The sequence below is a fragment of the Rhinoraja longicauda genome, chromosome 1, assembly GCF_053455715.1.
Source record: "Rhinoraja longicauda isolate Sanriku21f chromosome 1, sRhiLon1.1, whole genome shotgun sequence".
Lineage (NCBI taxonomy): Eukaryota > Metazoa > Chordata > Chondrichthyes > Rajiformes > Arhynchobatidae > Rhinoraja > Rhinoraja longicauda.
Window position 1 is genome coordinate 76,570,242 of NC_135953.1, and position 60,948 is coordinate 76,631,189.

The 60,948-nt window shown below is 42.0% G+C and overlaps 1 protein-coding gene across 1 annotated transcript; it reads left to right on the forward strand.

The window, feature by feature from the left end:
- Window positions 1-25,234: 25,234 nt before the first annotated feature.
- On the forward strand, window positions 25,235-57,351 carry lgi2a (leucine-rich repeat LGI family, member 2a). Its single transcript, XM_078410816.1, has 8 exons — window positions 25,235-25,442; window positions 26,290-26,361; window positions 31,919-31,990; window positions 32,088-32,159; window positions 32,318-32,389; window positions 43,275-43,444; window positions 49,919-50,083; window positions 56,138-57,351. The coding sequence occupies exons 1-8, from the start codon at window positions 25,261-25,263 to the stop codon at window positions 56,953-56,955; spliced, it is 1,623 nt and encodes a 540-aa protein (XP_078266942.1). The 5' UTR covers window positions 25,235-25,260; the 3' UTR covers window positions 56,956-57,351.
- The last annotated feature ends 3,597 nt before the right edge of the window (window positions 57,352-60,948 follow it).

Below are 60,948 nucleotides of genomic sequence, written 5' to 3' on the forward strand. Positions count from 1 at the left end.
CCCTCAATAGCAAGAATATCCTTCCTCAAATTTGGAGACCAAAACTGCACACAGTACGCCAGGTGCGGTCTCACTAGGGCCCTGTACAACTGCAGAAGGACCTCTTTGCTCATATACTCAACTCCTCTTGTTATGAAGGCCAACATTCCATTGGCTTTCTTCACTGCCTGCTGTACCTGCATGCTTCCTTTGAGTGACTGATGCACTAGGACACCAAGATCTCGTTGTACGTCCCCTTTTCCTAACTTGACACCATTCAGATAATAATCTGCCTTCCTATTCTTTACACCAAAGTGGATAACATAAAGGCATACAATAAAGTCCCCATGAGGAATGTGATCATTTAAGATCATGGGTCTGTTGCATCAATATGGTTATTTTAACTGAACAAAAGCATACTTAAGACAGGAGGCCACAAAATTGCAAAAAAAGGCAAGATTCAGTTAGTAGAAGATGTTCATACATGGGAAATTATGTTAGAAGTGGCTGGTGAAATGTCAAAATGTGATAACTAAACATCTGGTTTAAAAACGCCTTGCTTGTACAGTCAGAGTAGGAGTGCGTGAAACGCAACCCGAGAGTACGGTGAATGGGCCTCCCTTTTCCTCCTCAGTTAAAAGATCTGTAGAATAAATAACTTTCTGTTTGACCTGAGAATGGATAGCTTGAGTAATTCTCTTGCTCCACAAAACATGCTTATTTTACAGTAATAACTGTAGGCTCATGAATCCACTTCAAAGGGAAGATAAGTTTTGAATTACATATGGATTATCATCACCCATGCATGTTCCATAGGCAAGGATGCAGCAGGCCAAAAGACAATTATGAATTGTGATACTATTTGGGAATCATATTTGCACTAGAAATCAATTGCACAAAACAGAGAGGAAAAAAAAGCATGCTGTATAATTGACTTTCTAACTCCAAGTCTCGGGAATGGGGTTAGACTAGAGAATCTCTGGCAGAGTCTGTTTGGTAATTAAATGGAATCCAAGTCTGGTTCTCTGCCTGCCCTTGGTTAGGACTAAAAAGTTAGTTATATAATGTAATAATAATAATAATTGAAAAACAAGTACAGGTTCATAGAGATTTGCAACAACTGATTAATCTGCATGAGCTAATGACCAACGCCTTTGAGGTTTGTTGTATATTTTGTCTGCCTTTCATTTCATGATGCCAATTAGCAAATTTGTTATCTCCCTTTCCTTCCTAAGATAATGTTGATGGCTGTGCTAATTTGCAAGCGGTTCCTTAAATTCATTTTGGAAAACCAATCATCTGAGTATGCTTTGTCACTGATTGAACCAAAGGAGGGAAATGATGTCTTCATAGATGAACTATTCATAAAGCTATGTCGGAAGGACAGCATAGTCAGAAAACTATGAAGAAAGACAGCAACAATGTAAATGGATGTTAAATGATCAGATCTCATGTCTGAAGAAGGGTTCTGACCTAAAACGTCAACTATTTTCCTTTTCTCTCGAGATGCTGCCTGACCCACTGAGTTACTCCAGTTTTTTGTGTCAATCTCAAGATGATGGGCACAGCGGTAGAGTTGCTGCCTTACAGTGCCAGAGACCCAGGTTCAATCCTGACTACGGGTGCTGTCTGTACAGAGTTTGTATGTTCTCCCTGTGACCACATGGGTTTTCTCCAGGATCTCCTTTTTCCTCCCACACTCCAAAGACGCACAGGTTCATAGATTAATTGGCTTGGTATAATTGTAAATTGTCCCTAGTGCGTGTAGGATAGCATTAATGTGCTGAGATCATTGGTCGGCGTGGACTCGGTGGGGCGAAGGGCCCGTTTCTGCGTTGTGTCTCCAAACTAAAAAAAAATTGGAAACGTAGAAAAGTAGAAGATGTAGCTACAGTTCAATACTTACAGCTGGACCACAATCGGAATCAGAATCAGATGAGCCCTTTGGGATGGCCAAGTGGAAACATAAGGCATCGTAGCTGAAGTTTAGCTCAGCTTGGATGGAGCAATTTCTGTGACCAAGATTGCAGCATTTGAGGGAGAGAATCTGACAATATATAAGTCACAAAATGCTGAAGTAACTCAGCTGCTCAGACAACATCTCGGGAAGACATGGAGAGGTGACATTTCAGTCAGAACCATTTTTCAGACTGATTGGAGGGGGGGTTGGTTGGTGAAAGCTGGTAGGGAGGTGGAGGTGGGACAACGCCAGGCAAGGAATAGGTAGATACAGGATGGTTTGAGTGACAGATGGGTGGACAAAGACGAAAAGAAGACAAAAAGCTGTGAGATAATGTGAAGAAGCATGAAATGTAGGGTGCAAGGCCCGAGGGAGGGATGTAGGTGGAAAGGAACAGGATGGGTCAGTGGGTCCCTGGATGGCCATGAGGGAGGAGGTATAGGGACAGATGTTGCTTCTCCTACAGTTGCAGGGGAAAGTACCTGGGCAGGGGTTGATTTGGGTGGGAAGTAATGAGTGGACCAAGGAGTTACAGAGCGAGTCATCTCAGCAGAAAGGGGTGGAGATCGGAAGATGTGAGTGATGGTGGAATCATATTGAAGGTGGAGGAAAGTCGGAGAATGATGTGTTGGATGTGGAGGCTGATGGGGTGAAATGTGAGGACATGGGGAGCTCTATCATTGATCCATCTCATGGGAGGGGGAGAATGGGCAGAACTACAGGACATTGAGGAGATCCATCTACGAAAGCAGAAGGAAAACCATATTTTCTAAAGAAAGAGGATATCTTGGATGTCCTTCTAACGTGGAAACCCTCATCCTGGGATCTGTGGCAGAGATGGAGAAAATGAGAGTAGGATAAGGCAACTTCGCAAGAAATAGTGTGGGAGGAGGTGGCCGGATAACTGAGAGTCAGTGGGTATCTAGTAGACATCAGTTAATAGTCTGACTCCTTTAATGGAGACAGAGAGATCAAGGAAGTGGAGAGAGGTGTCAGGGATAGTCCAAGTCAATTTGAGGGCAGGGTGGATGTTAGTGGTTAACTTAATGAATTCAACGAGTTCTGCATATGTGCAGGAGGCAGCCCCAATGCTGTCGTCGATGTAGTAGAGGAAGATTTGGTGGAAGGAGCCAGTGTACATTTGGAACAAGGACTGTTACAGATAGTGCAATACAGAGATGTAGGGTGGGAAATGGAAGCAGTGTGGCAAATATACTGAAAAGAGATAAGGTCAGTGAAAATGTTTGTAATGATGATTTGACTCGGAACATGGGCAAGGTGGAGAAGGAAAATAAATCAACAATTTTTACAAGTCTCCAGCTTTTGCACATGTGCCCACTCTTATTCACTATCTGACGACAGTGATGTGCTTCCAAATTCAAAGTAGATTACAGTAAACAAAGAGCAAACCTGATATTCAGTAATATCACAATAGTTGTTTGTACTGAGCAGAAAGACAAAATAAAGATGAGAGGGCTATTGTAGGTTGAAACCATGGAGCCTATTATCTAAAGAAGAAACCAAGAAGTTAGAAGCAATGTCAAGAGAGCGGCTTTATATAGAGCTTAGGATTCATTGAGGCAAGGGCATGGAGTGAAGCAAAGACCCCAAGTCAAAACAGGCAAGGGAGATGTCCCTTCGAGTTTTTGGTCCTTGCTATTCTAGTACAGGTATCGAAAATGTTGGAAAATGGCCACTAATTTAAATTAACCACTTTAAATATAAAAAACACATACTCACAAAAACAAAATCTATCGTAAAATGTTATGGTTAACATTAAGGTTTACCCAGTCCCTATTAAACTTGAATCCACTGTCCAATATCAATCAGTATTATCCTCATTTTTATCAGATCAGGAAGGTAGCTAATGTGGTAAGTTTATGCCTGTGCAGGCAAGAACCATTTGTAAGGTCGGAAAATTGGAGTAGCTTTATCTTATATTCCCTAAAAGAAGATGCAAGAGTAACATGTTTCATCAAATCATGTCCAAAAGCCCTTTTTAATGTTCAAATTTCCATTTGTGAGTAAAATATTGGCCAATTTAGAAAAACTGAATAACAGCTGAAAATGCATTATAATTTGGCTACAGTCACTGTTATGATTGATTGACTGCATTGGCTTTCATGTTTGGTAACTGTTTACTTTGTGCCTCTGAGTGGTTGAACCTTTATTGTTTGCAGCAAAACAGAGTGCTGAAGTAATTCAGTGGGTCAGGCAGCAGCTGGGGAGAGAACAGACAGGCAACGACGTATCAGGTCACAACCCTTTTTCAGAAATGACTATTTTCAGGTTTTGTCAGGAAAGGTGAACCAATTCCCTCCTTCACCCCTTCTTGATTGCTGACGCTGGTAGCCGAAGACATAGGTTCATGGCTCTGTCTTATCTAGCTTCTCATTTGCCATCTCATGCTGTGATGTTCTCTTGAACCCCTTCTCTTGAACCCCTTCTCTGAACTAGGAACTATATTTTGAATGAGGAAGGAAATGCAAGTTATCATTTTTAACTGAATGTGAAATGATTTATTACAAAGTTATATCTGGAAGCATAAAAAGAGCTTAGATCATCTGCAAGCTGATACAGCAAGCTTTTGTCTGACATATGGTTCTGTCAACTTTTAATGACTCAGCTGTATGGCAACTGTGTTAATAAATTGTTAAGCAAGCAGTTTTACAATGCTGCAAACTATACTGTAATTATTAAAACTGGATTATCTTCTTAATAATATTTGGGACCAGGTAAAAACATTTGCAAAAATATTTTTATTTTAGTCTGCATTTTTGTGTTTCATTTACATGTAGGAAGTAGGAATCTCTTAATTTTTGTTTTGCTTATTCCTCTGTAGAAAAGCAGTTTTCAAATAGTTTCATGTTTGCACATAAGTCAAGTTATGTGTTTCCTATGATAAATTTGTGAGGAAATTAAAATGTTAACCTGTTGACAAAGTTTGCCAATTGAGGTCAGCAATCATTGTGTAGAAAGGAACTGCAGATGCTGGTATATACCGAAGATAGATACTGCACAAAGTGCTGGGGTAACTCAGTGGGTCAGCAGCAGCTCTGGAGAAAAGGGATGGGTGACGTTTTAGGTCAGGACCCTTCTTCACTGTAAAAAGGGTCCCGACTCGAAACGTCACCAATCTGTTTTCTCCAGAGATGCTGTTTGACCCGCTCAGTTACTTCAGCACTTTTTACCTATCTTCAGCAACCATTACTGGAAGTTAAACAAGGAGATCAGGAGCCTGAGGGTCCTGTAGCTGAGCAGGAGCTGGACAACGAGGGGTGCAGAAGGAAATGCAAAGCAGCAATAATAAGGTCCAAGCATCCAGAACTAGCAGGGCAATGCTGCTTCCTTACAGCTATGGTTGAATCCTGACCTCTGGTTCTTTTTGCAGAATCTGAATGCTCCCCCCGTGTCTGTAGAGATCCCTCAGATATCCTTCCAGATCCCAAAGATTGGCTGATAGATTAATTGGCTACTACAAATTATTTGTAGTGTAGGTGTTTGGTAGGAGAATGAGGGAGAAGTTGATGGGCATGTGAAAGAATGTAGATAACAGGTAAAGAATTGGGAGAATGGGTGTGATGGGAATGCTTGGGGACCCAGCACAGTTGGAGTGACCTCCTTCTATGTGGCATGAGGAAATACGAAAACCCATCTTCTGGCTGAGCACATTGACGCACTGGCCCCATGGCATAACAGGGACACTTTTCATAAGCAGCTTGCAAAATCAAATTGTGCAGTGTAAATCATGACACTCCACACTCCAACCATTAACCTCAATATGGGACACGAATCTGCCAGGAGAACTCAGAAGGTGCATAAAATGTCCTCACAACCTGCTATGCACTGAATGTAGCACTTCAGTGAAGATTCCCTGATTCTATAATGCATATACTTTTTATACATTCTCTATATTTTCTGATGAGTAGCATCTCGCACAGACATTTATAAGCGTTGTACAAAATACATTTTCCAGCTCCACCTTGCAAGTCTAAATATGGCCAAGGACTTGATCCATTTGGACAAATGCCTAACATCAATGTTGAAGCATTAGCATTGTGGCCACAACAGCCAAGAGAAATGCACGTCGCAACAAATGAATCTGATATTGATCCACTGCAGAGGGAAATGCATTGAGAGACTAGCATTTCAAGCCAATGAAGTCCACAGTCATTCAGCAATGAGAAATCCTTCATGAAACTCCAATTAAGTTAATCTCAAGATGTTATAGCAATTGACCGTTTCAAGTTAGATTGGGCAACACCAATGTTTATTTTCATACTAGACCAAGTGGACCCGTTGGGCCCAAACCTCTCCAGCCTTGGTGCAGCACCCTCTACTCCCCCCCTTCCCCCTCCCTCCCCCTTCCCCTTCCCCCTCATGCCCCTCCTCCCACCCCCCCCTCCCCTTCCCCTCCCCTCCCCCTTCCTCTTTCCCTCCCCCTTACCCTTCCCCCCTCCTCACCCTTCCCTCCTCCCCGTCCCTCCTCCCCTTCCCCTCCCTCCCTCCTCCCCGTCCCTCCTCCCCTCCCCCCCTCCACAGCATCTGCCTGACCTGCTGAGTTATTCCTGCATTTTGTGTCTACCTTCGATTTTAACTAGCATCTGCAGTTTTTTTCCCTAATGTTCTTGAGCTTTTGCTCTTGATGGGTTGGTCATTAATTATGAGGTTAATCCCCTCACTGGTACAAAAACAGATGTAACTAAGAGAATTCCGCCATAGGGTTACTTTACTGGGATGTAGAACTGGCTTATCAAGTTTATTTATATGAAATAAATAAACTCAGACAATGGCCAATAGTCTTATGTGGCATAAATACTTCCCACATTACTTTTGCGTGAGCTGTGCATTTCTGTTCTTTGGACCTTCTTAATAACTTGTCCCTGACTCTTATTCTCAGTGTGGAATGGTCACTTTTATCCAGAATCTTATATAAACAATATCCCAGAAAATCAACTCACAGTCAGACTTCTGCGTATGTTCCAGTCTTTAGTTTGATCAGTAATCCATGGGTTTATGTGGGCTGTGCTTGTCTCAGCCTGAGTACTATCTCATCTTCCCATTTCTGTGTGTAACAATGTTTCATTCATCGTCTTGTTATCAGTTCTGTACTTACTTGTTTCTAACGGCTCTTCGCACCTCTGCATTTTCAGTTTATACAAACAATTCAGAATTTTCTTCAAAGCTGCATATTATTTATAGTTTGTCCTCTTTCTCCATTGGGAGGGGCCTTACACACTTACACACTTACACTGCTCTGGCCAATTGAAGGAGGTCTGGGATTGCTGGCACTCGGGTTGTTGGGCAGACGACTTGAGAGGCCATCATGGGAGATGACTTGGTGCCCTCATGGTATCACTGTGGTGCACATGGACACCAGGGCTTGCAGTGCACTGGATAGAAGATGGTGTATGGATCTACTGGCACTCAGACCACACTGTCATTGTTTCAACCATCAGACCTGGAGCTGGACCAGCTGATCAAGGATCTGCTCCGTTCTCTCTTCACCTTTCCTCTTGGAGTTGCCTCTCTGTGCCATCTAAGCAGCGTTCTGCTCATAATCAAGGGGTGTGCCTGAGGGAGTGGATGTATGAAGGGCAGGGAGGGGAGGGGGGGGTGTTGTGAGGTGCAGGGGAGTCTCTTTGTTCCTGGGATGCATTCCAATGTGCCATGTCTCTTTCCCCAGAGGAGAGCATTCTGCCTCTGCATACCGCATCTCTGATCAGCTGAGAGAGTAGCCAGCTGACTTGCAGCATCTCTCTCTTCACCTAGAACAGCTGGCAACTCATGGGCAGTCCTGCTGCCTCTGGTGAGAGCAACAATCTGCTCACAGATTGCATTTCACTGCCTAATGAGGTCAGTGATCGATTTAAGAGTGGCATGAGGACACTAACTGGCTCCCTGGTGGTACATTACTGCTCCTTCAGATCTTCCAGCAGCTCCTGTGTGTGTGTGTCAGGGGCCAGACCACCAGCTCTATCAGGCTGGGAGCGCACAAGCACTCAGTCTGTGCGATCTCCGTCTGTGCCTCCCTGACGGCTGTCACCTACACCAGTGGGCTGGGATTGTCAACGAGGCCTTGCAAACAAGTGGAAGTCATGGTGGTCTGGCTCCGCTCCATCTGCTGCAGGACCCTGAAGATGGCATCTTCCATGGTCCCAGTGACCAGATGGCATCTTCCATGGTCCCAGTGAATTCCCTGCATTTGGCCATGCAGCCTTAATCCTGACCTTCACCTGAGCAGGACAGTAGTGTGCACTCCCTCTGGTGAGCCACTACATCAGATTCCCTACGCATACTCCCAGACTACATCCTGGTGTCAGGTGTAGCTCCCTTTGACACATGTCCCTCCAACCCCATCTGGCCATCTCCCATGGTGCCAGCCTCTGCGGAGTGTCTGGTGGGCACGATTGCAGTGTGATCTTCATCATCTCTTCCAGTCTTCCCTACTGCACAAAGGCACAAAATGCTAGTGTAACTCACAAGGTCCGGCCCTATCTCTGGAGAACATGGGCAGGTGACGTTATGTGTCGGGAGCCTTCGTCAGACATATTGTGGTGGGGAGAGGAAGCTGGGAAAGAGGAGGGGCGGGACAAAGGCTGGCAAGTGATAGGTGGATACAGGTGATGGGGAAGGAGATTGATAGTTGGACAAAGGCCAGAAATGAAAAGGCAGATGGAAAAGGATTGTCAGAAGGATTGAAGATATGCAAATTGTGAAGCGAGAGGAAGGAATGTAGGTGGGAGGAGGGGCAGGGGATAAATAGGTGCGAGTCCAGGTGGGGCACAGGGAAGGGAGGAAGAGTGGGATTGAAAGGACTGGTTATGGGAGAAGAGGGAGAATGAGGAGTTTGTAGTTACCTAACATTGGAGAATTCAATGCTCATACCATTGGGTTGTAAGCAATCACTCTGTCGAAGGGTGTCGACCCAAAACATCACCCATTCCTTCTCTCCAGAAATGCTGCCTGTCCCGCTGAGTTACACCAGCATTTTGTGTCTTGATCAGTATGAAGACGGGTCTCGACCCGAAACGTCACTGATTCCTTCTCTCCAGAGATGCTGCCTGTCCCGCTGAGTTACTCCGGCATTTTGTGTCTACCCATATGAGGTGTTGTTCCTCCAGTTAGCATGTGCCCTCACACTAGCAATGTCGGAGGCCGAGGACAGAAAAGTCAGCATGGGAATGGGAAGAGGAAATAAAATGGTTAGGCAGGCTGATGGAAACTCTATCCTTGTTGTCTGTGGGGAGTGGGGGCCCTCTTTTTCTTCTTTTCCTTTTTTACTACCCACCTTCATTCCTGTGCCCCACCGAGACTTACACCCATTTCTCCCATTCCACCTCCCCTTCCACCCGTATTCCTTCCTCTAGTTTCACACTTACCACCTCTTTAGACTTTAGATTTTAGAGGTACAGCGCGAAAACAGGCCCTTTGGCCCACCGAGTTCGCACCTATCAGCAATCACCCTGTATACTAGTGCTATCCTACACACTAGGGACAATTTAGAATTTTTACCGGAGCTAATTAACCTACTAACTAGTACACCTTTGGGATGTTGGAGCACTTGAGGAAAACCCACACGGTCACAGGGAGAACGTACAAACTCCGTACAGACAGCACCTGTAGTTAGGATCAAACCCAGGTGTCTGGCGCTGCAAGGTAGCAACTCTACCGCTACCCCAACATGCCGCCTCTTCTATCCTTATTTAACATTTCTTGTCTTTTCATCTCTGATCTTTGTCCAACCATCTATCAACCCCACTCATGTGCATCCATTCACCAGATTTAGACCTGCCCTCCTCTCTTCCAGCTTTTTCCCTCCCCACCACAATATGTCTAAAGGAGGTCACCTATCCACGTTCTGCCGAGACGCTGTTTGAACTGGTGAGTTATTCCAGTACTTTGCACCATTTTTGCAAACAAGTATTCGTAGTTCCTTGTATCTTCTCATCAGAATGAATCATTGTTCATGAGTTTATATAGCAGATTATGCAGAACCTCATTTGAAATGGTTGCAGGGTTTGCAGTGGTGGAATGGACCAGGGTGGAGGGGGAGGCTGAATGGAGGAGGAGAAGTGTAAAGATTTCAATATCCCACCTTCGGAGGCTTGACCGTTGCATTGGAATAGAGAGGTAGAATATTAGTGGAAGGCCAAGGGTGGAGGCATGGTGTAGAAGAGGGTGTTGAGGTATGATAGAGAGTAAATGTTTATGGGGTAGGTACTGGCTTTGACTGTGATACAGATTGATTAGCAGAGGCTGTACGGCGTACCGACGTCTCACATTTTTAGAATTGTTTATGTTACAAAAAGATAATAACGTTTTTTTTTAAACTTATTAATTAAATTGTGTAGGAAGGAACTGCAGATGATAGTAGGAAGATAGAGGAAGAATTATTTCAACCCGAAACGTTACCCATTCCTTCTATCGGCTGAATTACTCCAGGAATTTGTTTCACTATCTTCTTTATTAATTAAATTGGTTGGTCAGGCCGTTAAGCAGCTTCTAGCACGACAATCCACTTTTGCAATTTTTTGTGGGGGACCAAATTTGGCTTTGGTGCTAAATGCAGCCAGGTTTAGGGAATGGAATGGAATACTTTATTGTCACATGTGACGAGGCATAGTGAAATTCTTTGCTTGCATACCCAAGGTATGCAAATACTCACCTCATAAACGCCGCTGACAAAGTTACATTGTATCCCACTCCGGCTCCTCCTTTGTCTCCCCCCTCCCCCTCCTCCCCTCCCCCTCCTCCCCTCCCCCTCCTCCCCTCCCCCTCCTCCCCTCCCCCACTCCTCATGGCGGTCCCCCCATGCCGGGTCCTCCATCGCTCTTCCCCCCCACCCCACAGCGGTTCCCCCACGCTCTCATCGACTGCCATACCGTGGGTCGAACCGTAAGGCTCCACTGACCCGCGAGGCTCCACCTCGGCTGTCGAGGGTCCATTGCCGCCAAGGCTTTACCGACCAGCGAGGCCTCACCAACCCACGAAGTTCCACCGACCCACGAGGGTCCACTGGAGCCACGAGGATCCACTGACCCAGGCAGGGCACCAAGCAAATGAGTGGAATGCAATTTCTAGGCAATTGTTTTAAACTTTAAAATGCTGGATAGGTATCTCTTAGTCATTTAACATATGTAATATACAGCTGAAATAACGTTTCATATTGAATCTGATGTTGTGTAGCAAAGAAGTGACAATATTAGCAATTATTTTCTATTGTTTAATGAATAATTGGATTTAATTATCAATGACAGGTCTTATTAATTTATGGATATAATAAGGTGACAGTTTGAAACATCAAGATGTTATTAACCAGTTGATTTAAAAACAATGCAGCTTAAAATGTTGTAATAAAAAAGCTCTTACATAATAAATGTGATCTGCAGACTTATTTCTAGCAAGATTTTCTCATTCAGTCTAAAATATGTTTATCCATTTTTTGCCCTTTACGTTCTACCAGTAGGACAAGATTTGTACACTATTTAATTACAAATGCTATCTAAACTCCATAAGAAATCTGTTCAGTAAGCCAATTTGAATATCAACTAATTCATATCATGCAAATATGAAGTTCTTTGATTGAGGAATTCATGTTTGGCTCATTGAATGATGGAAAAGTCATTATTTCCTCAACAGATTGTCTCAACTTAGGCCAATCTTATGTTTCAACTGGACACCAGATTCAATGAATTATTGTTACACTTTAGTCAGTGTAGCAATTTATACATTGCAAAGTCCTACAAATATCGGATAGTTGAATATCAGTTTATTATTCTTGATATTGGTTGAGGCAGTATTGTTAGTTGCTCCTTTTCAATACTGCTGTAGAATCAGTATTTGTTACACCCAGATATAATTATAGAAACGGAACATAAAACAGTACAGCACAGGAACATGCCCTATGGCCCACAATGTTGGTGCCAAACATGATAGAGTCATCGAGTCTTATAACGTGGAAACAGCCCCTTTGGCCCAACTTGCCCACACCGGCGAATGTGTCCCATCTACCTAGTCCCACCTGCCAGCATTTGGCCCATATCCTTCTAAACCTGTGCTATCCATGTACCTGTCTAAATGTTTATTAAACATTGTAATAGTCCCTCCCTCACCTACTGTACCTCCTCCAGTAGCATACACCTCCCACCCTTTGCATGAAAATGTTCCAAACACCTCCCACTCTTTACATGAAAATGTTACTCCTCAGGTTCCTATTAAAACTTTCCCCCCTCACCTTAGTCCTATGTGATTTTGTACACCTCTATAAGATCACCCCTCATCCTCCTGCGATCCAAGGAATAAGAGTCCTAGCCTGCTGAACCTCTCCCTATGGTTCAGGCCTTCGAGTCCTAGCAACATCCTCGTAAATCTTGTCTGCACCCTTTCCAGCTTGACAACATATTTCTTATAACAAGGTGCCCAAAACTGGACACAATGCTCTAAATGCTGCCTCACCAATGTCTTATACAACTGCAACATGACTTCCCAATGCAGTTCTGACTGATGAAGGCCAATGTGCCACCCTAACTGTGATGCACTTTCAACGAACTATGCACCTGTACTCCTAGATCCCTTTGCTTTACAACACTCCCCAGAGACCTACCATTCACTGTGTAGGTCCAGCCCATGTTCAACTTCCCAAAATGCAACACCACACATTCCTCTGTGTTAAATTCCATCAACCATTCCTCAGCCCACCTGTCCAACTGATCAAGATCCTGCTGCAATTTCTAACAACCATCTTCACTATCTACAATACCACCCACTTTCGTGTCATCTGGAAGCCTGCGAATAATAGACAATAGACAATAGGTGCAGGAGGAGGCCATTCGGCCCTTCGAGCTAGCACCGCCATTCAATGTGATCATGGCCGATCATTCTCAATCAGTACCCTGTCCTGCCTTCCCCCCATACCCCCTGACTCCGATATCCTTAAGAGCTCTATCTAGCTCTCTCTTGAATAATGCCATGTACATTCTCATCCAAACCATTGATATAGATGACAAACAGCAAAGAGCCCAGCGCCGAACCCTGAGGCTCACCACTAGTCAAGGCCTCCAGTCTGAAAAACATACTTCCACCATCACCCTCTACATCCTTCCATGAAGCCAATTTTCTATCCATTCAGCTGTTTCTCCTTGAATCCCATGGGATTTAACCTTCCAGAGCAGCCTACCATGTGGAACCTTGTCAAATGCCTTACTAAAATCCGTGTGCAAGGCCTGCAACTCTGCTTTTTATCGATTTTTTCAACCTTTTTATATCGCGCAAGGAAATCTTCGTGCTACCAGCTGAAACCAATTTTGTGATTTTCGTCGGAAATTTACTGCTCTTTAGCAATTTTTAACCTTGAAAATTTTTCCCAAAACTCAGTGCCCAGGTGGATTTTCTCCAGGTGCCCTGATTTCCTTTTGCATTCCAAAGACATGCAGGTTTCTAGGTTAATGGGCCTCTGTAAAATTGTTCCTAGTGTGTAGTGGTTGGGTGATCGATGATCGGCACGGACTCAGTAGGCCGAATGGCCTGTTTTCACGCTGGATCTTTAACTTAAATTAAATTACACTGCCATCTTCTTGTGTGGAAAAACTTGTCATTTACCACTCAGATCTCCTTTACAATTTCCCCTTCTCACTTTAAACCTATTGGGCAGCACAGTGGTGCAACGGTAGAGTTGCTGCCTTACAGCGAATGCAATGCCGGAGACCAGGGTTCAATCCCAACTATGGGTGCTGTCTGTACAGAGTTTGTACGTCCTCCCCATGACCTGCATGGGTTTTCTCTGAGATCTTCGGTTTCTTCCCACACTCCAAAGACGTACAGGTTTGTAGGTTAATTGGCTTGGTAAATGTAAAAAATGTCCCCAGTGGGTATAGAATTGTGTTAATGTGCGGGGATCGCTGGTCTGCACAGACCCGGTGGGCCGAAAGGGCCTGTTTCCGCGCTGTATCTGTAAACTAAACTAAACTAAACTATGCCCTTTTGCTTTAGATTCCCTTTCCCTTGGAAAAAGATTCCATCTATGCCCCTGGTAATTATCTAAACATCCATAGGGCCATCCCTGAACCCCCCTATGCACCAGTGCGAATAATCCCAGCCTATCCAGTCTCCTTTTGTAACTGCAGCCCTCCATGCCAGGCAACATTCTGGTGAATCTCTTTTACATTGGAGAAGGGAGAGCCAGTGGTTGTGGTGTATCTGGACTTTCAGAAAGCCTCCCACAAAAGAGATTAGTGTGCAAAATTAGAGCACATAGTATTGGGGGTAAGTTATTGACATGGATAGAGAACTGGTTGGCAGCCAGGATGCAAATTAACGGGTCCTATTCCGAATGGCAAGCAGTGACTCGTGGGGCGCTGCAAGGCTCAGTGCTGGGACCTCAGTTATTTACACTATATATATCAACAATTTAGACGAGGGAACTAAATGTAACATCTCCAAGTTTGCGAATGACACAAAGCTGGGTGGCTGTGTGAGCTGCGAAGAAGATGCTATGAGGCTGCAGGATGACTTGGATACATTGGGTGAGGTGGCAGATGCAGTATAATGTGGATAAATGTGAGGTTATCCACTTTGGTGGCAAGAACAAGAAGGCAGATTGTTATTGAATGGTGTCAGATTAAGAAAAGGGAAGGTGCAACGAGACCTGGGTGTCCTTGTACATCAGTTATTAAAAGTAAGCATGCAGGTAGGTACAGTAGGCAGTGAAGAAAGCAAATGGCATGTTGACCTTCATTGCGAGAACATTTGAGTGTAGGAGCAAGGAAGTCCTACTGCGTTTGTACAGGGCCCTGGTGAGACCACACCTGGAGTATTGTGTGCAGTTTTGGTCTCCTAATTTGAGGAAGGACATTCTTGCTATTGAGGGAGTGCAGCGTAGGATCACCAGGCTAATTCCCGGGATGACGGGACTGACATAGGATGAAAGAATGGGTCAACTGGGCTTGTATTCACTGGAATTTAAAAGGATGAGAGAATCTTATAGAAACGTATAAAATTCTTAAGAGATTGGACAGGCTAGATGCAGGAAAAATGTTCCCGATTTTGGGAGAGTCCTGAAGCAGGGGTCACAGTTTAAGAATAAGGGGTAGGCTATTTAGGACTGAGATGAGGAAAAGCTTTTTTGCCCAGAGTTGTGAATTTGTGGAATTCTCTGCCACAAAAGGCATTGGAGGCCAATTCACTGGAGAGAGTTAGATATAGCTCTGAGGGTTAACAGAATCAAGGGATATGGGGAGAAAGCAGGAACGGGGTAGAGATTTTGGATGATCAACCATGATCATATTGAATGGCAGTGCTGGATCGAAGGGCCGAATTGCCTACTCCTGCACCTATTTTCTATGTTTCTAGGTTTCTATGACTGGAGTCGAAGAATTAAAGGATGTTCTTTTAGGAAGGAGAATCTGGTGAATCTGTAGAGTTCTTTGCCACAGCAGTCTGTGGAGGCTAAGTCAGTGGATATTTTTAAGGCAGAGATAGATTGATTTTTGATTAGTACAGATGTCACAGGTTATGGGGAGAAGGCAGGAGAATGGGGTTAGGAAGGACCGATAGAACACCCATGATTAAATGGTGGAGTATACGATGGGTTGAATGGCCTAATTCTACTTCTATCACTTATGACCTTATGATTCCCACTGACCACATAGCACCAGCCAGAATAACATGTGTAGGACAGAACTGCAGATGCTGGTTTAAATCAAAGGTAGCCACAAAATGCTGAAGTAACTCAGCAGCCCAGGCAGCATCTCTGGAGAGAAGGAATGGGTGACGTTTCGGGTCGAGACCCTTCTTCAGACTGATGTCAGAGGAGTGGGTGAAACAGATATAGAATGTAGTCGGAGAAAATAAGACAGGTGGGAGAATTGGGAAGGGGGAGGGGATGGAGAGAGAGGGAAAGCAAGGGCTATTTGAAGTTAGAGAAGTCAATGATCATTCTGCTGGAGAGCAAGCTACCCAAGCGAAATATGAGGTGCCATCTATTATAAACCCACTGACTCCCATAGCTATCTAGACCATACTTCTTCCCACCCTGCTTCCTGTAAAGACTCTATACCCTACTCCCAAGTCCTCCGTCTACGCCATATCTGCGCCCAGGATGAGGTTTTCCATACCAGGGCATCAGAGATGTCTTCATTCTTTAGGGAATGGGGGATCCCCCCTTCCATTATACTTGAGGCTCTCACTAGGGTCTCCTTGATATCCCACAGTTCCGCTCTTGCTCCTCCTCCCCCCATTCATAACAAGTACAGAGTCCCTCTTGTCCTCACCTTCCACCCCATTAGCCATCGCATTGCAGAATTTAATCCTCCAATATTTTTGCCAACGCCAACGGGATCCCACTACTGGCCACATCTTCCCATCTCCACCCCTTTCTGCTTTCCACAGAGACCATTCTCTCCACAACTCCCTGGTCAACTCATCCCTTCCCACCCAAACCACCCCCTCCCCAGGTACCTGCCCCTGCCCCGCAGGAGATGCAACACCTGTCCCTTTACCTCCCCCCTCGACTCCATCCAAGGAGCCCAACAGTCTTTTCAGGTGAGGCAGAGGTTCACTTGCACCTCCTCCAACCTCACCTACTGAATCCGCTGTTCCGGGTATCAACCCCTGTACATCGGCGAGACCAAGCACAGGCTCGGCGATCATTTTGCTGAACACCTCCGCTCAGTCCGCCTTAACCTATCTGATCTCCAGGTTGCTCAGCACTTTAATTCCCACTCCCATTCCCAATCCTCCATTGTCAGAGTGAGGCCTGCGCAACTGGAGGAACAGCACCTCATAGTTTGCTTGGGTAGCTGACACCCCAGTGGTACGAACATTAATTTCTCTAACTTCAAATAGCCCTTGCTTTCCCTCTCTCTCCATCCCCTCCCCTTCCCAGTTCTCCCACCAGTCTTACTGTCTCTGACTACATTCTATCTCTGTCCCGCCCACACTCGTGACATCAGTCTGAGGAAGGGTCTTGACCCGAAACATCACCCATTCCTTCTCTCCAGAGATGCTGCCTGGCCCGCTGAGTTACTCCAGCATTTTGTGTCTAGCCAGAATAACACCCTTCCTTCCAGCTCAACCCTTTATCAACTGTGAGTAAGCTAGTTCTGAATCCAAACAGGCAAGCTACCATGGAACCCATGCATCTGAATGCACTCATACGTTCTGCTGCAAAAAAAATCCTTCATTTTGTATTATTGCATAAAGATAATACTGCCCTTGTCATTTGTAATTTCAGTATTTTGGACTTTTGACTCCTTGTAATTGAAAAGCCTTGTTCATAATCATGTGGTTCTCTTTTACGTATATTGTGGACTTGACATACTTAGCTAACTCGTTTTAATTGGAAATGAATGAAAAGGTTCCATGTATTTGAGAGCACACCTGGACCAATTCCGTGCGTCATCGTGAGAAAAATGAAGGTTAATTGATGCCTTATATTTTAATGTCCTGTGGGCTTATTCACCTTCCTCAAGAGACTATAAGTTTAAAAAAATAGGCATTAACCATTATTTTACAAATTCTTCACGGCCTATTGAAGTAAAAATAAACAATGCATTAAATGGTGCCAAAATGTGGTGGGTGGTTTCAATAACAGACAGCCCCAAGATTCCAATTTTGATATCAAGGAGATGAATATTGAATAGCTTAACATACTGTTTGAGTTTGAGTTTGAGTTTAGTTTATTGTCACGTGTGCCGAGGTACAGTGAAAAGATTTTGTTGCATGCTAACCAGTCATCAGAAGGACAGTACATTTTTACAATTGAATCATCCATAGTGTACAGATACATGATAAAGGGAATTTTGTGAACAACATTTAGTGCAAGATAAAGCCAGTAAAGTCTGATCAAAGACAGTCCGAGGGTCTCCAATGAAGTAGGTAGTGGTTCAGGACTGCTCTCTAGTTGTTGGTAGGATGGTTAAGGGATGGGCAGGACTGCTCAATGTTCCAGAGTGCAGGAGAGACAAGGGTGAGGGAAAAAGAGGAAGGGGGGGTTGCATTGTTAGTTGAGGAAGATGTCACTGCTGTGTTCCGAGGTGACATTACGGACAGTTCGTCTAGTGAGGCTGTATGGGTGTAGCTGAGGAACAAGAAAGGGATGATCACCTTGTTGGGGATGTACTGCAGACCCCTGAATAGTCAACGGGAATTAGAAGAACAAATGTGCCAGGAGATTGCAGACAGCTATCAAATAAGGTTGTTGTAGTAGGGGATTTTGACTTTCCCAATATAGATTTGGAAAATTATAGCGTGAAGGATTCAGATGGGGTGCAATTCCTCAAAAGTGTTCAGGAGAGTTTTCTTAAGACGTATGTGGAGGCTCCCACATGTGAGAGGCAAACGTTGGATCTAGTATTGGGAAATTGGGAAGGGCAAGTTAATGAAGTTTGTGTGGAGGAGCATGTTAGGACCAGTGTCCACAGTTCGATTAGGTTTAAGATAGTTATGGATAGGGACGGAGAGGGTCCACGTTAAAATGCTCAACTGGGGGTAAGGCCAACTTTGAGGATATGAGAGATGGTCTCACTCAAGGTGACTGGAGCAGGTTATTAGAGGGGAAAGGAACGTCGGCCATGTGGGATATTTTTTAAAGTGTACTGAAGAAAGCTCAGGATGTGTACATCCCCGTTGAAGTGAAGGGCAAAGTAGGCTTACATAAGGCAGTTTGGCTGACGAGGGAAATTAAGATGTTAGTCAAAAATAAGAAGGATGCATGGGAGCTGGGATCAAATGCATCACTGGAGGAGTTTCGGGAACTAAGGAGTAAACTAAAAGAATAAATCAGAAGGGCAAAAAGGGGCCAGATAGCTCTGGTGGGTGGCATTAAGGACAATCCCAAAAGATTTTATATATACATAAGGGGGAAAAGAGTAATTGGAGAGAGAGTGGGTCCTCTCAGGAATCAAAGTGGTCAACTCTGTGTGGAGCCACAGGAGATGGGCAAGGTCCTAACTGAGTATTTTTCCTCTATTTACTGAAGAGAAAGAGAAGAGAAAGAAAGGAGGGAGGAAATTGGAGCAGTCCTGGAAGTGTCTTGAGAACAGTCAGGGTTACTGTTGAAGAAGTACTGAAGATACTGTCGTGTTTGAAGGTAGACAAATCTCCAGGGCCTGATCTGATATATCTGAGGACATTGTGGGAAACTAGAGAGGAAATTGTGGGAGACCTGGTTGAAATTTAGGAGTCCTCCTTAAATACAGGAGAGGTGCCGGAAGACTGGAGGGTGGCAAATGTTGTGCCTCTTTTCAAGAAGGGCTGCAGGGAAAATGCTGGGAACTATAGGCCGGTGAGCTTAACATCTGTAGTTGGTACGTTACTGGAGAGTAAAAAAGGTTGATGAAGGTAGAGCTGTAGATGTTGTGTACATGGACTTCAGTAAGGCATTCGACAAGGTTCCACATTGTAGGCTGGTCTGAATGGTTAGATTGCATGGGATCCAAGGAGAGATAGTTGAATGGATAGCAAATTGGCTCCATGGAAGGAAGCAGAGGGTAATTGTGGAAGGTTGCTTCTCAGACTGGATGCCTGTGACTAGTGGTGTGCCTCAGGGTTCAGTGCTGGGCCTGTTACTGTTTGTCATCTTCATCAATGATTTGGATGAGAACATACAAGGCAAGATTAGCAAGTTTGCTGATGAGACAAAAGTTAGTGGTTTTGCAGATAGTGAAGATGTTATGAACGATTGCAGCACGATGTGGATCGATTGGCCAGGTGGGCAGAGGAATGGTTGATGGAATTTAATACATAGAAGTGTGAGGTGTTGCATTTTGGGATGTCGAACAAGGGGAGGACCTACACGGTAAATGGTAGGCCTCTGGATAGTGTTGTAGAGCAGAGGGATCTAGTTTAGGTGCATGGTTCCTTGAAGGTCAAGTTACAGGTAGATAAGGTGGTCAAAAAGGCTTTTGGTGCTTTGGCCTTCATTAGTCAGAGTATTGTATAGAAGTTGGGAGGTCATGTTGCAGTTGTATAAGACGTTGGTGAGCGCATTTAGACTATTGTGTTCTGTTCTGGGCATCATGTTATAGAAAAGATATTGTCAAGCTTGAAAGGGTTCAGAAAAGATTTACAAGGATGTTGCCAGGACTAGAGGGTGTGAGCTATAGGGAGAGGTTGAGTAGGCTGTGTCTCTATTCCATGGAGAGCAGGAAGATGAGGGGAGATCTTATAGAGGATTACAAAATCATGAGAGGAATAGATCGGGTAGATGCACAGTCTTTTGCCCAGGGGAATCGAGGACCAGAGGACATAGGTTCAAGGTGAAGGGGAAAAGATTTAACAGGAATCCGAGAAATAACATTTTCACACAAAGGGTGGTGAGTGTATGGAACAAGCTGCCAGAAGAGGTAGTTGAGACTGGGACTATCCTATTATAGACAATAGACAATAGATGCAGGAGGAGGCCATTCGGCCCTTCGAGCCAACACCGCCATTCAATGTGATCATGGCTGATCATTCTCAATCAGTACCCCGTTCCTGCCTTCTCCCCATACCCCATGACTCCGCTATCCTTAAGAGCTCTATCTAGCTCTCTCTTGAATGCATTCAGAGAATTGGCCTCCACTGCCTTCTGAGGTAGAGAATTCCACAGATTCACAACTCTCTGACTGAAAAAGTTCTTCCTTATCTCAGTTCTAAATGGCCTACCCCTTATTCTTAAACTGTGGCCCCTTGTTCTGGACTCCCCCAACATTGGGAACATGTTTCCTGCCTCTAACGTGTCCAACCCCTTAATAATCTTATACGTTTCGATAAGGACAGGTTTGGAGGGATATGGACCAAGTGCAGACAAGTGGGACTAGTGTAGCTGGGACATTGTTGGCCGGTGTGGGTGAGTTGAGCCAAAGGGCCTGTTTCCACATTGTATCACTCTATGACTCTATGACTACATATTCAGCATTTCAAATTCCTCCTTATTCCTCCTTATAATTGTGATTAAATCCATTATGAATACAAACTATAAAATTAATTAAATTGAAACATTTCCAATTAATATTATCTTCATTTAGTTGACTAATGTTCATTCCTACCCATTATATTTGGAGACACTGATTTGATGCAGTGCAAGATCAGCACCAACATAAACACATTACAGTGCATTTTATTCAATCAACAGCAGTGTACAATACATATTTCCAATAGCATTTTGTTATTTTCAGCAGTTTTACATTCATAGTGCATCATTAAACTGAAGCCAAACCTCACTTAAACTGAAGCTACTCTTTTAGTGATACCTTTTTTAACTTTCGTCCATGGATATGCATAGCACTGTGGCTGAAAACTAATTTAAAATTCTTATGATTTGTGACATATATTTTCACAGAGTTTGAAATAAGGCAATATTGTGCACAATAGCATCAATGGAACGTAAGTTGTTGTAGCTGCAAGTTGTTTTTCAAGTGGATAAATATTTGCAAAAGAATGTAAATTATTAAATGAATGTTCAAATTTACTGAAGAGCAAAAAATATTAGAGCTGAAAAAATCTTGAAAAACAAATGACTCCGATAAATTTGCTGCAATAAATTAACATCTTGATTACTTTATCTGCTTGAGAACAAATGAAATAGGAGCATGGCCCTTCGAGTCTGTATCACCATTCATTAAGATCACGGTTGATCTGATACTGCAGCACCATTTCCCAGCACCTTCTTCATAACCTTTAATTCCCATAAATGTCCAAAAATCTATCATACAGTCAGCCAGCACGGAAACAGATTCTTCAACCCACGGGTTCACGCTGATTGCCATGGCCACTCATTGAGAATAATACTAACACTAAACCCATTTTATTCTCCCCACATTTGCATCAAATCTGAAATCATCATCATTGGACCAAAAACCCTCACCAAATCCACCCACAACTTCACCCTCAATATTGATAGTTTCCCAGTATCCACCTCCCCTCACATCCGGAATCTTGGAATCATCCTTGATCAAACCCTCTCCTTCGACAAACACATCAAACACATCACCAAGACAGCCTTCTTCCACCTCAAAAACATCGCCCGTCTCCGTCTATCCCTCTCCTCCACAGCTGCTGAAACCCTCATCCACACCTTCATCACCTCCCGTCTGGACTACTGCAACAGCCTCCTCTATGGTTCACCCTCAAAAATCATCAACAAACTCCAACACATCCAGAACTCCGCTGCCCGTCTACTCACCCACTCCCCGATCTGTGACCATATCACCCCCGTCCTTTACAAGCTCCACTGGCTCCCCATCCCCCAGAGAATCCAGTACAAAATCCTCCTCATGACATACAAAGCCCTCCATAACCTGGCCCCATCCTACCTGACTGACCTCCTCCACAGACACACTCCCACCCATACCCTCCGCTCTGCTGCTGCTAACCTCCTGTCCCCCCCCATCCAGACCAAACTCAGATCCTGGGGGGACAGGGCTTTCTCCATCGCTGCTCCACCCTCTGGAACTCACTACCCCAAACCGTCAGAAACTCCTCCTCACTCACCACATTCAAAACATCACTGAAGTCTCACCTGTTCAGCACTGCCTTCAATCACTGACCGTTACCTCACCTTCTTTTTCCTTTTCTCTTCGTTTACTCATTTATCTATTCATTTTCTTTTATGTTTTAGTAAACCTTGTAAAGCGTATTTGAGTGTTAGAAAAGCGCTATATAAATGTAATGCATTATTATTATTATTATTATCAACTCCCTTCATATTCTGCCACTCACCTGCACATGACGGGCAAGCCACCATGGCCATTAATTGACCAACTTGCACATCACTAAGATGTCAGAGGAAACTGAAGCATCCGGGGGGAAAACCATGTGGTTGCATGAAGAACATGCAAACGCCAAACACACAGCACACAGATCGCTGAAGCGGTGAGGTAGCAGCTCTGCCAGCTGTGTTATTGTGCCGCTATTGGTCTATGGTTTAAATAAACACAAGCTCTGAGTCTCCACTGTCCTCGGGGATGGAGAATTTCAAAGGTTGTAGGAAAGAACCGCAGATGCTGGTTTAAATCAAAGGTAGACACAAAATGCTGGAGTCACTCAGCGGGTCAGGCAGCATCTCTGGAAAGAAGGAATGGGTGATGTTTCGGGTTGAGACCCTTCTTCAGACTGAGAGCATAGAGTAGCGAGTCCTTGTCCTCACCTTCCACCCCATCAGCTGTCATATACAACAAATTATCCTCCAACATTTCTGTCACCTCCAACGGGATCCCACTACTCGCTAGATCTTCCCATCTGCACCCCTTTCTGCTTTCCGCAGAGACCGTTCCCTCCATAACTCCCTGGTCCACTCGTCCCTTCCCACCCAAACTACCCCCTCCCCAGGTACTTTCCACTGCAACCACAGGAGATGCAACACCTGTCCATTTACCTTCCCCCTCGACTCCATCCAAGGACCCAAACAGTCTTTCCAGGTGAAGCAGAGGTTCACCTGCACCTCCTCCAACCGCATCTATTGTATCCGCTGTTCCAGATGTCAACCTCTCTACATCAGCGAGACCAAACGCAGGCTCGGCGTTCGTTTCGCTCAACACCTTCGCTCAGTCCGCCTTAACCAACCTGATCTCCCGGTGGCTGAGCAATTCAACTCCCCCTCCCCCTCCCAGCCTGACCTTTCTGTCATGGGCCTCCTCCATTGTCATAGTGAGGCCCATCGCAAATTGGAGGAACAGCATCTCATATTTTGCTTGGGCAGTTTACACCCTATCGGTATGAACATTGAACTCTCTAACTTCAGATAGTTCCTCTGTCCCTCTCTTTCCCCTCCCCTTCCCAGTTCTCCCACTATCTTCCTGTCTCCTACTACATCGTATCTTTGGCCCGCCCCCTCCTCTGACATCAGTCTGAAGAAGGGTCTCGATCCGAATCGTCACCCATTCCTTCTCTCCTGAGATGCTGCCTGACCCGCTGAGTTACTCCAGCATTTTGTGTCTACCTTCTTCAGACTGAGGTCAGGATTGAACCTAGGTCTCTAGGGTTGTGAGACAGCAGCTCTATCAGCTGTGTCACTTTGCCCAAATAAAAGGGAAGAAGGATCAAAACAAAATTCACCAATTCACAATGCATTAGCTGGAGAAAATTCTCGCTATTTTTGAATATGGACCCAATCACCCAAGTCCCATCACCAGAGAGGTTTTGTTACACGTTAGCAGATTCTCATCAGTTAATGGATTGCCTGTGAAGCAAAAGGCCCAGGTTTCATTTCCACTCCACCACCATTTAATAATAACGTAGTGGATCCTGTGCCTTGATATTTCTCACCTGGGGCAGTACTTTGTTTTCAATACTACTGGGTCTCTATTTCACTAGGCAGTGTGTATCGCAATGTCTATCAAGTCTTCCCGGACTGCTGAGGTGTCACATCGGCTATTTGTAGAACAAATGCAGTTCTTAGCAATGAAACGGTTCTCACTTCCTGAGGATACGAGCAACTACCCGGCGAGCAGAGTGCTTAAGCATTGCCTCTTGAGTAGCAATCCCTGGCGTGCTGTCACTTTGCGAGATGCTTTCTTTTCTGATTAGCTGGCGACAGCCCCCCTACCCGTGAAACAGATTGTCACTCAATGTCCTTGACTTTGCAAATCAGGGCACCAACACTCATTTGCAAGAGAATATCACATCACCGCATGCGTTAAAGATTCGCCATCCCGTCGGCTAAATGGAGCCAACCTATCATTTTCCCGTCGATTAGGGATTTCCGATCCAATTTGGTGCAACTTCTAATTCCAGTCACTGATAACATGTTGAGGGAGGGAGGGAGGTGGGGGAACTCGTCTCAAATTTGCTAAAAGGAACATGTTTTAACTGTGCGAGGAAAAGCAAATTGAGATTCCCGAAGTTCATTTTGAAATTTGAGGATCTTTCTGTGTTGCAAATTCCTCATTTGACGAGGATAAAAGTATTATTTTAATACATATTTTCTGAAATTAAAATAAACCTTATGAGCACCACAATCACATCCCCTTCTCGTAGTTACGAGGTCCAGATAAGTTTTTTAAACATGTACTTATAAATGAATAATTTAGCAATAATGCCTTGGATTTACAAGGGGTCACCAAATCAATACACAGTCACTCCCCCCCCCGGAGCAAGAGGTAAAGCAGCGGGCGAGGGCAAGGGCAACGAGACCCGTCCTGTCAGGAGAGGATATTTTTAAACTCTCTGGAGCCCGCACATTCAATAAATAATTCATTGCACCCAGGGCTGCAAATTACCGGCTGATGTCAGCGTTTTCGCCCAAACAGCGCACTGTGCAGAAAGTGGAAGGTGCAAGGCGGTGGATGGCAAGATCTCCCTTTTTAAATGGCCGCGTGTGAGAGCGCGTCAAAGGCCAGACAATGTGTGCTCTGGACAGGAGCTTTGTCTTGCTTTCCATGGTAATTGGGATCAGCTTGTTATCCGGTAGAGTGATCAGAAAAGCACCGAAATGTCCTTCTCGATGCAGCTGCACCAAAGATACTATCATGTGCATCGGAACTTCATCTGTCCCAAGGATTACTGCCAGCGATGTAACGTCCCTGTAAGTAAACAGAACCGACCACTCTATATACTTTGTTTATTATTACTGGGAAAGAAATGACAATACTTATTATCTCAGCTGTCGGCCAGTCCCCTGTTTCAGACGAAACCCGAATGCAGACATGGGAAATAAAGTTTAAATCGAAAGGCAAGCGACAGAGATTGTTTATATTATTGTGTAACTATATTCTACTGCAGTGTGTAACATGGAAACAATGCTGGAGCATTCAATACGCTACAGAGAAGAATGCTGAGCGGATCATTTCAGCTCCACAGTACTGTGCAGTCAGTGTACAGCATCGACAGTGCAGAATAAGCCACCACGGCGTTTTGCGCTTTAAAGGGGTTTTTTTTTCGCAACGCGATAACGTTATGAAATTAAGCGGCAGCACGTTTTCTGTTAATTTTCGCTCTTTTAAAAAAAAACAGGGAAACAGCAACACGAGGCCCGGGGGAACTGCCGCCGCCCCTCTATTTGTTTCATTGGAGCCCAATTTTTACAAATATTGTTTTATTTCAATGAACACATTTGGGGGTTTATGCAAGAAAATTGAATATTGCATTCATTTTTATTCCAAGATTTCAAAAGATTAAGATTACAAAATAGGTTGGGATGTATTGAGAGAGCGAAAGTAATTTAGAAAGAGATAGGTGAGCAAAAATGGGGGAAATATGCCAGGGCTTTCGCTGAACAGAAATAGTCGTATTGTTCGCTGCATTGAATAAAATAAAGCACATGGTGTAAAAATGAATACTGAACAGAATCGATGCCAACTTTACGGTCAAATCGCGGGCAGTCTACATTACCAACCAACGCATCACGGTTTGTTTTAAACTTCTATCTGTAGGAGTTTGGTGAATGGAAGTTACAGCGTAATAACAGAAGGGATGTTTTCAAGCTTACCGTTTTTGCAACTTCTGTGAGTATGGGTGTGTTTCTTGTTGCACTAGATGGACAAACACCGACACACTCTCCTTGGGCAAACCAATAAGAACCTCTAACAAAATTGTTAACCCGACCAACAAAATGTGCCAAATTATCAAAAACTGTGCAACTCCTAAAAGCTGTGAAGATGAGATACGCATTAGTAACAAAATATGTATAAAATGCCACCTCAACATTTTAGAATTGACTTTAATCAAAATATCAATATTGCGATGAACAGATTTGAGATCAATTCCCGGGCGTTGATCATTTTGCAGTTATGTCGAAACTAGGAACTGCGGTGCTGGTTTAGCAATGAAAAGCACAAAGTGCTGGAGTAATTCAGCGGGTCAGGCAGCATCCATCCCAGGAGAAACATGGATACGTGACGCATCGGGTCGGAACCCGCTGAGTTACTCCAGCGTTTTGTGTCATTTTGCACCTTACCGGTCCTTATACAAAGATGGCTTAGTGATATGAAGGGTGGCGGGAACCCACAGATAAATGTGTTCGAATGAAATCCCACAAGTCACGTTTCACTAAATATTTTAATAGTTAATATTATTCGTACTCGGAAACGTCCCAAGATTTTTTTAACGACTCTTGGCTGAATGGATTATTGACCTCGCTACCGCTGTAAGATCCATCGCACTTAGATGCATTGAGGTAATTCCCATTATCTTTGTGAGCAGAGGCCGCTGCCAATCAGTTGTCCAAAACATGAGTGGTGGTTTGCAGAATCTGAATGCAGAAGTGATAACGGCGTCCACCAAGGCAAATTTATTGTATGTATACATACTTGGCGAATAAAATGTGTTCCATTCAATTCAATTCAATTCAGCTTGCAACAGCAAATCTTAATTGATAATTTATAAACTAAATCGCTAAATTTATACATTTATTATTGATAATAATGTATTGAGGATGAAGATTGCTCATAAGATTAGAGCCCGTCCATGAAAGAGAACAAAGTTAAAAGAATGCAATAAAGCAGCAGAACAGACAAAAGGTGACCATCTTTGTCAAAGTACATTGAAGAAGATGGCTCTGAATTCAGGACTAAACATGTTGTGGAAAGGTACGCATTTGAACCAGGGAAGAAAATAAAGAAATGGAGAGCTAAACCCAGCAAACTAACTTTTCATCTCTACATTATACTGGTTGACAGGCTGTGGCCTAAAAAATAAAACGATTTTGACACTATTAACAAAACAATATAGCTTGTACACAATTGTGTATATTAATATTAACATTACACCCCACCCCCAACCCATGGTTAAATGTTAGTTTTAAAAGGAACTAGAACATGGTGGACCCGTTGGGTCCTGCATTGGTGTAGCACCCTCCCCTCCCCCACTATGGGTATGGGGAGAAGGCAGGAATGGGGTACTGATTGAGAATGATCAGCCATGATCACATTGAATGGCGGTGCTGGCTCGAAGGGCCGAATGGCCAAATCCTGCACCTATTGTCTATTGTCGTCGTCCCCCCCCCCCCCCCCCCCCCCCCAGCAATTCATGTTTCATCAGAGGGGATGTACAAGAAGACTGAGACCAATAAGGGGAAATATTAAGACATTTATAATATTCATCCAAATATCCCAGATCTTTTGTGATTCGACAGTCTCATCCTTTGACTGCACCATTGATCAGGTGAACAATTAAATTAAAACATAGGTTCATATGATAGATACAGGTTATTAAACCCCATTAATATATTCCATTGCTCAACTTAGATCATGGCTCATCTATACCTTGGCTTCAAGTATCTCCCATTGCTCTATATCCCATGATACTCATATCTAACAAAATCATCTGTAAATCTAAGCTTCAAACTTAGTGTGGTGGAATGTAAAACCAAGTTTATAGAACTCATTGTCATAATGTAATCCTTTAGCCATGCTAACTCTCTGGTGAATTTGGATTGTAATGGTATGTTGTTCCCCGACTTCTCACCAAAAACTTCCTTTTCCCTCCCAACCATGTTTCTGGTTGGGAATATAACACAGAGTATAAATACATGTATTCTCTGAACCAATGAACCCGTGCAAATTATTTTTTTAAATCCTTGCAATACAACTCCTTTGAAATGTTACACACATTGCAATCTTCTTTTTATTACTTTTTGTGTCTTTGTACTTGCTTTTAACAATGCAAGTCATAACTGATTTACCCATGAAAAATCCCATGCTGACTGTCTTGCGCTAAATGCGAGCCCAGAATTTGTCAATGGCTATACTGCATATCTTGAATGAAACAATAAATTGCTGCACTTGGAGTAGCAACAACAAAATTAAATAAGTATATCAAAGTGACTTCATCTTCCTTCTTAATAAATGTTGCCAATTGTATTCAATTAGAAATAAATGCTATATGTTTCCTCTCTTTACTGTAAAACTTGATTTGGTTTCCTCCCAAACTCCAAAGAGTACAGGTTTGTAGGTTAATTGGCTTCGGTAAAATTCTAAATGGTCCCTAGTGTGCAGGATAGTGCTAGTGTAGGTAGGGGTGATTGCTGAGCAGTGGGGACTCGGTGGGCCAGAGGGTCTGTTTCCACGCTGTATCTCTAAACTCTAAAATTCCAAAGTCTACTTAATGAGAATTCGTTATCAAATTAATGTTGAGTGTATTTGACTGAAATACACTTCACAATATCTGTTGCATATAGATATGTAATTCATATTTGCCTAATGCTTGAATATTACTGCTAAAGATTAAAACGCTACCATTTCCAACATCAAGTTGCACCTATTTTCTATGTTAAGTATCCCCTTCCATCTTTCCCCGATCAGGTAAACCAAAGTCTGATGTATTCCATGCCAGCAACTTGCATCATCGTCAGAAGTTCACTTACTATTGCATTTCATATTAAATATCATGTGACTATTTTCAGGCGCGACCAAGCGCAGGCTTGGCGATCGTTTAGCTGAACACCTCTGCTCAGTCCGTCTTAACCTAACTGATCTCCCGGTTGCTCAGCACTTTAACTCCCCCTCCCATTCCCAATCTGACCTTTCTGTCCTGGGACTCCTCCATTGTCAGAGTGAGGCCCAATGCAAATTGGAGGAACAGCACCTCATATTTCACTTGGGCAGCGGTATGAACATTGACTTCTCTAACTTTAAATAGCCTTTGCTTTCCCTCTCTCTCCATCCCCTCCCCCTTCCCAGTTCTCCCAACAGTCTTTTTTATCTCTGGCTACATTCTATCTTTGTTCCACCCATTCCCCTGACATCAATCTGAAGAAGGGTCTCGACCCGAAATGTCATCCATTCCTTCTCTCCTGCCTGTCCCACTGAGTTACTCCAGCATTTAGTGTCTATTTTCAGAGGAGTTACTGATTTAAAGAGAGTTTTGTGCTGTAGGTCTCTGGAGTTATGTACCACTGTCAGAAGGCCCAGAGTTATCCATATATATTCTTTAAAGTTAGGGGCAACTTCTATTACATTAGTCCACTTTAGATTCATAAAAACAGGCCTCATTATTGAAGCATCAAATTGTTGCACCATCAGAGTGATAAGGGTAGTAAAATATTTTGATTTTACTTCTAATGATAGAACGCAGTACCTGGTAGGACCATCTTGTTTTTAAGAAAAGTTTTTTTGAAGGCAGAGATAGATAGATTCTTGATTAGTTCAGGTGTCAGAGGTTATGGGGAGAAGGCGGGAGAATGGGATTAAGGAGGGAGATATAGATCAGCCATGATTGAATGGTGGAGTAGACTTAATGGGACGAATAGCCTAATTTACTCCTATCACTTCTGACCTTATTTTCTGTTCAGTGTTAACTTCAATTGCAAAAATAGTATCACTTATTTGTATGTAAATTCAATTTTTTGTAGGGAATCAAATGCAATTGATGCTATCCTAATGTTATAGTGCTAAAAAGGCAGTTTTCATCATTATTTACTGATGGATATTGTAGCAATGATCATTTTTACAAGAGTATTAAAACATGAATTATATATCCATATCAATAAAAAAAAACATGGAACTATATATTTTTCATTGCTCAACTAAATGTTTATCGCCACCTCAACAAATACCATTTCATTTTTTTTTGTTGCTGTTTCCAGAAATGACTTCAGGCAACAGCACACACAATGGAGTCAGGTTTTGGCTGTAATTCTTAAATGCAATCAATACTAGTAAAAGCTCAGAGTTCATCAATCTTTGCTGTTGGCAGAACAGTGTTTCAATCTTTCTGAAAAGCTTTGTGAGCTCTGTCAAATTCCAGTATGCTGTTGGCACAGTGCACCATTGCAGCATGTTGCTGATCCACTTCAAACATCAAATCAGAGTATTGGACCTGATGGATTTTTATTTCAAACTTCTATTCTTTATTGGAAAATAAAACAGAATAAATAGGAGTAAAATAAAGGCATCACTTATAAACAATATACAAATCATAAAAATGAAAATGCAACAAAGAATTTTGGAAAACAAACAATAGACATAAAAGGTGAGTTTCTAAATTTGTGTGAACTGTTAAGTATTTTTTTTTAATAAGAATTAGGAACAACACTAGGCCACATGCCCCTCAACACTGTGTAGGAAGGAACTGCAAATGCTGGTTTATACCAAAGATAGACACAAAGTGCTGGAGTAACTCAGCGGGTCAGGCAGCATCTCTGGAGAAAAAGGACGGGTGATGTTTCAGGTCTGAAGAAGGGTTCCGGCCCAAAACATCACCCATCCTATTTTTCCAGATATGTTGCTTGACCCGCTGAGTTACTCCAGCACTTTGTGACCCTCAACACTGTTCTGGCATTAATGATCTGATCATTAGGCTCTACTTCATCGCACAGTCACCACTTTCCTTGATTTCACCTCAAATCTACCTATCTCAGCCTTAGATGGGGGGGTCCTGCATCCATATTTCTTTGAGGTGGATTCACAACCCGCTAATGTAACCAACACTAAACCCTTTTCAAATAAATGCCCTGTCTCTTCCACATTGGACTTCAATTGGATTTGATTTTGATGATTTTTTTCAAGCCATTCCCAAAATGATTTGCTTTGCATTAATCATTGCCCCATGTAATATTAAAAAATTCTGAACCAAAACCATCTTTCTTCTGTTGACATTGCTTTGTGTTCACTGTGTTCCCTAGAAAAGGTGGAAATATAATTATTCAATTGCAGTCCTTTTTGTGACACTTGGAATATTCTTTTCTCTCTCATATTATGCCACATATTAAAGTTCTAGCCAACCCACAATTTTGAGTACAGGCTTTGATATGGAGCATCCATTGGTAATCTTGATGCCTGTTAGAAAATACTGTTTTTTTCTTCTGCTTGCTTGAAACTCACCTGACTTGCCTGTTCCAACGTCAGTTCTAATTATAAGCATGGATTTCAGTACCTACACAACTTTAACACTCTCCTTCTTTTGCAAAAAAGCATTACTAATCGTTTATAAAAATGTATTGATTATATTATACAAATTAAATCTGTCAACGGTTCGTGTTTAGATGCTGTTGCATTGAAAATTATTCATTATACAAATGTAAGAGCTTAATTTCCATAAAAGCACTGCTGGTTTTTATTTCAGGCTGCTGAATTCAGATTCAGTTACATCAATAAACAGTGATGCATTTGCTGAGCTGCCACATCTTGAGTATTTGTAAGTTTGTCGCGTTTTGCATTTTCTATTCTCTTCATCAATTTTAGAATCAGGTTGGTTGACCATTTGAACTAACTAAATGTCTTCATGTCTACAGATTCATTGAAAGCAACAAAATTGAGTCGATATCAAGACATGCTTTTCGAGGACTCAAAAATTTGGTCCACCTGTGAGTCTTTGTGTTGTTGCCCGTGTCAAGTTATTGTCAAATCACCACAGTTCTTGAGTTCTTGTGTCTATAGAAACACATCACACATAAAATTGTCAATTCTCAGCAGGTATTTAAACTAATGAAGTAATGCTTTAAAATGAATTCTTTCTTTTCAGTTCTTTGGCCAACAATGGAATCAGAACCTTACCAAGGGAAGTCTTCATTGACTTGGATTCCTTGATTGAACTGTAAGCTTCTCACATTTTTTTAGCAATACTTTAATTATTCAGTACAATAAACTGGAACATTTTCATATGCTATTCCACAAAAGTGTACAACATTTATTTTAAAATGAATAATTTATTTCCAAATGTTATACAATGAACTTAAAGAAAATTCATTTATTTGCTCTGCAAGAATACATTTGGGCACAGGAAGAATGTGGTTAAATCACTGTGTGCTGATATGAAAGTGCTTCATATGATCTTTACTTACACCTATGCATTGCAGAAAATTTGTATCAAATATTATAACATAAAAATTGATCTTTTAGTTTTGTTTACTTAGATCTAAATTAGAACAGCAAATTTGTTAAAAAAACTATAGTGCTGGGATATTTGCAGCTGAAACATACATTTACAGCTTTATGATTTCATAACACATGATAAAATAACTACTTCACGAGACTGCATTTGCAAGAAACATAAAACAAAATTTCAATGTTGAAGACATCAAGGTTTTTTAATCTTTTTTTTTGTTGGAAAAGAAAGGAAGAAATTGCACAGTTGTGCTTTTCCAAAAATAGTGTCAAGTAACAGATTGAAATGTTGGCTACATTTGTGAAACTGAATAATGTGTTATATTAACTGTAGTGCGTTCTCATTGATGTCTGTTGCTGACAAAAGGTTAATAGGAAAAACTGAAATGTGCACATCAGATGATAATGATTTCAGTAAAGTCCAAACATTATACCTTTTGTTCTTTCTATTTATACCACCCGTCACTCAAACTGGAGGCACACCTTAATTTCTTCTGCATTGATTTCTACCTCACAAATTAATTTGACAGCCTAAAGATCACAAATGGTATCAGATCACACTTATAGGTAATGTAAACCTACTCGGGCTGAGTATGTTAAACTCAGATAGTCAGGTAATGAAGTAGACATTAATTTGTCATAAACCTAAACAGTATTCACCACAAATCATGTTCAATATTATGTACCCATCAGCCAAGTTCACATCCCTCTTCTCGATCAGGATTCCATTTAATTAGATTCCACAGTGTCCCCATTTGATATAGACTATCTAACTTCAATTCATTAAATGATATACAGAAAGTTACAATATGCACCTGACATGCAAAAATAGATCTCAGACTTGACCATACACAGAAAAGATCAATAGAAATCATTCTTTCATTCGAGGTTGCATTTCATGTTTTTAGAAATAAATAAGGTGGAATCAAATCTGATAAATTCAAAAGAGGAAAAGAGTTTACTAAGTTCTAAATGTAAAAGAGTTTCTTAAATACAAATCTGATGCATTTGATCTGATACAAAAGTGAAAGAGCAATTTCTACTATGTTTGAGCTCCTCTAATTCAGGGGATCTTCGGCTGGGCTACAATTCAACCAATACCTTACCTTCACTGACACCTTCCAACCCAGAAACTATAGCATATTCTCAGCCTCTCAATTACTTTCAAGAATTTGTGCATGTGAGATCACCATTGCAGTCATCAGTAATGTGTGTAATGTTCCAGTTTTCACGTTGGTGATACTAGATTTCCCCACATGGAATGAGTCAGCACTGCGGGATTTACAGCTTACATAATGCCGGTGGCACACACTGTTGATGATGTGGAAGTCATTCAGTGATTAGGAGCATCCAATGAATTGAAGAATGCCTCAACTTCCTAGGATATGTCCCACATGACTGTTAACCTTGCAGAAACCACAATTTGTTCCAACTTTCCAAACAGTTTTAAGAATGGGAGGCATGGTGGCGCAGCGGTAGAGTTGCTGCCTTACAACGCCAGAGATCCAGGTTCGATCCTGACTATGGGTACTATCTGTACGTCCTCCCCGTGATCTGCATGGGTTTTCTCCAGGATCTCCGGTTTCGACCCATACTCCAAAGACGTACAGGTTTGTCGATTAATTGTAAGTTGTTCCTAGTGATTGTGTAGGTTAGTGTTGGTGTGCGGGGATCGCTGGTCGGTGAGGCGAGATGGGCCATATGCGCTGCATCTTTAAAACTAAAACAAAAAAACCAAAATTGTTGTATCTGTATTATTGTCAATTATAATAGATCGCATAGAGTTAAGGCAGGTTGTTAACTATTTAAGTACCTTTTAGCTGAGCCTTCAACTCTCTAGCCCAAATTGAATAGTTGAATCTATTGCATCTATAAATCCAGGAGTCAAGAAGGTTTAATTATCTTGTGCACCAGAATAGAACAATAAAATTCTTATTTGCTGCAGCTTCACTGACCTATTAACACAATAAAACAACAAATATATATTGAATAATCAATAAGACAATAAATTATCGGTAATGCTGGGTAGCCACACCATAATGGTGCAAACTGAAGTATGAGTTGCAACCAAAACAAAGCTCATAGTAGATCATTGCTGAGGTAAGGTTGGGGTTAGGGTTGTGCAGTGTGATTCAAGACCCTGATGGTTGCTGGGAAGGGCTGTTCTTGCACCTGGAGATCATGGTACTTCTTCCCATGGTACCTTCTTCGACCTCCTGTACCTTCTTCCAAATGGTAGCAACAAGATGAGAACGTGGCTAGGATAGTGTGGTTCGTTAATGACATTAGCTGCTATTTAGAAGCAGTGCCTCCTGTAGATGCCTTTGCTGGGGAGGTCAATACCCGTGATGGACCAGGACCGGGACCACTTTTTGCAGACTCCTTTGTTCCTGGGGATTTGAGTTACCTAACCTGGCCGTAATGCAACCAGTCAGTATGCTCTTTATCGTATGCATGTAGAATTTCTACAGAGCATTCAGTGACATATTAAATCTCAATTTTCTGAGGAAGAGGAGGCATTGATGAGATTTCTGAGTGATTAGACCCAGGACAGATCTTCAGGCATGCACGCCAGGAACGTAAAGCTATTGATACTCTTCACCGCTGCTGAAGATGTTCATGGATCCTTGACTTTCCCTACCTGAAGTCAAAAATCACCTGCTTGGTCTTGTTAATGTTGAGAGCAAGAAAGTTGTCCTGCACAATTCAATCAGATTATCAATCTCCCTCTTGTACTCTGATTCATCATTACTCTCTATTTGTCCAACATTAATGGTATTGGCAGATGATTGGATGGCATTGGAGCTGTGTCTGGCTGCACAGTCATGGGTATCGCGAGCAAGGAACTGGGCACAGAGCCTTGAGGTGCTCTTGGGTTGATGGTTATCAAGGAGGAAACGTTGTTGCCAACTCGTATAGATTGAGGTCTGCCGAAGTGGACGTCAAGGATTCCCTTGCATCAGGAGGAGCAGAGATGCAGTTTCCTGAGTTTTAAGATAAGTTTAGAAGGGGTGATGGTGTAATGGAGGAACAACAGCCTGACATACATATTCTTATCATCCATTTGGTCCAGTGCCAAGTGGAGAGCTAGCAAGATCTTATCTGCTGTTGATCTTTTGTGGCCGTAGGCAAATTATAGTGGGTCCAGCTTCTTGCCATGGTAAGAGTTGATACTTCATAACCAACCTCTCAAAGTACTTCATCACAATGGAAATGAGTGCCAGCAGTCGGTAGTCATTGAGGAATGTCGCCTTGCTCTTCTTGTGCACTGGTATCGTGGATATCTATTTAACGCAGGTGGGAATCTTAAACCTTAGTAAGAGATTGAAGATGTGCACAAAAACTCCAGTCGGTCCGTCCAGGTACAGCGCGGAAACAGGCCCTTTAGCCCATCGAGTCCTCACCGACCAGTGATCCCCACATATTAACACTATCCTACATGCACGAGGGACAATTTCCATTCATACAAAACCAATTAACCTGCAAACCTGTACATCTTTGGAGTGTGGGAGGAAACCAAAGATCTTGGAGAAAAGCCACGGAGAGAACATGCAAACTCCATTCAGACAGCACGCGTAGTCAGGATCGAACCCATGTCTCTGGTGCTGTAAGCGCTGTAAGGCAGCAACTCTACCGCTGCGTCACCGTGCCACACGGAGGGTCTTTGAACATAACTCAGTGGACTGATGTCAAACAGTCATAAAGTTATTCCTTTTCCTTCTGCACGATCCTCATCACTGGAACTGCGCTCTTTGGTCTCTGCCTATATGCAGGGAGAAGGAACACAACCAGGTGGTCTAATTTGACATAGTGTGAGGTATGGAGCGATAGGGATGGTGTAGCAGTGGTTGAGAGTATTTGACTGTGCTGCAGGACACATGTTGATAGTAGTTTGCAAATGACAATTGTTAGAAATGAGAAGTTAATACATTTTTAGATTTTATGTTTTTCAGCTTTTTACAATGGACAATTGGCCTTCTTTTTTACTTTAAAATTCTTAAATTCATAAGTTCATAATTAGGCCATTAGATCCATCAAGTCTATTCTGTCATTCAATCATGGCTGATCCATCTCTCCCTCTCAACCCCATTCTCCTGCCTTCTTCCCATAACCCCTAACACCTTTACTAATCGAGAAAGTAAGGACATTTCCAGAAAATCTATTCTTGACGATCCTTCAATAAAAATTATTTGCAAAATTTATTGCAAAAAAAAACAAAGTGCTGGAGTAACTCAACTCGTCAGGCAGCATCTCTGGAGAACATGAACAGATGCTGCCTGACCCACTGAGTTATCTCAGCAATTAGTGTTTTTTGGCCAAGACTCCTGCATCTGCAGTTCTTTTTGTCGACTGTTTGTAAAATTTATTTTTAAGTTTACTTATGAAGAGTATTGTGCTCATGAGCATTATGTTCCCAGTTTCCCCGAGAGTTGGCCCCATTGTCATGAAGACTCATGAATGGCACAAAAAAATGGCAGACAAGCTGCTATCATTACCCTGGCTGGAAACAGTGAGGTTAATTAAATTGGCTCAGCTCCCATCTAAATCAAAAGCATTCACACTATTTAAACCTGTTGTCATTCCTCAGCTGGCTAGATGGGGATGAAAATGACAAAATTGTTGTGGCAGCAGTGTGGTTCATTCACTCTATAAATGCATCTACCAATCACTTTCACATGGCATGCTGTATATATTTGTTGACCAAAAAGATTGATGAGGGCAGAGCTGTAGATGTTGTGTACATGGACTTCAGTATTACGTTTGACAAAGTTCCGCATAGTAGGCCGCTCTGGAAGGTTAGATCGCATGGGATCCAAGGAGAGATAGCTGAATGGAGAGCAAATTGGCTCCACGGAAGGAGGCAGAGAGTGATGGTGGAAGGTTGCTTCTCAGACTGGAGGACTGTGACTAGTGGTGTGCCTCGGGGTTCGGTGCTGGGCCCGTTACTGTTTGTCATCTACATCAGTGATTTGGATGAGAACATACAGGGCAAGATTAGCAAGTTTGCTGATGATACAAAAGTTAGTGGTTTTGCAGATAGTGAAGATGGTTGTGAACGATTGCAGCAGGATCTGGATCGATTGGCCTGGTGGGCGGGGGAATGGTTGATGGAATTTAATACAGAGAAGTGTGAGGTGTTGCATTTTGGGATGTCGGCCAAGGGCAGGACCTACACAGTAAATGGTAAGCCTCTGAGTAGTGTTATAGAGCAGAGGGATCGAGGAGTACAGGTGCATGGATCCTTGAAAGTCGAGTCGCTGGTAGATAAGGTAGTCAAAAAGGCTTTTGGCACTGGCCTTCATCAGTCTTGAGTATTGAAGTTGTGAGATCATGTTGCTGTTGTAGAAGATGTTGGTGGGACCGCATTTAGAATATTATGTTCAGTTCTGGGCCCCATGTTATAGGAAAGATATTGTTAAGCTTGAAATGGTTCAGAAAAGATTTACAAGGATGTTGCCAGGACTAGAGGGTGTGAGCTATTGGTAGAGATTGAGTAGGCTGGGTCTCTATTCCATGAGCGCAGGAGGATGAGGGGTGATCTTATAGAGGTATACAAAATCATGAGAGGAATAGATCGGGTAGATGCACAGAATCTTTTGCCCAGAGTAAGGGAATCGAGGACATTGGTTCAAGGTAAAGGGGAAAAGATTTAACAGGAATCCGAGGGGTAACCTTTTTCCCACAAAGGGTGGTGGGTGTATGGAACAAGCTGCCAGAGGAGGTAATTGAGGCTGGGACTATCCCATCGTTTAAGAAACAGTAAGACAGGTACATTGATAGGACAGGTTTGGAGGGATATGGACCAAGCGCAGGCAAGTGGGACTAGTGTAGCTGGGACATTGTTGGCCAGTGTGGGCAAGTTGGGCTGAAGGGCCTGTTTCCACACTGTATCACTCTAGGACTCTATGGCACTAGTTGGTAGATTACACATGGAATTTTACAGTCCGAGGAAGCCTGAATTTATAACAACTTTAATAACAGTAAAAAGGACTTGTCATCCATAGTAATGCAATAGATTACTACAAGCCTACCCAATGATTCACCCAGGATACTAAATTTCATGAAAATCAAATTAAATAGAATTCAGAACTAGTAGTTATTATCAGAATAAAATTACCTAATTTTATGAATGGTATAATTCAATGGGCTGTACATACAATTCCTATAATTCTTCCACTTCATCAAATACTTTTCTGTTCACCTTAACACCTCCTATAATTAAACTAATGGAACATATACTGTATCTGGTTGTTTATGAATACTAGTTGGCATTTCAATAAGTAGCTATTCTGTTTTAAAAAAATTATTTGAAACCGTTCTGAGAGAATTTGCATGAAGTCCTATTTTCTGCAACCTGTTAAACTCTGGGCCAGGAGCTGGAAATAGGATTAGGCTGGAGTAGCCTTTTTGGATCAGCATGAAAAGATGGCTAAATTGTTTCATTCAGTGTTATAATTTTCTACAGTGCACTAATTTTGAATCCACATGTGGATCCCACATGGGGCGTGCTGACATCAGCTCCACAAGATGCGTCACACCTTGCAACAGGGCAGGTTATGGGATTGTAAATATTGTGTTTATCCAGTGGACATGACTGGATTTTGTTTTATCGAGTTTGTGTTGTGCAGAATATGGAGCACCCGTAAGGCAGCTTTCCCTTCACAGGAAACTTGTGATCTCTATTTCAACTGATAGGGTAACAATTTGAACTGCTTGTAATCAAATAGGAGGCATTGCGAATGTGTAGGTGCCGGAGGGCACATCTCTCCCGGAAACTGGACTGTTTCCAGTCTCACACTTCCAGCCTTCCTGATGAGAGTTGTTTCAAGGAGATTGCAACCTTCATAATAGAACCCAAGACAGGTATTTTACTGCCCCTCTCCTTTGGATTTTGGTCGATTTAAAAAAAAAAAAATCCTCTCTTGTCAGAAGCTTATAACTTTAAAGGCAGAAGGGAATAGCTTTAAAGTGAGAGGGGCAACATTTAAAGGAGATGTGCAGGGCAAATTTATTTACACAGAGGCTGGTGGGTGCTTGGAATGTGCTGCTGGGGTGATGGTGGAGGCAGTTTTGATAGAGGCATTTAAGAAGCTTTGTCGACCAGGCATATGGATATTCAGGGAATGGAGAGACGGGCAGGCAGAGGAGATTAGTTTAATTAGCCAAGGTGCGCTGAAGGACCTGTTCCTGTGCTAAAATTGTTCTATTTAGGAATCTGACAATTGGATTGTGCTGTTGTTTTGGCTTAAAGTTTCGATATTGAAAGGTCGCATTGCCACCCTTCATTCCTCGAGGAGATGGGCGAGGTGCTGGTTTGTTTCTGGATCATTTGGGTGGGGCGGAAAATATTGAAGTTGTCAGCGAGGCCAAATCTTTGATACAAGACCCATGAAAGAAGAGCATGTGAAATAGTTTGTTCCTATCACAATATAAAGCCATAATTTAATCCTGTTTATCTTCTGTGAGCTGATGAAGCTTCTGCACTAGCAGAAGTAATTTTATCCTCCGCTCTTTTGCCCCAGTTTGACTCCTTCAGCTGTTTTCTGAACCTTGAAGAGTTCCTGGCTGTTGGAACAGATCATCTGGTAGATATCTGTAAAATGATCCTACACATAAAGCTGGGAGGTGAACTCACTTTTTTATGCACTTAATCAATGAACTACAAAGAAGCCAAGTTTTAATTTGTCTGATAAGGAACTGGGTGTTTCCACCTGGGAGGGTTGTAGAATGTACTGAAAGGTGAGGAGTTGAGGATTACAAAGAATTGACATGGAGGGCAATTTGAGGTCTGGGGCCATGACGATTGTCACATTTGTCACGCCTGCACACACTTGAGACACTTTCCACATTCCTCCCCTAAGCTATTAGGAGTTACACCTGCATTTAATCTGCTCCCCTAATCGATCACTTGGTATAAATACCTGAGATCATCAGCAATTGGGTGCTGACTAATCAGTTCGGCATGCTGTCGGTTCGATAGCAGTTCCGAGTTCTGTCAGTTCCCGGTCTATATCGTTCGGTTCCATTCGCGTTTAGATTCTGAGTTTTCTTCTGTACTTTTGGGTGAGCCTGCATTTGAGTACTTTCCATTTCTGAGTCTTCTGACAAGGATATTGAATGGAAGGGAAGGTGCTCCTGTTTCCTGGTATTCTTAGAGTAGACACCTGCTCCACCTGGTGGAGTTGATGGTGGGGAGACGGGGCCTGTGTGACAGACTGGGCCACATCCACAACTCTCTGCAATTCTGGAACTCTCTTGGACACTGTTCCCAAACAAGCTGTGATGCAACCCAACAGTATGCTTTCTACAGTACATTTGTAGATGTTTGTAAGAGTCATTGGAGACATGCTGAATTCACTCAGCGGACATAGAGGTGTTGGTGTGCCTTCTTGGCTGTGACCAAACGCATTACATTTACTTTAGCACTTCAAATAGCTAAGTGAGGTTTAAGTAAGGAAGCCATGATTAGCCGGAATATGGATCTGACATAATGCTGGCATGATTGTTCACATTCGGCATTTAATTAGTCTGCCCTCTTGATTTTCATTGAATGTGCACTGATAAGCGATTACATTAAACAAGCAGTGGTCTGAGACATGATACCAAGTACATTTATTTTCTTTTTTTTCTTTTGAAAAGACATGTTTTGGGCAGTTTCACATTTTGTCATAAATTATCCAATTATGGCAAGATGACAGCATGCTTTAGGAATGGGCTGTGAAATTTCCCATATAAACTGTTCAGCAAATGCTCAATCTGAACAATGAACAAGATTGTGAAAAGACTTGGGATTTCTATCCCTTGCTCCACTTTTTTTTTTACAAACAACCATTTTATTACAAAGATGTGGAGTATAAACACATGCGTAAACTTATTGGGTTCTCTAACTTTATTCAGTGCAGTAATTTCTATATGGGATTCTTTGTAAAAAGGAGATTATTTTGCATGAAAAAATAATGGTCCACACTTTGTGCGATATTGATGACAAACCTCTCAGCAGGGTTGTAATTGGCAGCAACCTTGAGGTTTCCTTGCAAATCCCAAAGTTGTTGTGAACAATTTGACACTGGTCAGCAGTTACCTTCAATTATTAGAGCTCAGCAAGAGAGCGGAATGCTGCAACTAGCAGGGGGTTACAGTGCTGCAGCAAGTCAGAGCAGGTGCAGGGAGCAGCCATGTTGATTGGAATAGTGGATAATTGTTGTGAGAGAATCAGGTGGGTAGTATTCATTAATGTTAATTTTAAAAGAATGTTTTAAAGTGTTCAATTGTTTTAAAATATATTGAAGAATTTTTAACTTCTAAAATTTAAAGAGAATTTTAATTGCTTTTGGTTACTTTTATGTGTCTGAAACTTTTGAAGATATTTGCTCCATTCATTTCTGGGGGAATGACCTAACTTGCTGCAAGAACATTTTCTCCATTTTGCACTGGGTTCAATTCATTCCACCTGATTTTTTTTGTGTGCTATGCCTCACAATGGGGATATTACTGACTTCCCCTCCAAGATCGCACTGGATGGATTGCTTTAATCATGTATTAGTATCTTTGTCAGATCTACCAACTTTCCTCTCATCACAAATCCATTCTATTACTTTCAAGAGAATCTATCATAGTTGTGATGGATTTTCTATTGTGATGTATGCATAATAGTGGAAAGCAAGGAACTTATAGACTTTGGGTTTATCCCAAGAGTATTTTCTTATTTTAACAGTCAAACTAATTTCAAAAAGCTGCACTACAATTTCATTTTTACGATATTCAATTTAATTTTCATTTGAAAGTTGTGATTAATCTAAATACAAGGCCATGTGTAGTTGGGATGGCATTGTGCTGAAAATGGAACTGGATGACGTTGTATATTAATTTGTAATGATCCTGATTTAGCAATGATTAAGATTAATACCTGGAGAATCTTTGCAACTTGTACACTGCTATTGACGTCAGTTCCATCCCGGGAGCATCCTGTCTTGAAATAATTCTGCACTTAATTTTTAACAAATGTTAGTGCAAAAGTCTGTATTTTGAGATGTTGGGTGGTGTAAAATTCATGAAAAACACATAAATGGTTTAGCATCTCACTTTAGCATCTCGGATATTATTATTCACTTTTTAATTTTAGGAATCAAAAAATTGAAAGAATTCAAAGGGACAAAAGGAGCAAATTAGCAAAAAGTATTATTGGACTTTACAAAGGATAACATGAGCACCACACACTTCCCTCTGCTCTGTAAAAACGTTGCCAGTTTTGAACTGTCTGTCCCATCATGATGTGGAGACTTCCAAAGAAACGGAGCCAGGAAAGAGGTCCAGACTCCTCTCTGCCTTTTAAATAATCATGGCTGATTCACTATCTGGCCAGATTTCTATCTGATCCCTTTATCTCTTGATTCCCTTGGTGCCCTGTGTTCTGTTATATGGGTCTTGAATGTGCGAGATTTTAGTAAATACATTTCTCCTCATTTCTGTGCTAACTGGCAAACCTCATCCAAATCAAGCCCCTGTGCCCAAAGAGTGAGGCGTCTTCACAAACAATGAAATGCAGTGACTTTATGCTGCAAGTATTTATTCAGTATTTTCTTTTAACTGGCCAGGGATTTGCGTGGAAACAAGTTCCAATGTGACTGCAAAACCAAATGGATGACGTCTTGGTTGAGGACCATAAATGCCACTGTGACTGATGTCTTCTGCGCAGGCCCATCAGATCATATGGGAAAGAGGCTAACTGACCTGGCAACCTCTGCCTTTGACTGCATGTCAACAGGTATGTTATTTTAGATATTGTCCGCAGGTAATGAAAATTGTGTTGTAATGTAAAGTTGTCAGTTATATCGGTAATGGATCATAGAAAATATCTTTATCTGTTTAAGAACCATAGACATAGGCTGTAAAACGCAGTTCATAAAAAGCACTGTTCTATTCTTAATTATCCACTGATCATCTCTCAGCATGTCAGCCTATTTAGCATGTAAACGCAAATAAAAGAATCAATGTATAGAATAAGAAATGTACGGATGTTTTTATTCACACTGATGCTAACCACTGCTGCCTTACAGTGCCAAGAGACCCAGGTTCGATTCTGAGTATGGGTGCTGTATGTACGGAGTATGTACGTTCTCCCTGTTCTCTGGTTTCCTCCCGCTCTCCAGATGTACAGGTTTGTGGGTTAATGGGCTTCTGTAAATTGTCCCAAGTATGTAGGATAGTGCCAGTGTATGGGGTGGTCACTGGTCAGTATGAACTAAAGTTTAAAAGGAAATGCTGGATATTCAATTAGTTAACTTCCGAAAGAAAAAGACATGTCGCCCTCAATATTAATTTGGAGACGGCTTCCAACTCGAGAGGTTTTTTACGGACATTGAGAACAAGGCTGTTGTTCTGACACCACACAATCGTATGATCGATCTCCCTCCCATACAATGATTCGTCATCACCTGTAATTCGTCCAACAACACTGGTATTGTTGGCAAATTTAAAGATAGAGTTGGAACTGTGTCCAGCTACATATTCATGGGTATTGCTAAATCAAGAAATGTATCGACATCTGTTTTGAATACATTCAATGACTGAGTTTCCACAGTTCTCCAAAAAATCACCATCAGCTGCTGGAACAAATTTCTCCTCAGCTCAGTCATAGAAACATAGAAACATAGAAAATAGGTGCAGGAGGAGGCTATTCGGCCCTTCGAGCCAGCACCACCATTCATTGTGATCCTGGCTGATCATCCACAATCAATAACCCGTGCCTGCCTTCTCCCCATATCCCTTGATTCCACTAGACCCTAGACCTCTATCTAACTCTCTCTTAAATCTATCCTATTTGGCCTCCACTGCCCTCTGTGGCAGAGAATTCCACAAATTCACAACTCTCTGGGTGAAAAAGTTTTTTCTCACCTTAGTTTTAAATGGCCTCCCCTTTATTCTAAGACTGTGGTCCCTGGTTCTGGACTCGCCCAACATTGGGAACATTTTTCCTGCATCTAGCTTGTCCAGTCCTTTTATAATTTTATGTTTCTATAAGATCCCCTCTCATCCTTCTAAACTCCAGTCAATAGACAATAGACAATAGGTGCAGGAGTAGGCCATTCAGTCCTCGGTGTTCTACCCTTTATTTTGAATGTATCCCAGTTTCTAAACTACTGAGCTAGGAGAATAAAACCCTCCATGAATCCAGCGTGTAGAGCCCTGTAAGAGTGGTTTGAGATTCAATGCAAACTCTTTTTCTCATCTTTCTAGAATCTTAACTCATCCTTCTAAACTCTAGAGAATAAAGATGGAGTCGAAGCAATCTCTCCTCCTCGGGCAAGCCCACCATCCCTGCAACCAGTTTTGTGAACCTTTGCTACATTTCTCTTTGGCAAGAACATTCCATTTCAGATAAGGAGTCTGACACTGGAGGTGGTGCTCCAGGTGTTGTCTTGCCAAGTCTCATGTAATTACGGTCACGTCTTTATTCCTTAAATCTCAAAGTGGAATAGACTTGATGGGCCGAATGGCCTAATTCTACTCCTATTCCGTATGAAGACATGTTCATGTCTCACTGCTTGCTGTTATTACATATTAGATTTCATTGATTTATGATGCCTAGACCTAGGATGCTTGGTCTCATTGAGCAGCACCATTTCCCAATTGGCCACCATTTAACACGCACTGCATTTCTGCCTGAAGCCCCCAAAGTGGGTGACATCACAAGTTTCTACATTGCACTCCATTTGCAATTGTCTCAGCCATTCATTTAGTTTGTCCATTTCCCTCTTTGCCAGTTTTGCCTCTTTGCCAGTTTTGTATCATCAGCTAATTTAGAGATATAACATTTCATCCCCCTCATCAAATAATTGATAGATTGTGAATGTGGAGCCCAAGTACCCATCCCTGCAGCACTCCCCTGGTTATGTCATGTCAGAACGAAAAGGAAGATAGATACAAAAAGCTGGAGTAACTCAGCGGGTCAGACAGCATCTCTAGAGAAAAGGCATACGCAATGTTTTGGGTCGAGACCCTTCTTCAGACAGAGTCAAGGGAAACGGAAATGGGAGATATAGATAGTGATAAAGAGAAATAGAAAACAAATGAGTAAAAGATATGCAAAAAAAGCAACAATGATAAGGGAAACAGGCCATTGTTAGCTGTGTGCATGGTGAAAAAAGTTTCAATGGAACTCACCAGGGCGACATTGAAACTAGTACAATGACTTGGGGGAGGGATGGAGAGGGAGGGGATGCAAGGGTTACTTGAAGTTAGAGAAATCAATATTCATACCGCTGGGTTGTAAGCTGCCCAAGCGAAGTATGAGTTGCTTTTCCACCAATTTGCATTTGGCCTCTCTCTGACAATGGAGGAGGCCCAGGACAGAAAGGTCTGTGTGGGAAAGGGAATTAGTGTTTGGCAACCCGGATATCAGGTAGGCCCAGGCGGACAGAGCGAATGTGTTCAACGAAACGATCACCTAGTCTGTTTACTCTCACTCTGCTTTCTTAATCTTTGCTTGTACATTATCTTCACTTCTACATGCTCTAACTTGGTTGATTGACCTCCTGTGTGGAATTTAATTAAAATTTAAACGCACCACATTCACTAGATTTTCCATATCCCATTCAACCAGTCACATTCGGAAAGAAAACCAATAGATTAGTCACACAATTTCTCTTTAGTGAATCAATGTTGATTCTGATCATTCTTATTCTTTTTGAGGTATTCTGTTATTACATGCCTCAATTTAGATTCCACCATTTTCCTAATGACTTGTCTTTCCCTGCTTCTAAATATATGGGCCATATATGCTAACCTCCAATCTAGAAGAACCAATGCAGAATCTACAGAATTTTGAAATATGATGACCAATCCGTCTTTTAACTCTAACCACCTCTATCAAAACTCTGATATTGATCACTGAGTCTGAGATTTGATAAGTTTCATCCTCACCATCTTCTTGTAGTTTATTTTTATCTTAATACTAATATCCTTCAGTTCCTTTCTTATCTGATAGGCTTTTCTGTCTTCTTCGATGGAGACGGACATAAATAATTTGTTTAATTTCTTTGACCTTTCCTTTTCCTGCAGTGTAAATTCTCCCAATGATGGATTCACATTAGTCCTCACTAGTCAGCTCCTTTGCACATAGCAATTGGATCTTTTACAGCCTTTTTAATTAAGTTCCACCCAGGAGGTTGATCAACAAAGTTAGAGGGCATAGAACTGGAGATAACATGCTGGCATAGATTGAGAACAGGTTAAAAGACAGAAAGCAAAGTGTGCGAATGAACGTGCCCTTTTCAAGCTGGCATGACATTACCAGTGACGTGCCACAGGGATGCGTACTTGGACTCCACTATTCACAATCAACATGAATTTTTTTTAAAATTCTATCTGCTCTCTGTGATAGACTCAAAAAGCTGGAGACAGGCAGCATCTCTGGTTAGAAGAAATGGGTGACATTTTGGATCAAGACCCTTCTTCAGTGTCTATCTTCGGTGTAAACCAGCATCTGCAGTTGAGTTACTCCAGCATTTTGTGTCTATCTTCAGTGTAAACCAGCATCTGCAGTTCCTTCCTACTCGATGTGTTTTGGTTTGGCTTTGAATTCTAAAATTCTCCCTTAGAAGACTTGTCCTTTGATTTAATACTATCTTGAACTTCTCGGGTAAGCCCTGGAAGGGTCACCTTGCTTGTCAAGTTGTTGTACCTTGTAGGAAAATATTGTGTATTATTTCTTGACATGCTGATTATTGGCTGCTCACTGACATATCTTAATTGGCCGCAGTTGATTGGGTAATTTCCCCCTTATATTTCAAATGTTTCAAAGGTCTTTTATTGTCACATGTACCAATTAAGGTACAGTGATATGCGAATTACCATACAGCCATACAAAAAAAGCACCAGACACACAACATAAACATCCACCACAGCGGATTCCCTACATTCCTCACTGTGATGGAAGGCAAAAAAGTCCAACCTCTTTATTCTCCCACGGTCGGGGCGGTCGAAGCTCCTTCGAAGTCCCCGAAGTCGGTCTCTGACCAGAGACCGTGGGCTCCGTGATGTTAAGTCCGCAAGCACCTGCAGTTGGAGCTCTGAGGTCAATCCCTGGCAAAGGGATCGCGGGCTCCGCGAATGTTAAAGTCCCATAGGCTCCCCACGGTGGAGCGCTCAATCGGTCTCCAGCAACGGTCACCAACTCCTCAATGTTGGGTCGCAGTGCGGACGGAGATACGATACGGAAAAAAATTGCATCTCTGTCGAGGTAAGATTTAAGAAAAAGTTTCCTCCCACCCCCCTACATAAAACAAGCTAAAGAACACTAAAAGCATTTAACACGTACCATTAAAACACAAAGTAGGAAAGGACAGACGGAATGTTGGTGAGGCAGCCATTGCTGAACATCATTGTAAACCCCCTGCTGACAAGCAGGGCCGTCTTAACGCATGGGCCTGATGGGCACTTGCCCGGGGCCCCACGAGCATAGGGGCCCCATGCTGATCTGTGTATGTTAAGTGACTTGCAATAAATAAATACTACTTTAAAAATGTAGGTTCAATAAGTGCTTTTTTCGCAACATTTTCGGTCCCTAAGTGCTTCTCACAGCGATCTGTAAGTGCTTTTCGCAACAATGTTGCACCCCAAGTCCATCGCTAAGTGCTTTTCGGTAAGTGCTTTTCGCCGGCACGACAGGGGGGGGCTGGTAGGGAAAGGGGGGTGGGGGAGAGTAATGGTAGGGGCCCCAGTACACTGCTTTGCCCGGGGGCCCATAATGCTGTAGAAACGGCCCTGCTGACAAGTACTGAACACTGCTGATCAGTACTGAACACTCCTATCCGGGACCCTGTAGCATTCCTTTAATATTCTAGTGAGTTACTTTTGAGCACTCCTTTTGTGTCTGTCACAGTGCTCCTGCATGATGGTTATTCTAAGATGGATTTAAAGATAATATTGGTCTTCCCAGAAGCAGCACACCAGTCGGTTTCCCAAAATGAAAAGGACTGAAATGTGGGTCTTTACAGTATAAATGCTCCTAGTGAAACTGGTACACATCCTCATGCAGTTCAGCTGCATATGAATATCCTTTCTGGTTTATAAAAGGTTCTGACTGCAGAATAGTTGCACTCTGTATGATTTTGAGTACTTGCCCCTTCTGGGAATGAACATCGTGGGGAGGTTTACCTGACTCTCAGTTCTGACAAACTATCCATCTGTCTAATGCACTTATTTTAATGGGCAGCTGGGCCTTTGATATGTATTGGATAGCAAACTGCAAGCAGGCAAAGAAGAAAAGATTGATGGCAGTGGGTAACCTTTACAGTCACTTTACATGTACCCAATAGGTCTTCAAAAATCTGGGGATGTTCCCCCACCACCTGCTGTGACTCCCTGGTGTATGGAGCAGTGCTGCGCTGAGGGATAATCAATAAATGGTGAAATGAAGGAAATATTAAGATGTCTAAGAAGTAGTATGAAGTGAACTGCAAAATATTTTCATTGTACAGTATCAGCGTGGATACTGTAAATTAGTTTAGTTTAGAGATACAGCACAGAAATCGGCCCTTCGGCCCACCGAGTCTGTGCCAACCAGTGATCCCTGCACACTAGCACCAGCCTATGCACCAGGGCCAATTTACATTTTTTACTGAATCCAGTTAACCTACAAACCTGTTTGTCGTTCGAGTGTGGGGGGAAACCGGAGCACTCGGAGAAAATGAGAATCCCGGGACTCTAGCGCTGTAAGGCAGCAACTCTATCGCTGTGCCACAGTGCCATTCCTGTAAATGCTCCTTTCATGTCACTCACAGCAAGATATATTACAAAATGCAAATTTAATATTTTGTTAAGCAATGTGTTTGACTAATATTGAAAGAATCTTCTGTGTAATTCTAACTGTGTAAGAGATAAATATAGGGCATATATTATTGCTGCACTTCACTTTAAGGTTCAGTAAAGCTTTTGATACCAGACACCCGCAATGTCACCTATTCCTTCTCTCCAGAGATGCTGCCTGACCCGCTGAGGTACTCCAGCTTTTTGTGCCAATCTTCTGTTTAAACCAGCATCTGCAGTTCCTTCCTACACAGAATGTTCCAACCTGCTCTTTAAAATCACACTGCCATTGTTTTATAGTTGTTTCTCTGAAATACACCGTAAAATCTTTGCTTTACAAAATGGCTAAAGGTTAGGCAACTGATTGAATGTCTGATTTACCTTTGTTATTTTGATGCTTATGTCTGAAATACAATGTTTTTATTTGCAGAGTTCGTACTGCACCAGATTTTACCGTACGAGTCTGTATCAGTGGACACATTCTCTTTTAAGGATGATGTTTATGTAGCAATTGCACAACCAAATGTGGGAAACTGCAGCGTGCTCGAATGGGACCATATCGAGATGAATTTTAGAAGTTTTTACAATATTACTGGTATGTGCAAATCTAACTAACATTTGCCGTTTTTTTTAAGTGAATTTCTAATTTTCCTAACATTCTTCTGATAGTCAACCATGCAAACTACAAATGTCAGGCAAGGGCGGAAACCATGATTCATTAGCTAAAAATTGATTTGCACTGAGCTGGCTTAAGAATCAATGACAGATAACATTGCATGCTTGTTGTCCCAGGTGGGAAGGGCAAAATCTCCAGCACTGATTTCCAATTACTCCAGTTAAAGTCTACATTCAAAAGAATTCACAAGGAGAAGGTAGAAATGTGCCCGTCATGGAGAGGTGTCTCATAATTGCTGTATGGAGCTACTGAGGAAGAATGGTCACTTGGGTGAAAGAAAGAGGTCCAATGCACGGTAGCCTACAGAAAATTTCTGCCAGAGCAGAGGCTGGGAAAAAAATAATATCAAAGGTATTTCCTTTCAATCTGCTCACATACTAGTTCTGGATCATAAAATTGTGCGGGTTTATAAATATAAAAACCAGTGATATGACAGTGCTCATTGGTGCAACAAATCTATTGATGGTTGGATGCCTATTGTACAGGTCATGATGTGATTCGAACTCTGATACACTTGACTTTATCATGATTTATCACCATTACATTATTTCTCTGGTTTTGCTGTCATAACATGAAGTAGGAACGTTTAAGAATAGCTCTAAATTTAGTTTTTCCAGATGCTTAAATTTTGATATGTAAAGTGGTTAAACAATTAGACTAGTTTTAATAATTAAGCACATATGCAAAGCATGAGACAAAACTCCATATCAGTAGTGACATCCCCACAGAAGGAATAGAGTTCAGCTTGAGTTTAAATTTTCAATCATCTTATTTAATATTTTCATGAAGCTACATGATTAATATTTAATCTGTGTTCCAACTGTAACACAGGATGACTGCAGAACAGACCATGTGCTGTGAGGGTATGTGCTGTACTGCATGTAGACCACTGGTCAACCCAGTCACCAAGCTAATGTCCCCAACAATCAGCCCACCGCCCATGTCATCTGGTGTCCCCTTTACCCTCTGTGGTCCTGGGCAATGCCGCCCTACCATCTCCAAATCTCTCGCGCCACCTGACAATCTTCTCCCTTCCACTAATTGATTTATCCACAACATGGATGCCCTCTGCTCTCCCATTTTCTCAATCCACTTCCATCCATGTTCTTTGCTCCTGACTCCTGATCTTTCCCCTCACTTTTCTCTCGTCCAGGTGCGCAGACCAAACTTCCAATCGATGTGTTGACTGAAAAGAAACAGATTCGAAAAATGCTTTAAAAATAAAAGTCCTCCCATAAAATTGGACAAGGCCTCGAGGTAATTTGTGCAGTTCTGGCCATTGCTGCACTGGTTGTTTATTTCGTCTGAAATGAGATGAGATTTCAGATAAACAAAATCTTAAATAGAAAGAGAAATTCCATCTGGCAAACCAAAAGCCGCAATGATATTGTTGGTTATTAAATGAAAAGAATTCTGCTCCTCAATAGCAAGAAATTGGTAGTAATCATTGAATTTGATCAGTGAGGTTTCTACATGAACTTCACCAAATGAATAAAACTAATTTCCACAGAAGGGAATGTCAAAGGACTGATTAGCAGAAACTTTGGTTTTGCCATAATCAAATCCAAGGTAACAGGAAGCCAGTGGGATGATTATTTGATTCAATGTGTCAATGCCCTCAGATAAGAGGATTGCCAATGACTCCTGTGGTCTCTGATGACTTCCTTCATTGTCAATATAATGAATTTCCTCCTACCACATGCGTGTGCACGGAAGACAATTATACAGTGTTTGTCTGTGTGGTATTTGCATATCCTTCCTGTGAATCTACATGTCTGTGCCATGTGGGAAGAGACAAAGGACATGGGGGAAACCCTGGCATTAACAGGAAGGATATGCAAATACCACACGTTCAGACCTGCAAATCAGGGTCGGATTTGGTCACCAAAGCTGTGTCCTCCACCAGGTGCAGTGTTGTGCACCACTATAATGTGATCTCCCTGCAGAGGGGAAATTAATTGCCTCATCTATTTAGGGCGGCACAGTGGTAGAGTTGCTGCATTACATCGCCAGAGACCTGGGTTTGAATTACTATGGGTACGGAGTTTGTACGTTCTCCCTGTGACTGCATGGGTTTTCTCCGGGTGCTCTGGTTTCCTCACACATTCTAAAGACATGCAGGTTTGTAGGTTAATTGGCTTCTGTAAATTAATTCTGTACGATAGACTAGTGTGTGGTTGTTCATTGGTCAGCACGGACCCGGTGTGCTAAAGGGTCGATTTCCACGCTGTATCTCAAAAAAGCTATTGTATGGGTGCTGGAAATTTGAAATAAAAGCCAAACATGCTGAAAGATGAACTCAGCAATTTAGGTTGCAAAAGCAGAGAAGAGCAGAGCTAACATTTCCAGTCAGTGACCATTCATCAAAGCCTTCTTGTATTAGGAGGTCTCCTGCACTTTTCTCTTCCCTACTTTAGCACCTTATTGTAACAGTGGCACAATGTATTCTGTCTCTGAAATTCTTCACATAATTTCAAAAAAATGAGTTTCACGGACATGGTAGGAATGCTACTGCTGTAATGGTGCACATATAACATTTATGGCAGGGTCTTTTCCTAACAAATACACACAACTACTCTGCGTCCACAAATCAGGTATAAACAGTGGCTCAATATACAGTAGATACACATTGATTCACCTTTTAGCTTTGCTTCAGATAACATTGGAAAATGTATGGGCATGAACTGCAATAATATTCATTAGTGCAGCTGAGTGAATTGTACAGAAGGGATATTGCACTGTTACAGAGGAGAGGCCATGCCTTCAAATACAAGAGCTTAGAGGAAGCAAAAGGCAAAACAATGCCTTTTGCAATGTTACTGTAAAATGTTACTGTAAAATATATTGCTTTGATGCTGAGTATTTACACAAATCAAAACAAGATATTAGACGCTCCACATTCTAGCAATAAACCCATGGTCCAGTTGCAGCTGATAAAGAACCCAGAAATAGTGTGTACCACAAATAGTGAGAAATAAGGATAATGGCTTTCACATTGAATATACCTTTCATGCCTTAATTATTTGAATAACAAGTACTATTGGTACTGGCAATGCACATTCAAAAAAATGGAGGTAAGTAACAAATTTAATGGCCAGAAATATGCAGTTGTAATTATCCAAAACTGTAAACACCTACCAGCACGACTGTCTAAAACTGACAACTCCCTTCTCCTGCAAATGGCGAGTTTCTTCTGTCTTTGCCAATGCCATCAACATGGAATCAATGCCGAATGTGAACATCAAACCTTTCTGAGGTTAAATGTGTCATCAGCTACATTGCTGCCTTTTTGTCAATTATGTCAAACAGTCTTTATTCCAAACATACATTGGTATCATTCCCCAACTCTTTCTCAACTACATCGATGACTACATCGGGGCTGCCTCCTGCATCAGTACAGAACTCACTGATTTCATTAACTTTAACACTAACCACCTTGCCTTCAAATTCACATGGACTATCTCTGATACCTCTTTCCCCTTTCTTGATATCTCTGTCTCCATCACGGCAAAGGCTATCAAATGACACCTACTACAAACCAAACAACTCCCACAGTTATCTGGACTACACTTCCTCCCACCCTGCTTCTTGCAAAGATGCTATGCCCTATTCTCAATTTCTCCATCCTCACCACATCTGCTCTGAAGATGAGGCTTTCCTTTCTAGGACATCCGAGATGTCTTAGAACATGAAACATAGAATGGTGTAACATAGGACCACAATGTTTGTGCAGACCATGATGCCGTTAAACTGATCTCATCTGCCTGTACATAATCCATATCCCTCTATTCCCTGCACTTCCATGTGCCTATCCAAAAACATCTTAAACGCCATTATCGTATCTGCCTCCACCACCATTTCTTGTAATGTGTTCCAGGTCCCCACTGCTCTCTGTGTAAAATTCTTGCCGCACACTTCTTCATTAAACTTTTTCCCTCTCCCTTATAGCTATACCCTCCAATGTTGGGCATTTCCACCCAAGTCATCATGGATCTAGTACATCTTAATCTTCTGGATCAGCCTAACATAAGCCTTACTAAAATCAGTGTGTGCAACATCCACTGTCCTACCTTCATCAGGGCACCACCTGCCACTTACAAAGCCTTGCTGGCTATCCTTAATTAGCCCATTCTCTTCCAAATGAGAGTAAATCATATCTCAAAGAATTCTCTTCCCACTGGCCTATAGTTGCCTGGATTCTCTCCCCTTCTTAAACAAAGGAACAACATTGACCACTCTCTGGTCCTTGCCTGTGGCTAAAGAAGAAATAAAGATCCTCATCAAGGCTCCCTCCATCTCCTCTCTTGTAACCCTCAATAACCTGGGATCGACCCCATCAGGCCCCTTGGACATCCACCTTATACCTCTTCAAAAACCTCAGTATAGCCTCATTCGCGATCTCAAACTGCCCTAGCTTATTTGTATTCCACACTTCTCCTTGGGAATACAGATGCAAAGTACTCATTTAGTACCATACCTACATCCTCTGGCTCCTGCACAGATTCCCTCCTTTATCCTTGAGGTCCTACCTTCTCCCTCGTCACCCTCTTATTTTTAACATGCGTGTCCTCTTTCTTTAGTAAAAATGGTTTCCCCCTGTTCTCCTAGATGGTTGGACCCGTGTCTCCTCTGTGTCCTGCAGTTTTTCTCTCGCTCCCCCTTCCCGCAGAGAGAACAAGGATAGAGTTCCCCTGGTCCTCATGTTTCACCCCACTAGCCTTCGCATCCAACACATCATCCTCCCACATTTCTGTCACCTCCAACGTGATACCACTTCGAGTCACATCATCCCATCCCCACCCCTTTCATCCTTCTGCAAAGACCGCTCCCTCCATAACTCCTTGGTTCTATAGTTCAATGGTGCTTTATAGTTCAATAGTGCTTTATTGTCAGATGTGTAAAACGCAATGAAATTTTTTTGAGTCGCCAGATTTGGCATCCTTTCCAAAGTCCGTTCTGTGTGCTAGGTCTTATGGAGTGGTGCCTGATTCAGGCAAGCCCTTGGATCGTTCAGCATACCGACGTTCCTCTTCTTGCCCGGTCACCTTCGTGCCCTGGATGCGCCTCCCACAGCCAAACTTGAGGGTGCGGGAGGTAAGACCCCGGTTCACTTGCCTACTGGCCTTGCTCCTCTTAACCATTGTTGCCGACTCCCTCTTCCTCCGTGCCCAGTCTTCATGGGATGAGCAGGGACCAGGCTCTGCTGCTTCCCCTCTACAGGCCACGGCCCACCGGGTCTTTCTGCATCCTGCCACATGGCCACCGGGTCTTTCGGGCAGTTCCCAGTTCATGGCGGGTGAACCATCCTTACTGTCAGGTATGACCGTGACTTGCCAGGATCCTCCTGGTTCATTTATCCTGCACCACCCAAACCATTCCCTCCCCAGGTACTTTCCCGTACAATGACAGGAGATGTAACATCTGTCCCTTTACCTCCTCCCTTACCTCCCATACCTAGCAATCCTTCCAGGTGAGACAGAGGTTCACGTGCACCACATCTAATCCACTACTGCATCCGGTGTTCTCGATGTGTCCTTGTGTACATCGGCAAGATCAAGTGTAGACTTTGTAATCAACTGAATAAAATGTTAAGTATAATTTTTGCTTTATGTTCCTTTGGTTTGCTGTCCAGAAAATGTTTCATCGCATTAGCTGTTCGGCCTGTTTGTTGACATCCTTGTTTCTGGGTGTTTAGTGATTGGCTGGAAGGCAAGTCTGGAAAGATGTAATTGCCATACTCTTGTTTAAAAACTTTTGTGGCTGGCTTTCTTTAGGAATAATTGGTGAGCCTTGGCTCTCCACAACACCTAGGCAAATACATTAGTTTAAAATCTGATTCCTGATGTATGAAGGTTGTTCAAGTCATTTTGATTCCAGGAGCATTCATAATAGTTGAGGTGTTCTGATTTGTGAGTTCCTTACTTGACCGCACTGCATATTATGTGAAATAACAACAGTGTGCTCTATTTGCAGGTCAGTCCATAATTGGATGTACAGCAATAACAATTGAAGAACAGGTCTTTCTTGTGATTGCACAACTCTTTGGTGATTCTGCCATTTACAAATATGATGAGAACTGGACCAAATTTGTAAAATTTCAAGGGATTGAAGCTTCTAAAATTTCAAAGCCGAATGACATTGAGGCATTCCAGATTGACAACGAGTGGTTCTTCATTATAGTAGATAGTTCCAAAGCTGGGTTATCAACAATATACAAGTGGAATGGCAAAGCTTTCTATTCCTACCAGACTCTGCACAAATGGTTTAGAGATACAGACTCAGAGTTTGTTAGTGTAGATGGGAAATCTTGTTTAATACTAACAAGTCGGTCACAAAGCCCTGTGATCTTTGAATGGAACAAGAATACAAAGCAGTTTGTGCAGCAAAGTACTATGCAAGCTATGGAGGATGTTATTGCTGTGAAAAGTTTTAGAATTAAAGATGACCTATTCATTTGTCTGACAAGGTTTATTGGCGACTCTTTAATAATGAAGTGGAATACAAAGCAGTTTGTTGAAGTGCAGGATCTTCCCTCACGGGGCTCGATGCTTCTCCAGCCATTTTCATTCAAGGACCGGCACTATTTGGTTGTAGGAAGTGACTACACTTTCTCTCAGATTTATCTGTGGGACAGTCAAAAGAAAGGCTATGCAAAATTTGAAGAAATCTATGTCCAGGCGCCTCGATCTTTTACTCCGGTATCTACAGATCGAATGGATTTTTTATTTGCTGCAAGTTTTAAAGGAAGTACTCAAATCTTTAAGCATGCAATTATTGATTTGAGCCTTTAACTTGATGAAAACAAAATGCTAAATCAAAATCAGGATCAGTTAGCTTGCAAATGGATCTATGGTATTTTGGAAGCTGAAACAAACTGCTTCAAAGTATTAAACTACAATCGGAAGAAAAATAGCCCTATAAAATCTTAGTGGGCAGGGAGTCTTTTTTTCTGTCGTTATAAGGTGAAGGCCTTGACTTTTGGCCACAATGCAACTGTATTATTTCTCTGTCCTCTTGGAAACGGCCATATTCAAAATCAAGAAACTACTTAACAAAATATTTTTTTTAAGCGGTCTTCATTTACTGAGGCACAGTAGTAGGAAAATAAGCATTTATGAAATGTGTTCTAGTTTATTAATATATATTATGCTAAACATAATAAAATTCTGACTTGTAATGTTCATTAAGCAATAAATAAAGATGCCCAAGTTTTATTTAATCATATAATATGCAGCAGAATAAATTCTGTGCCTACATTAATAATGCTTATATATTGGTAGCAGGGGCATGCACCATTTTCAAGCACAAAACCTCAATAGTCATGTTTTGTGGCGATATTGGCTATATTCTTAACTTGCACTGCTGAAATGAATGTGTGATACATTATAGTTGTAATTTAATACAGCAGAAAGAACAGAACGATGGAAAGAGAAATCTACAGAGCAGTAGAATGGTAGCTTTAATGGTAGAATTGATAGCTTAAGAGAGATATTGCTCAGCCAGGCATTGTTTTGGGAAAACATGTTTTAGCATTAGACATCTGTTGTTGCTCCAAGAATGTAGCAAAGGAGTTTAGTGTTTGTAGTCAGGAGCCTCCTATGTTCCAATAAATGAAATAAATATAACCGTGGACATTGCAAACGATGCATTATAGAAAGCTAACTAAAAAAAAAGAAATAATAACATTGCTGACTGTTAGTGTCATCTTGAGCAAGGCATGCAATTTCACCAGTCGTTGAATTGGTAATCTTGATAATCAGTTCACCACTTTAGTCTTCCTTTTTAGGGAAATTACAGATCATTTCCCAGATATTCATTTGCACTGCTCTATATCATATCATATCATATCATATATATACAGCGCGGAAACAGGCCTTTTTGGCCCACCAAGTCCGCGCCGCCCAGCGATCCCCGTACATTAACACTATCCTACACCCACTAGGGACAATTTTTACATTTTACCAAGCCAATTAACCTACAAATCTGTACGTCTTTGGAGTGTGGGAGGAAACCGCAGATCTCGGAGAAAACCCACGCAGGTCACGGGGAGAACGTACAAACTCCTTACAGTGCAGCACCCGTAGCCAGGATCGAACCTGAGTCTCCGGCGCTGCATTCGCTGTAAAGCAGCAACTCTACTGCTGCGCTACCGTGCCGCCTATAGCTAAACAATTTTGTGCAGTTGTAGCTGGTATAGAGCAATTTTGCATACATTTTGACACATTCTTTGCCTTTGTTTTGAAAATCAACACCTGATTTCATTTCTGTGTGAGTGGGATTTTCATCTTTGTCAGTATTTATTTCTGGCCAAAATGTAATGCAATACATAAAAGTAATCTGGAGTGAGATTCCCAAACTCACTGCTTCAGGAAAAAAAAAGATGGTACTTATTAACTTTGGGAACAGTTTTATTGACTCCATTTCTCCTCGTAGCTTACTCTTAAAGAATCATTTAAAGAGCCTAGACTCAAACTGCATTCTTCACCTTCTGACATCTGTAGTGTTCTGTGACCTCCATGCAGCTTCACTCAGGCAAGTGCTTGGACGACTTTGCCCTTTATGGCCATGATCATTTTCATTAGTGGAGCATCAGAACCAGCACAGGCTGCTACTCTTGATCTCTGTCACACCTCAGTTTGCTGCTCGCTATTGCGATGGAATCATCAACCAAACTTTATCCTCAAGGAAAAGAGACTCCGCCTAGTTTCACTTCAGCCCACAAGAGTAGGCACAGCCATTGCACTGCAGGTTTTCCAAAAGTGCAAGCATTCACAGATCTCGCGCTTGTCCTTGCAGAGATCTTGTCAACCTCCTGCATAAGAGTTTGGTTGCAGCCTTGGAGGGTCAGCTTCGTGCCCTTGCACGAGTAATAGGCCTCCTTCAGACACTGTGTTTTGCTAAATTTAACCAGGTCCCTCTGATATTTTCATGTAATTCCAGCATCCATTTTTTCAGTAGCAACATTTCCTATAACTGCAAGAATGATGGCATTTCCCTTTAAGATCTGGCTTCAATAATCACACCTGCTGGCCTGAATTCAGACAGCTATGAGAACTTGCAAGTCAAGAATCAAGTCAAAAGTGTTTGATTGTCATATGTACCAACAATGGAACAATTAAAGTTGTACTTGCAGTCCCGTAAACACAATACAAATAGATAATAAGTCATAAACAAAAAAAACACAATAAATTCATGACCTTGATATATAAATAGGAAACAACATGCTGAAACTTACAATTCCAACACAGCATGATAAAGGGAAAATGTTGTACATAATGAAACCTCACAATTCAGGTTTTTGCATTTTATTTGACTTACATTACAAATAATGAGCCACAATGCTGTCTTACTGCCATCAAAAAGTAATAATCAAACCAAGGCCATTTCATTCTGCAGAAGAACTGCAGTATGCTGAAAATAATTATGTTATCAGAGCATAGAATTTGTTTGACATAACTGAAACTGCATCAAAGAAACTCAAGAGACATTTTTTATATAGATAGGAAGAGAATGAGAGCAAGAAGGAACTATTCAAAAAGAACAACTAAAAATAAAAAATCCTGTTCGGCAAGAAAATAAATGGGTTCTGCAAACAACTCATGGCAATGGCCAATCTACACATTTATCTTAATGTTTATGAATGCTGGGTTAGCATTAACATGCATCTGCTATCTGTCATTTAAATATATTAAACCAGGAGTTAATAACCCTGTTATGGCTGTGTGTGCTGTAACAAAAATGTACTTATATCAAGCTTCCAACATTCTCAGCTTCCAATAGCTCCCAAGTACAAACAGCATGTCACAAACATATGTTGGATTTTAGATTGGAAGTGAGACTGTCAGTGACATCTCGTACTTTGGGAATTACACCTTACACATTATTTTATGAACAATATGAAAATGTTGACCATGCTCACTGATACATGACAACTATTGTATATTCATGCTATAATTCATTTTTTATTGCAGTCTTAGCTAGGAGTGAACTAACCATTTGACAACAAATGGCACTGACATTGAAACATAGACATAGAAAATTGGTGCAGTAGGCCATTCGGCCCTTCGAACCTGCACTGCCATTCAATATGATCATGGCTGATCATCCAAAATCAGTACCCCGTTCTGTCCTTTTCCCCATATCCCTTGATTCCCTTAGTCCTACGAGCTTAATCTAACTCTCTCTTGAAAACATCCAGTGAATTGGCCTCCACTGCCTTCTGTGGCAGAGAATTTCCTATACAACTAGCCTACAGATATCTTTGACCAATTCAACGAGTTACCTGATGCACTAGCAGAAAGGCTTGATGAAAGTGCATGCTTGAAGCTGTATATATGACACTTTAAAAGGTATCTGACAAGGCACCTTGTGAATGATTCTGGAAAACTTATTTTTTTAGAATTAATAAGCAGTCTCCTCCATATGTCCACTGGCTTTTTAAATAGACTTCAACAGGTCATAATTTCACATTTTGCCTGTGAAGCAAAAGTTAGAGATGTTATAAACAGTGATGATGATATGGTCATTTAGGAAATGAGCAGAAACCTGTCAGATAAAATTGGCACAGAAGAAGGAAGCGATGTAATTGTTGACTGGTGGCTTGTGACTGGATGATTGTTAAAGTGAGGTTCTACATGGCTCAGTTCTTGCTCTCTAAGATTTGGTTATATTTTGTTAATGAGTTAAAATTAACCATAGGGGACGTGATAAAGAAGTTTACAGATTGTGGTAACTAACTATTGGTATCCAGACCAGGGGCCACAGTTTAAGAATAAGGGGTAGGC

What these genes read in the sequence shown, in the direction of transcription:
- lgi2a (XM_078410816.1), top strand. Translation starts at nt 25,261, where the DNA reads ATGTGTGCTCTGGACAGGAGCTTTGTCTTGCTTTCCATGGTAATTGGG. An exon ending in CTGCCACATCTTGAGTATTT is followed by an intron (nt 31,991 to 32,087) that starts GTAAGTTTGTCG and finishes TCATGTCTACAG; the next exon opens with ATTCATTGAAAGCAACAAAA. An exon ending in CTCAAAAATTTGGTCCACCT is followed by an intron (nt 32,160 to 32,317) that starts GTGAGTCTTTGT and finishes CTTTCTTTTCAG; the next exon opens with TTCTTTGGCCAACAATGGAA.